Source organism: Cinclus cinclus, chromosome 5 (genome assembly GCF_963662255.1).
Source record: "Cinclus cinclus chromosome 5, bCinCin1.1, whole genome shotgun sequence".
Classification (NCBI taxonomy): Eukaryota; Metazoa; Chordata; class Aves; order Passeriformes; family Cinclidae; genus Cinclus; species Cinclus cinclus.
Genome location: NC_085050.1, coordinates 70807490 through 70879355, shown reverse-complemented (window position 1 = coordinate 70879355; position 71866 = coordinate 70807490). Strand labels below are relative to the sequence as shown.

At 41.1% G+C, this 71866-nt stretch overlaps 1 protein-coding gene across 1 annotated transcript; it reads left to right on the top strand.

Moving 5' to 3' along the window:
• The first annotated feature begins 29331 nt into the window (after positions 1-29331).
• On the top strand, positions 29332-71651 carry LOC134044688 (bifunctional heparan sulfate N-deacetylase/N-sulfotransferase 3). Its single transcript, XM_062494021.1, has 13 exons — positions 29332-30312; positions 46548-46635; positions 47353-47507; positions 50296-50481; positions 52958-53086; positions 62029-62211; positions 63751-63847; positions 64678-64801; positions 67964-68138; positions 68511-68681; positions 69682-69791; positions 70244-70346; positions 71343-71651. Exons 1-13 carry the CDS (start codon positions 29332-29334, stop codon positions 71460-71462), a joined length of 2622 nt encoding a protein of 873 aa, XP_062350005.1. The 3' UTR covers positions 71463-71651.
• Positions 71652-71866: the final 215 nt, after the last annotated feature.

Sequence of the window (71866 nt, the reverse complement as noted above, 5' to 3'; positions counted from 1 at the left end):
TCAGGCACCTTAGTTACTCTGTCAGAGGGGGAGATGCTTGTCAGGATTGTGAGCAAATGGAATTGCTGCCAGCCATTTACTTACAGACAACAGATGATTCTCACAGACCATTTGTTTTATTTCTGTGCATTTTATCTTGTGCTTTGCTGTCTCTGTAAAATCCATGGCCTTTTCTGTTAGGACAACAGGACATTAGCACTTACGGCTGTTACAGTGCTCCATACATAAGCAAAGCCCCCTCTCTGCCATGTTAGTCATCAGAGCTCAGTTCAGTTATTACCTCTGTCACTTTTAGAAGTTTTCATTCTAGTGGCTTTATTTATCTCAAGGAAATAGTTTTAGAATTTTTGATTGATAAAAGGAATTGTTCACGTACTTGGAGAAGCCAGTCTTGTGTTACATTTAATGGCCTACAGGTGAGTGACTGCTGCTTCCTAATTCCAGGCACACAGGGAGCTGGGGGATGAAATCCAGGTTATCTCAAGGCTTGTATTTTCTGGAGCTCACATAAAATATTAGCCCCAATTAGCATTCATGTTGCCAGCCTCAGCTAACACTCTGTGCAGCAGCGTGAAGGAAGAGCCATACCTGGCAGATAATGAGGCAGGTAATTACTCAGGGAGTTCCTGGGCACTCATTCCCAGTCCAAAGGCAGGGCATGGACTGTCTAACAGCATCTCTTGCACCATCCTGCCAAGCTCCACACTGTGCAGTACCTGCCACTCCTCAACAGCATTTGTCCAGCCTTCCTCATCCTGTTGGGATTATTTGCAGCCAGCAGTCCCATCTTGATTTCCAGGTTGATTGCACAGATTGTAACCCAGGGCAAATTTGGCAGAGGGACTACTGGAGGTAAGGCAAGGAGAGGCAGATGGGGGAAAATGTCATTGACCCAATTGCCTTGTCTGACCTAGATGGAAAATTATATCCTTGTCCCATCACTCCCCACATATCAAACAAATTTAGGATTCCTAGATGAGTCCTGTGGCATCACTTCCAGAGCCCAGGGATGATTGTTACTGAGGTGAATGCTACCCTGTGCAGTCATTTGAAGCCAGCCTCACTGTCACCACCTTTTCTTTTCCCTCTGAGTATCCTCAGTCAAGCACCTTGCCTGGCTCTTGCTTTGGGCCAGCTGCACCAGTCAAAGGCCCAGCAATGGATTCCACGCTCTGCCTGCATCATCTGATGTTAATGGACTCCCTTCTCGTAGGGCATGATCCAGGACAACGGCCTAACTGGAATCTTTTTCCAGGACAAACATCACACACACCAGTATACTCCTAAAAAGTGGCTAATGGGTCTAAACCAGGTTTTTTTGAACACCTAGTTATTGTCAATAGCACCATATTCCAGGTGATTAGCATCCTGCAGACCACTTAGTCTTAGCTAAGAGCCTTGACAGAAAGGGGATTGAAAAGACAAAAAATGTTGGGTTTCCATGGCAGTGAATTGGGAATGGCTGACCAGTTTCAGTGCAGAACATGTGGGAAGAGAAAAATGTGGTCCGAAGGATTATGGCTAGAGAGAGGAGAGAGGGTGGGTGGGCTGGAGACCCCATTTGCCAGAAAACATGAGATAGCACATTTTCCTTTTAGAACAATAATTTTCATGAGAAACTCACTTCAGCACTCAGAGATTTGTTCTCAGGAAGGTAAATGTGCGTTAGGAGTGTGGGGGCAGCATTCAAATGCAGAAAGCAAAGTTCTCCAAAGCAAAGGGAGATTAGTGGCACCTTCTTGGCCAAGACACCTCTCTCTTGATTTCCAAAAGATTTCATGGGCTACTGAATTGTCAAGGTATCCATAAATCAGGTTAGTGCTTTGTGATTGATGCTGTCTTTCTTCGATTTTTTGCTAATAAAAGCAAGTACCATAACAATAATTCACACTCAGAAGAACATTTTCCCCACTGCATCTAATGTAATTTCATCAAGTTAGTACAGTCCAGATTAAAATGTGAACACAGTCTGTGTTTAATATATCAAAAGCAAATTAAGTCTGGATTTGAAAAGGTGTTAAAGCTTTTCCTTTCATAAAATAAAATTAGTTCTAATTTGTCTCTGAAGCTTAAACTGAAATGAATTTATTCTTGAAATATAAACCAATAGCTTGATCCAAGTTTAATACATTTAACACTGAGGAAACTTCCTCAGGAATATTTTTATTGTTCTTACAAGCTGAGGGACAAATCAGCAGCACAACTGAAATTACTAGAGCTACAATGGGTAACCCCTTTGAAGTATGTGCCCATGGAAGAGACCAGGAACAGGGAAATAAATACAAAGTTGTATTTTCAGTAAACACACACAGATCAACTTTTACAGGTGCTTACGGTGGGACATGAATATTTTGAAGGCATTATGTGAGGTCCAGTATTGGGTGTAAATGTGGATTAGCACTGCAGTGATCTACTTGAGGGTTACAAATTCTGTCTTCTGTGTTTACACCCTTTTGCTTCTGTTCTTCATACTGTGTAATGAATGACTTTACTAAGCCTAATGTGCTCACAGTTGGCAAACACCATATATAAGCATTTGTCTAAATGGCTGAAAACCAATTTTGAGTTTGGAAATGTGACTATTTGTTCGAGAACTGATTCAATTCTAATGGAAAACCACAATACAGGCTGTCAAACTAAATGACAGAATCCAAACAGAAACCATCAGATACCTAAATAAGCAGTTTAGGTTAGAAAATAGTGAAATGTGATCATCAGGTGATTATTGAACACCTAATTCTGAATTTAATCCTGAATTTTAGTCATCTGTTTTTTTGAAAGGTTTGCTCTCTCAGCCTCAGTTTTTCTTTCTGTAATGTTGGAGTAGTGATACTTCCTCTGCTTTCAGAGGTGGTAACAGGATTGCTTCTCTTCACACTGCTTTGTCTATGGAAAGTCCTATTAAAGTGTTATCTGAACATTTCAGAGGGCTCTGGTGTTATCCTATTACCCACTCACAGAGGCAAGTAGTGGGTAATTGGGTTCCAGCTCACTTTCATGGGATAACAGATTCCTCATTTAACTCTATCAGTAGAAAGATTAAGAGTCCTTGTTATTCCAGGAGAATAAAGTTGCATAGGACAGGAGAAGTGAATAATAGTGAGTATAAAGCCATGGTTGTAAACCAGAAAATCTATTACAATAAAGAAGTTTCAGACAATGAAATATCCTCTCTAACTTTTATGGTCATACTTATAATTCAGTACATGGAGACACATTACTGTGGATCACATGAAGCAGAATAAAACAGCCCATTAATTTAATCACAAGTTTGCAAGTTGACTTCATATATTCACACCTGTCATGGGAAGACAGGTGGTGAGACTCCTGTGAAAGCAGAGCCGGTGCACAGGCACTTGGAGCTCATGGTTTCCATGACCTCTCTGGGCTGATGGGCACTGCTTATTGTACCTGTGCAGGATTTGGCTGGGTTTGGACAGCACTGCTGTGTTTGCTGGCAGTACACAAGACTTCTTCTACCTTGAACTTCTGTTCCAATAGAACCTGCTTTTGCTTTACAGCTGGCGGCAAAAGCCTTTTGAAAAAATGTGGCCAAAGAGGAAGGATAAAAATTAAGTTTCATTTTGAGGATGCGCCAAGTTCACAGTCATGTCCAGGGAGGTGAGGTGCCCTTAACTCCTTTGGTTGTCATGGCCTGTGACACAACCAAGGGCTTTTCCCACTGGGAGCTTTGGGGTGTTGCTGGCAGCAGCTCCTACACCTAACTAATAATGTTTCCTGGAGACCCAGAGATGGTTTGTTCTCCATCTGTAACAGGCAGAATTTTGTTACAGGAGATCAGTTCATTCTGCAACTCGCACTGCTTTCCTTGTCAGCTTTTATCCAGGAAGCACATGGAAAAGCACTTGGCACTTAGCTAGCTTCCACACAAGGCTGGTGTCTTCTCAACTGTGCCATCTCTGTAGAAAACTACAGCTGATGGAGTGTAGGAATTTTCTTTCCACAGCTGCCCAACATTTCTAAGCTATTCTCTTTATTTATCTGCAGTGACCTTACAAAAATATCACACTTCCCCCCTTATGGCTACAAAGCTTAATTACTATAATTCTGATTTAGTTTGACTTCCACAGGAGTCTCTGTGCTCTAGAGTAGCATTTATCAGCACATTTATTCCGTGGAATAAACTGATGTTTGCGGGGTACCGCGGGGTGCTGTCTACCTGCAGAGTGTCTGGTAGGCTGTAACTTGCGCTGTTAATTTTTAAAACCTGTAACAGAGAGGCAATATTACACTGCAAGGCCACCTTTCTGCAGCACCTCCCTAAAAGCTCTTTTTGTTCTGGATACTTTCCATATTTCTCAGGTTTCCACTGTCCTTTCTGTAGCAACCAGCTCCCTGTTGCTGCAGGGATGTTGAAAAAGTGATTTTCTTCTGGATGGTTCTGTCTGTTTTGAAATCACTGGAGGGAAAAATTTCAGGGCATCTCCCCCCTGTCCCAGCTGGACCTCCCTAAGGACTTGATTTTTCTCTCTTCCTTTCTGGGTCTTTATTTGCAGCCACTCCACTGCATTGTTTACCAATTTAAAAATAATGCTTGTCAGTCTTTGAAGTGCAACCAAAATATGCTTTTTCATGGCAACATAGCAAACCCTTAAATAACTGTGACATTGTGCTGGTGATAAGAAAAGAAAGTATTTATGTAAAGAGCAGTTTGCCAAACCTTTGCAATTTCTTCTACAGTCAAGAGGAAAATAAAGCCTGTCAATTTCCCTAGAATAGATTTAAATGATTACCCTGTGCTATTGTTCAGTATGAACATTTGCAGGAGGATTGTAGGAAACACATTGCTTGTAATCCTCTCCTAATGGAAAAACATAGGTATGGGTCAGGCACTGTCAAGAGTAGGAATGTATCAGTAGGCTGCCAAGGTCAGCTAAGTAGAAAATACAAAGTTATGATATAGCCTGTTTAACATCCACAGTTTGAGAAAAGCAGTCAAATGTAGATTTTACATTGCCATAGATGTGGGTGTCTGAGCCTTGCTATGGAAAATTGAACATATTTTATCTACCAGGTACAAGTGTGGACCAGTTCCTGTTTTCCAGACTTCACAGTATTGAATTATAGTGCTATTTTTCAGTTGTAAACCTTTCAGATTTATGAACCAGACAAATTTAAACGACTCTGTAAAGGAAATAAATGAGAGATTTCTCCAATTAAACAAAATCACTTTTTAAAGTCATTGTTTTAAGAGATCTTGTTATTCTGTGGGCAAGGATGGATAGGGAAAGATGGTTCATCATAAATACTGAAAAAAGCTGCGTTTTGGAGAAGGGGAAAAAGAACATTCATAAAATTTGTAGGTGGTACTGAGGTGACAGGTACTATAAACACTACAGGAATAGAGACATAAAAGAACAAAATAGTGCCTGGTGAGAAAAGTATATGCACTGGAAATGCAAAATGAGAATCAACCTGGAAAAAAAATGCAGAGAGATCTCCCCTGAGGAAATTATTCCTGAGCACACAGGCTCAATGAGCAAGAAAAAATTGGAAATGGTAGTGATTAAAGAGGCCCTGAGGTGAGGCTAGTCAAAGAATTAGACAGCAGCAACAGTATGATATGGATATAGAGGGAGAGAATTTTAGGATATGTTGTGTTCCAAATACAGTCATTCTCTGGCCAGGGAGCTGGTGCAGGGTTGAGGTGTTGCAGCTGACTGATGGCAGCACCAAGTGGATGTTGGCTTTCTGTGGTGCCTGGAAATCCTTGGTCTGGCTTTTTGCAGCCCTGAGTTGCCTCACTCCTGCTGGGTGAGGAAAATAGAGATTAATTGCTCGTGATGTGAAACACGGCAGCAACTTCACTAATTATTATTTTCAATCAAATCATTGTGAGTTTCCTATGAGAAGGGGAGTAATTAGGAAAAACAGAGGCCTGAACTACATTGCTTTTACATGTATCCAGTTAGTACTTCAGTCTTCGAGGAGAGCAATCATTTCTCTTTGTCTTCTGATGGAAAACTTCCTCCTTCCTCCCACTTCACATTTTGTAGTAAAAAACTTCTCCTGTTATATGGTAGAAGTCATCTCAATAGTAAAGAATTGCAATCACCAGCAATTCTTATGCAAGACTGAGGCAGACATGCACTGATCCAGTAGAAAGAGCTCAATGTGCAAATGTCAGATCCACCCTTTCTTACCAATAAACTCCCTGGTTCCTGGTGGGGAAGAAATCAGGTCACAAATTGAGTTAAACAGCCATTCAAATGTCATCCCAGCTCTTTATTCACAGCCCTTCATGTAACTGGGAGGTATGCCCTGAGCCAAAGGCTGTTAAAATCCATCAGTTCTGGGGGGCACTTGGGCACGTGCTTACTGTTGGACTCTGGGGAGTGCATCGAGGGCTCATTCATGGAGGGCTCACCTGTGGCTTCCGTGGGAAGCATCTTCACATCCAGGCAAAAGCAGACGTCAGCAACCTGCCCAAATAAAAACTGCCACCCCCAAACACCCAAAATGTATTTCTTCTCGATGAAAAGGTTTGCGTAGATATCAGTAGTCTCTTTCAGATTAAGGAAGCGGTTTAAATTTCATCCGTGACTTGTGGTTTCCTAAATTTACAAAGCACAGATAAAATGAATATACAAATACTTAATTTTTTGTTTGTTTGTTTCTGTATCTGGGGCTGCCACAGCCCAAATTATTCCAGAGAACCTGTTATGCTAAGCTTGGTAGAGATGTTAGTCCTCAGGAAGTTCAAGGTCAGTGCTCAGGCTTTGGAGGGCTGTGTGTCTTTAACGTGTGCTCAGTTCTTATCCTGCAGTGAAAGAAGACCTGTCTGCATCTCCAGTTGGTGCTTTGTTTGTTTTTTACATGGGGGGGGGGGGGGTATGGAAACCAAACCAAATTTTGGTCCCGAGAACTTCGATCTAAATCTCTGCCAAAATAAATGGAATCACACTGGAAGAATATTTTTCGACTGTGATATGCTTTTATGGATTTATGCTTCCCAGCCCCTCATGTCACTCGGCCCACCACATTTCTTGTGATGCCTGTCAGTCAGAGGAGAGAACAGCAGCTCCCTGTATATCCTGACTGAGCAACATGACAGCCAGTGCATTTTTAATGAGGTAATACAGTTCATGGAAGAGCTGTGCCACAGCCGATAAGTGAATGTAAAATACAGCCCTTGCTCTTTTAATCCCTCCTGCTTACTTTACATGAGAACAGAGTCTTTGTAAGCCCCATACTGGAAGCTCATTATACAAGAGGAATAAAATTCAGCTCCTTGTTTTTATGTTATTTTTTGTTGGAGACATATCCCATGTAGGGATCTCAACTATAAAGAAGCCTTAACGTAAAAAGAAAGAAACAACAGGATCAGTGACAAGCCTAATTGGCTTTTTCAGATGTTTAAAACATGAGGCCAGCACATTCATGTATGTGATGTACATGAGATGAGGTTCTGGTAAAGAATTAAGTGAAGAACCTTATAATGGTGTACTGAGCATGTGTGGATTTCCAGGGTTTGGTTTGGGCTAAGACAGCAACTGAGGGTACATAGTCCCCAGTAGTGATTAATTCTAGTAGAACAAGGAGCACAATGCATCTGCTCTTTCTTCAGTAGCAGTGGTGAATTTTGCTCAAGAAAGCTGGAAAAAGTCTCCTTAGGTGAAGAGTAAAAACCATTTGTTACCTGGGATTCTGGGAGCCTTTCAGAAAAAGATACCCTTGTTCTGCAGAGCACAGGACATGCATTTGTTTCTGTGGGTGCCAGAGGTGAGGAGGCCTGTCCTGGTCCCCTCAGGGGCAGTGACACACAGTCAGACGTTGCTCCTGCGGCCATGTCAGTCAGCAGGGATGGTTCTGAGCCCCATGTCTGTCCTGTGTCCTGCAGGCTGTTTATCAGCACCCCCAGGAGGGGTGGCACTTGGTCTCCCAGCAGCTTCCACTCTATCTCCATGTCACCACAGAATCACACTTGCATCACAGCATTTCTCTTTTCTTGCTGTTATTTTGTCTCCTGAGCACGTTTCTGGAGCTTTGTTGTTCCCGGATGGCTTTGTGTGTGCCGTTTCCCTTGAGGAAGGTTTGTTTACAGTTGCAGAGTAGCCTCTGAATTTAAGCCACCACAGCCCTGACAAACATTAATTTCACTTTCCAGTGTTTACTTTTAATTTTTCTTGCTTTTCAATATCAGGTTCCGTTAGTGTAACAAGACGTGAGCAGTGGGGAGTTGGACATTTGCTCACTGACATGCAAAAACTCCAATGAACTTGGGTGGATTTTTGATTACAGCTTCCATAGGGAAAAAAGATTGAGAAGAGGTGGTCCAAATTGTAGGCCAAGTCAGTGATTCAAAAATATCCCATCATTTATTCTCAGATGCAGTCATTCTCACTACGGTTTGGGTGTGGAGCATAGCATTTGTGAAAATACAGCCAGCTGCTATTTGAAAACATTTATTCTGAAGCAGACACATCTTTTCATTCTTTTCTTCATCGGGATAGTTTAATTACATTCAGGTGTACCTTTTAAGAAGGTTACTTGCTGCATAATTGGTTAACTCACCACATCTGTGAGTTTGTTTGATTAATGGGGAAAAAGCCCTGGTTACTCAACCCAAGCTTTGTCCTAGCTGCTTCCTGAGCAATGCCCCAGGAGCTGAGCTGAAGCCAGCAGTACTGGGAGAGGTCAAAAACCCATTTCCAGAGCCCTGGTCTGAAGGCTGCTAGAAATTCTGCTGTAATCTGCTTTTATTGCACATTAGTTTTAATAGGATATTATTGGTTTGTGAATACCCTTTTCCCAGATGCTGCTACAATGTAGTTTTTATTGCGTAGCAGTTTTAATGTGATTTTACTGCTTTATAAATACACTTTTCACCATTCTTGCCTTGCTACCGTGGCTGTACCAATATGTTTGCACATTACTGTTACTGCTGTCTTAAAATCAAGGTTAAAACAACCACAGTAGGGCTGTGCAGAATGAATGATAATTGAAAACACACCTAGCAGGATGCTCTTGATATTCTATAAACAAACAAAGCAGAATCTTTATTCATTATTTATCACTTGTTCTTTGTGACATTTCTTTACAGGATGTATCTTTTTCCTTTCACAGAGCTGAGCCAAAACATATGTCAGGCCAGATGCATACTTTTACCTCTCTCCTTTTCTCCCACACTGAATCACAATCACTTTGATTTTTCCCAAACTGTGCTTTCCTTATGGATTTACTCCATTTGTAGAGAGTACCGCACAGAAGGTTTTAAACGTTGCCACCAGATTTTGGTACATAAATGTTCTATCAGTGTCCTGGTATTCCAAGATGCATTAAAAAAAACCAAATCAGTAAAGTTTGCTGACCCAAAATTTTAGGCTTCTGGGTAGAAATAATGTAGATTGCCTGACTAAAAAGCATGCATGCTCACAGTTATGGTTTAGCGTCCTCTTTACAGCTGATAAGCTGGAGAGCACCTCTTTTCACATGATACAGGTGCACTGTCCTGTTTTTTCAGGTTTATGAATATTTATGAAGTACTTCCAACTCCTCTTTATCTCTGTTAACAGCTGTAGGCATTTGCCTCTGGTCATCGTGGAGTTGAGTCTTTCTGTCTTTAGCAAGCCATGTGAACTTCCTGTACTCTAACCTGTAATTTCTTCTGGTGTGTATGTCGTTTATTCCATCCTTAGGTTTACAAGTAGGCTTTGTTTTTATTGTTGCCTTTATTTCTTTACCAAACCAAAAGTTGCCTGGAGTTCTCTTTCTTCTTCACAGGATGGCTTTAATATTAAATAAATTCTAACCATATTTTTCTGCATAAACTTTCTTCCATTCCGTCTCTACCGTATTTTCTTCTGGTTTGGAAGGTGAAACCCTCAGAGCTACATATGGATATGTGCTTTGGTTGGAATGCTTTTCTCTCACACTGGACCTGGCAGGGTCAAGATCCCTGTTCCTCAGGCAACAGCCCATGCCTAGTCCAGTGATTTATCTGACCTTCTGCATCATCCCCGAGGCACAGGTGACTTACTCCAGGTGGGCAGTGGTACCTTCTAGGTTTGAAAGGCCCTTGCTGAAGTCAGTGGAAAAACTTCCTTGCATGAACTCTCTGTGGAAAACTACTTTTTGGAACCCCAAATGGTTTTATTTCTACCTTTCTTAAAAAAAAAAAAAATCCTTCAGAACAGAATTGTTCTCATACACTTTATCTTGCTTTGATTGCTTTTGATTGGGATATAGCTTTGCAGTTCTGTGAGAAGTAATGTCTCACTGTCCTTTGCTCTTTGTTACGTGCTGGTGTAAATCAATGAGGTTCTGCTACGTACGTATCTTCTGATCTGTGAAGAAACTAATTTAATTCCAAATTAACTGCTCTCAAAAGTACTTTTTTCCCTACTTCATTTCAACACATTGCAAAGCTACAAGTAACTGTAGACCAATTTTAATCAGAACAGTGGAAGGAGACAAATGTCAGTATATGTCAGAGCATCTTAATTTCTGACTGGTTTAGTGAGTGAGGAGGGTATTACTGAGATCCCTTCCATATTCATAACTTCTGTCCAGCTTCTCACTGCTCTTCAGAAGCCCCCTGATCTTCACCTTAACTTCCTTAACCCAGAGTCTTCCAGCTGCTCTTACCTCCTATTTCATCCCCTTCAGTTATTTGTCCTTAATTTTGCCTGCACTGCCTGGGAACATTAGAATGACTTCAGACAGGTTTCTTTGCCTGCCCTTGGTGTGTCTGTATTTATCTCTTCCCTGATATTTGCATTCTACAGCAGGAACAGTTGGGTTTGTTCTGTGTTTGTCAAGCAGTTAACAGAGTGAAGAGGTTCAATGTCAAGGGCTTGCAGGCAACAATTTTGGCAATAAATATTAGGATAAAATGTTCAAACATTTCTACACAAGATGTTTTGTTAACTCCACCCTTGTTTTGAGTTTAAACACAAGCATTTCATCAGCTCGTTACTTGTAGAAGGTATGCTGTCATATTCAGTAGGGGTAGGACAGAACAATTAAAGCATCCACAAACAACTGTGTTTCAGTGGTCACATATTCTGTTCTTCTCTTTTCTAAGTGCCTGTGCCTTGTTCTTGCAGCCTGCAGGAGGTACATCTACATCCTACCTTAGAGGCAGCCCCGAGTATTTGCAGAAATCAGCAGCCTTCCACGTCTGTCATCATAATGAAGTTTGCAGATGTTATTCCTCTGTTTTTCCCTCTGTACACATTCAGAGCAATTTACACACCATCCCCACTTGCTCTTAGAGGAGAGCCATCCCAACATTCTGTCAAGCTGTAAAGTTCTGTGCAGTAAAGGAAATGCCACCATGCACATACTGACCATAGGAATATGAGAATTTATTTAAGTTGTATGCGTGGCATGAAAGTATGTGGACATGCAAAGATAGTATTTCCTAAAGCTTTCTATACTGACCTGAACTGAGTTGTGTATCTCAGAGTTAAACCTGTCCTCTGGTTCATATCTTAAGTCAAGTGCAGATCCCTCTTTCTGTATTAAAAATAAAAACAATAGAAGTAGCTATTTCTCCACCTAATTATCTCAAACTGGTTTAGAAAAAGCAGGAGTTATTTCACAGCTGCATCCCCATGTGTACTGTTTCCTCAGATATTCCCCAAAAAACACAACATGAAATACATTATTTTTAAGGATGTACATAGTTCATGAACATGAACAAAGACTCTCTTAAGTATTCATGAGGAAAAAACACATTGTAGTAATTCCCTTATTTGTAGTGGAGTTTTCCTCTGGTTGCTCTTCTTGCGCGTAAGTCGAGTATCAACCAGAAGAAAGGAGTGATCAGCCTCAAGTTAAATGTTATTTACATATTTGTTTGTTTTTATGTGTTTTAGAGGTCAAGAGACAGTAAAAATCCTCTTTCATTTTCTACTCTTTCCTTAAATTCTTCAAAGATAGGAGAAAATAGGATTTTGGGGTGGGTTGTTTTTACTGGGTGTGATTTAGTGTGATTGCTTCTGCATAGAGTGGATTGAAACTAAGACAAAGCTTCATTAGCATCACGACATGTACTTGTGCTTAAGTTTCATAATTCTTCCAGGTCTGACAATAGAAAAGACATGCTTTTTGGTCACAGGGAGAGAAAACTAATTAAGTTTTCGTTGCAAATGACAGCAAGTATCTCTGAGAAGAGATTTATTTTTTCCAGCTTTTGAATTATCTCCAGTTCTGGTATAGTCTAAAAGTTTCAGACCAAGATGACTGAACCAAGCAGAGCAGAACATTCTTGTAAGAACATCTCCTGTGCCTCAGAGATTTGTTTGTATATCTGATGGTAACATCTTGTGTACTTATTCTGGTCCCAGCATCACAGCCTGCTTTTAAAGCAAAGCAGCTTGTAAAACTCAGAGGCTGCCAAGACTGGCTAGAGCTGTCAAGTTGGCACAGCAGAGGCCCCTCCAGTGGTACCTGAGAGCAGAGAGACTGGATGGCTGTTCACAAAGCACCAGGCTAAATTCAGCTATGAGTTAGGAACATCAGGGCTTGGGTTTCAATCATCTCAGCTATCAGCAGGGTGAGGGGCTATGCAGCCAAAGAGCTGCAAGTGGTGTACTCCTGCACTCTGAAGCATAAATAAACTGCAGGCAGCACCACAGGTAATTTGCCTCTAAAATGGCAATTACAAAAAAAAAAAAAAAAAAAAAGAAGGGAAAAGTTTGATGATTTTCTAGGACACAGTCCTACAGTAACTATGGCTATATTGTCATTAAAATCACAGGGTTTTTGCCTCATTGAACAAGGTCTACAGGAGCAAGATAATAATGTAAGGAAAGGTAAAGCATATATGAGGAGAATCTAATTTGTCCTCAAGGAAGTCAAGCAAGTCAAACAATTATCTCACCAGTGACTTTTGAGAATGTACAGAAGTTGAGTTTAAAAAAGAAAAGAAAAGAAAAGGAAAGGAAAAGAAAAGAAAAGAAAAGAAAAGAAAAGAAAAGAAAAGAAAAGAAAAGAAAAGAAAAGAAAAGAAAAGAAAAGAAAAGAAAAGAAAAGAAAAGATAAGATCCTGGGAATATGAGGTAGTCTGAGCTCATTATTTGTTGGAAAGTGTGGGTGACTGCAAAGTGCAAACTTTGTAAAAAAACATGATACTGATGTTTTTATTCACTTTGATTAAGTGAGATGCCAGTAACTGATGAATATTGGAGAAGTGCACATTATGAGCATTTTTGAACAAAGACACTTGATACCAGTAATGCTGCTGTCTTGTAATAGGATGAAGAAAGGGCCATATGGTTTTTGATAAACCAAGTGTGGAAGTCCTTCATCTCATTCAGTAGAGACCAGTTGATGAGCTGTGGAGACAAAATAGTTGAGGGAGGATCCAAGGATGTTTTCCAGAAAACAGGACTGGTTTCAGAGGAGCAGATTACATACTGAAAGTTAACAATGAACACACACGTGCAGGATGCCAAAGGGTTGCTTGTATGTGCAATTTGTTCTTAGCTCAACAAGAGTTAAGGCCCTTTCCAGTAGGTTCAGTACGGAAAGGACAAAGTAGTATTAGGTGCTGTGACTTCAAAAACTTGTCATTGCAAGCACAGGGGCCGTTCTGATTTGTGGTGTTCTTCTTGTGCTTTACATTTTCCATCACCTCTACACCTGTGAGACTGTGCATTCCAGCACAGCTGGAAGAGGGAAGAGAATAAGGCCGAGTTCCAGTGCGGACACTGAGCATGGAATGATCTCTGGATGCCCGCTGGAGTGCCCACACAAAGTTTGAGTATACCCAGACTTGAGCTGTCAGAGCCCTTCTCCCTCTTGTGCACGATAAAGTACAAATGGCACTTCAGAAAGTGTGTAATTACAAGTAGCACAAGAGAGGGAGAACTCCTGAAATCTACTGCTCCTGGTCAGCATTGGAAGAAATGAGTTTAATTGAACAGGCACTATAATTTAAATATCTGTTTTGTCCACAATCATCTGAGCATGAGATGGCAGGAGGGTTCATGTGATTCAGCTTCTCCCAGTTCTGTAAGAATACTGTCCAAGCTGCTAATTCAGGGCAGGAATAACAGAGTGTTCAGCATGGTGACAGTTTCCCAGGTCCCCAGTAAGTCTCAGATTTTTCCTTTCATGGCTTCATAAAATAGTTTTAAACACAAAGCTCTTGGTAACAATCTGATTTTGAAACATAAACCTAATGTGCTCTGTTAATGACTAGGGATATAAAAATATTTCATATTCTATCTACCCTACGAAAATTAACATTGCATTATACTGACTCTTGGCTTGATTTAACAATTGAAATTGTCAGTTGTTATGTAAAGTTGGATTTCTGTTCTATTCTTTGACCTGGTAGAAGGCAAATTCTAAATGGCACATCTAATTAAAAAAAAAAAGAGAGAGAAAGGAAAAGCTGATGTGGACAACAACATGTAAAAGCAAATGCTGCAAAATTCAATTAAGGCTGAAAGAAAAAACGTTGCACTAGGGGATGTCTACAGCAGAACAGGGAGACATTTTCTGTGCAATAGTCCTTCAAAGCACACAGGAGTTGGCATCACTCTTGTTAGATCGTGTTGGAAGTGCAGCCTTACAATTATATGGAAAAGTATTGTTCTTTTTATTTGAAGGCTGGGAAAAGGGATGTGATTCATTGTTTTTGAAGGAAAAACCTATACAACTGTGTGTCTTAAAGGCATCATTACCCTCATAGAGCTTTTTGCTTCTAGAGCTGATGTTTGAAGCTGGCTCATGTCCACACCAGCTGGAAATCACCACCAGCTGAGACCTGGTCCCATAATGCAAAAAAATCTCTGAGGTCCATGATAGCTTTGTATGCAGAGGGGACTCATAACAAACCTTTCTTAGTTGCTGTTCAGTGGCTTTTGTGAAGTGAGAGTTCTCAGCTTAGAGCCCAGTGGATGCCAGCAGCAAGGAAAGCACCCAGCTGCACCACAGGTGGTTTTGACTGATGAATTAGCTGGGACACAGGAACTGAGCAGGTACCTGATAGCTGTGGTCCTGAAGTCACAGGGTATTGCCTCTTGCAGGTGAAGCTGTACTGAGCAAAAGAAGAACATAGACTGTAACTTCAAAACTTCACAGAGAGATTAAACTGCTGAAAAGTATTTTAATATTCTGGTCTGAGACTACGAGGTGGGGACATTCTTCATTATGCTTCCAGTTCTAGAAGAGGAGTTCTAGATATGCCTTGGTAAAGACTGATTTATTAAAAAATGCAGTGCAGCTTGTCTCATATGAGTGTTGTCACTGTGTTACCTTTGGAAGGAGCTTAAAATTTTATTCATTGTTCACATGGATAGAGAGTAAGATAAGGTGGGAAGACACAAATTGAATTTGAGTTTGATGAGTTCATACTGAAAGCGGAAGAAAATGGAAGGAGAATAGGGAAAATTAGCTTATTTGTTGTTAATTTACTGCTTTGTTAGTTTGAGCAATGGCTAATGTACCTGTCCAGTGACTTAAGGACAAACTGCACTGGGCCTTTTCTGATAGCAGCTGAACATGTATCAACAATTCACAGCTTTTGAAACAGACTTTTCCCTAGAAGAAAGCATCAGTTCCATACCACAGCCATGCATAAAGCTTCTCACAAGATGCAGGCCCTCGGTTTTCTGTCCATTATCAACAAAGTTAAATTCTTGCTCTGTGTATAAATGGACAGTCTTGTCTCAGAAGTGGCTACGAAGGCAGAGAGTGCAGTGCATACAATGGGATGATGGAAGGGAAGAGGGAGAAGATTCAGTCTTGCTGAAATAACATTATCAACACATGGCAGAAGCTGGGAGACGACACCTGTCCTAGGACACAAGAGCAGAGTCATTTGGAAGTGATAGGCTGGAGCTGCATCTTGCAGCTGTGGCAGTCTGCTAGAGCAAGGGAACCTCCCTCAGTACTGCACCAGGGCCACTTTGCTGCATGTGGCATCACCGACTGGAAAATGGCAATAGCATGCTGAAATACATTTGCACAAGGCATGAGATTGAGCACCAGAATCTACAAAGATGGATTTTTCAGGAGAATGCGTCCCTGTCCAGCACAGTAATTCATCTTCATCTAATACAATACAGAGCACAGTCAAGCGTGCATAAATCATTCCTTGTTTGTTCTGCTTGTACTGGACGTGGATGGGATTAGAGTGCTTTGGACACTGTTTATGTCTAAGAGGAGAAATGTTGCAGTGTTCAGGTAAAGGAGGAGAATGTTCCTTTGCTACAGGCAAAACATGCACCTCCATCAGTCTGCAGTCTGCTTCAAACAACAAATAGTGTTTGGAAGAGCAAAATACTAACTCTGGAAAAGATTAACTAACAGTGTTCTGCATGAATGGAGAAGTTCTGATAGTGCCCCTTGGTGAAAAACACCAGCCTCAAAAGTGGACTTCTTGAGGGAGGAGCTCCTCAGCAGAAATCCCATTTCCTTAGTTCTTTGCTGGCTGTGGTGCTCACTCAGGGTGAACTTGAGCCTTCTTTGTGAGCTCAGCGTGGCTCAGCTTTCCCAGAGCCTCCTGTGTCCAGGCCTCTGATCTCCTGTGTGTGCAGTGCAGTGGCACTTGAGTTGTTTGCAGAGTCAAGACTTCAAGCACTACGGAGATAGTTACAAATCGTGGTGTAAGGCACAGTGAGTTGTAATCGTGGTGTAAGGCACAGTGAGTTGTAATCGTGGTGTAAGGCACAATGAGTTGTTACAGCATCGCAGTCGTAGTGGTGTGCCAGAGGTATCGCTGCGCTCCCCCTGCTGCACTGAAGGATGGCAGGAGCATCCCTTCCTGTTCACACTTGCATATAACCACAGATGCCTGTGACACTTCAGAAGCAGGTAGTGGGCAGGGAGCTGCATCCTGATTTCCTGTGAGTCCCCTGAGTTGTTCAGCTGCCTCTGTGCTGCCTTGTCCTGTGAGGTTCGTGGCCCAGGAGCAGGCACCATGTGCAAGGGCTGTGGCACACAATGAGTAAATGAAATTAAGTGGTAAGCCTGACATGCCAAAGCAGCATGTTCTAGGCACAGCTCCTAGGAAACTTCACAGGGAATTACATACAAAATTTGTAGCATTATAAAGCATTATAATTCACTGCTATTATATGACCACCAGCTGCCAGCTTAAACCTACTACAATTTCTGCTCTAGAACAACCAAGCTGAAAGGTAGAATTAAACTCCTTTTGATGGGAGTCACCTTTTCCCTCTATTTGCACAATATCTAGTGTAGTGGGGTACTAATAACAATACAAAGTTTTAGCTTTTTTAATTTTAATCTTCAGTCTTTCTGGTGCAGCATTTGCCTTTAAGGTGACTTGACATTTTGCATGTAATTACAGTCTCTGTATCTTTGAAAAGAACTGTTTCTCTTGAGTTTTCTGAGTGGAATAAAATACACTTATTAGCCTGTAACCTTTTTTAAATCCCTCTCCCATATGGTGTTCATGTGGCATCACATATAACAATATAGGATAATACCCTGGATAATATGGGTCATCATGAATATTGATGAACAGGGTAATTAAGATCTATGTGCACGGTGCATGATTACATATGGGCAACCTATTGACGTAATTTCTTATGATTAAATCAAAATAATATATGACAAACATAAGAGTTCTACCAGCTTATCTGTTATTTCAATCCATTTCATGTTTGGGGTGAACTGAAATATTAATAAGCAGAAAGATCTGGTATTTAAATTAATTCTAGCAGGAAAGAAAACAATTTCGCCCTTTTTTTTTTTTTTTTTACCTGTTGACTTGTGAGACAGATGACAAGCTGATATGTTTCCCTGGAGGCTAACATCTTATGTTCCAGAATACAGGCTTTCATTAAAAAATGATGACTTGTGAGGAGATGTTCATATTCATGTGAACAGAGTGCAGGTGCTCATCTTCTCTAGTGCCTACAGACAGTCTGAAACAACCATTGTGACAAACAAAGCGCCACAGCTGAAAAGATGAAACAGCCGACAGCAACTTCAGCATCAGTGATGAGGATTTATTCCTGTTCTTGTTGGGTTTGATCTCCCAGCACTGTAAAAACCCTGGGGTCACTGATCAAGAGATGCTCTTAAGCCATCAAGGCCAGTCCAGCACTGTGATGAACAATGTCTGATGGTCACTCAAGCTCCATCTCGAAGTTAACCATGCTTTTTGCCCTCCCTGCTCACAGAACGGGTCTGCTTCACTCTGGTGACTTAACAGCTTCCAATTTCCATCGTAACTTTCTGCACCAGTTTTACCCAGTCATTATTATGTCAAAAATCTCTATTTCTTAAGTATTTGTGAGCTACCACTGCATGTTGATATCTCTCCCTCAAGTGCTGCAGCTATATCACTTCTCAACCTTCACCTTGACTATCGTGGGATGGGTGTCTGTATTCACCTGATCATGGGAACAGTTCTCTCCACCTCTTCCACTTGGAATCACTTTCCACAAACTTTCACCAGCCTTCCAAGTGAGGCTGTACCTCAGCCGCATGAAATAGCATCAGCACTTCCATATATCCACCTCTTCTCTTCCTCTCTGATCACTGCTTGCAGTATTTTCCAGACACATCACTTTGGCTGCTGACACACACTCCTGAACTTTGACTGGTCCCCACGTCCTTTCTCAGCTCAGTGATTCCCAGCTGATGAGCTCTCAGTTTGGAGCAGACACTCATGTCACTGATGCTGCAGCGTTACCTTGCATGCTGAGTAACGTGGCACTCCTGTGCTAACTCCTCTGGATAGTGCTCTTTGTTTGTTGCCGCAGGGAAGCAGGGCTGTGCTTTGGGTGCTGTGTGTTCAGCAGCACAGAAGGCAGGAGGGAATTTTTTAATGTAGAATAAAGGGAAGGGTGTGAGGAAGTTGGAAGGCAGTGCTAAAGCATGCTGCTTTTCTCCAAAAACATAATCAGCTAAATTACCCATTTTCTCCAGTTACTTCTGCTAAAGGAAAGGAAAAATGAAACTGTGATGATTTTTCCAGCTGACTGTGAATGATATTCTACTTTGGGAAGTCTTTGGACTATTGCTCAGCTGAAGGGCTGGTTATATAGTAGTTTAATGTTTTCCCTCTTTGCAAATTACAAGACTTTTTATAAGTTTTCTTTTGTTACTGGTATGGAAAATGAATTTATTTTAGGTGTGGAAAATGAATTTGATTTGTATTATTGATTGAATAATCTTCTTAGATTATTCTTAGCCCCATTTTATTATATATTCTAAAATCAATTTTTAACAGAAGTTTTAATTACACATTACTTTCTTGAAAAGGGCAAAGATGCTTCAGATTGTTGACTGTGCTTATAGAGATTTGGTTTCTTTTTAATTTCCTTCCATCCCCATTATCCCTTTCCTGTAACCAATTTCAATATTGCTAAGGAGCTTTCACTCAAATTGACATACATTCAAAACATCTCACTAAAATTAATACATTCTGAATCAATGCTGCTATTTTTTTTTTTGTATATTTATGACCTTGGAACCTCTGAACCTGATCTAATGGGAAGGAAGAGTCTTTTCATAAGAAAATTTCCTAGTAAATGGCAACAGAAAATGCTCAGTCCTGCTCATTAGTGGATCTGTCTTAGACTTCACATGACATGACCTGAGCAGTACAAGGGTGGGTTTGCAGCTTACAACAGACACACCTAATGTATTCCTGAGCTTCTCGAATTCCAGAGCTGCCCATTTGATCATTGTACAAAGATGACAATTGTCTCGATAGCCTGATTAACATGGAACAAAACATATTTATAACAATAGTTTATTCTAAGCCTGGAGATAAAACTGCCTTTCTGCTGCCAAGCAGTCAGCACCCATGGCATGTAATTAGCAACTTCCTTCCACTGGTTTGAAAGATATTACTACAGTGTATGCTGATAGTGGGATTTTTTAGGCTAAGGTATTAAAAATTAAATAGAAAATTCTGAAAAGAAACAATAAATGGGTTCTCCATCTGAAAGCTAGTTGCTTTATGGGGAAAATACGTAAGTGTGGCTGGTTTCCTGTATTGTTTGCTACAGAACAGTCATTACACACTTCACAAGTGAAGGGTATTGTAATAACAATAATGGAAAAATGTAGTTCACTTATAAACTTGAACAGTGTTGGGGTTTATTTCTTCCCTGAGATAGCCTCTTAGCTGATTACATTTTTGACCACAAGCATTTCTGAAGACCACATTTTTCTCCTCATTATATAAACAAAACTTGTAAAGAAAACCTGTCCCAGTTGAACAATTTTCTGATTAATCCAAAGAGCATTATAAATCTACAGTAAGTTTGTCTTTTGATTAGAAGCATTTGTGATTTGCTTTTAAAAAAGTAATCATGAAATGACTAATAACAGCCAATTGCCTTGATGCTCCTTGTTTTCAAATACCTGTCCCAATTTAATGGCTTCCTGCAAGAAAACGCCAACAAAAATAATACAAATAGAAATGAGTGTTTGGTTAAAAAAAGTCTCTAAAGTTTGAAATGGCAGGACTGGATAAAGTATTTATGTATTAATGGAAGTGTTGCTATTACAAGTAGCATTCCAAACAATGACTTTTCTGATGTGCAGTATAGTCAGTCTGTCCATTGTATGAGCAATTTGTGCTGGGAGTTGTAGTAATGATCACCATACAAAAATAACCAAATTTTGCACAGGTTTCAGTGGGACCAAGAGCTCATTTGCAGGTGTAGAACCATGCAATGGTTAGAACTGTTTCTTGCAGTACTTGCCAGGTAAGACCCTGAGACAAGGTGGGATTCAGTTCATTTGAGGAAGACAGGTTGCTGATGGTGCACAAGGACATAGTAAAGGTGAAGTCTTGAACTGGGAAGAAAGAAAAAGAAAAAGCATGAATGGGAAAGGGAGCATTCATGTGTAGCGGTGTTGGGAGGCCAGCGGTAAGAAAGGCAGAAAGCTGAGTCCTTAGTTCACGGTGGAGACTAGCAGTTGTCTAGATGTGTCTCTGTTTTGCCTGCAGTAGGTTTTCCTCCTCTCTAATTTCTTGTCTGGATTTACTACTCATTTTCCTATTTTTTTGTGAAATGCTGTGTGCCAGGCAGAAATCTTGGCCAGAAGCGCAGTCAGCGGTGTCTTAAGATGTATTGCTGAAAGAATGGCTAAGACATCACTCCCAGTTCACGCTGCGCTGACAGCTCAAGAGCAAAAAACCTGAAAAGTAGCACCAAGAAAGATGAAAGCTGTTAATATTCCTGCCAGGAGCACTCGGTGCTGCTGCAGCTGCTGACGTGCAGTGCTGCAGCCCTCAGCTGTGAGGTGTCTAGCACATCTCCGTGAGCAACCAAGTGCTTCTGAGGACAAGCGCTCTCCCGACGTATTTCTGTCCAGGTTGGCAGCGAGAACCTAAAAACAGCTGCTCAGAGAGAAGGGTAGGAGGGAAACCGTGAGTTTGAGCTCACAGCCGAGAATTTCAGTCACTTGTGGCTGACTTCCACCCCATGATTCCTAGCCTGTTGTAGGAAAAACCCATCATAATAGAGAGTACCCAAAACAAGACTCTATCAGGATATTCACCCAGTCGAGAAGCTTAATCTGGGAGAAAATCCCTTTCTGTAGGATACTGAGAGGACAGCAGAATTTCAGATGGACTCTTTATTCCTGGGATTGACAACCTCACACATAGTAAGCCCTTGGGACAAGTTTTCTTTTCTACTTTAAGTCCAGCTCATGGACCTTGCACTGTTTTGTAGCTCATAAGACAGTAAAATTTGGGATATTTAGTGTGCCATAAGAATAAAAGGGAGAAAAAGAGGAGAAAGTAAATAACAGTATTCCTGAATTAAGAGCTGTGAATTCTCCTGATGTTTGCAAAAGCAACGTTCGGGTGACCGTAGCTTTTCTCCTTTAAGTTGTTGCCTTGAGTTATTCACAGAAAGGAAGGTTTGGACAGGCAGGCACCGGTGATGGAGTTAATCCATGTATTGAACTGTCAGCCATTAGGTGAGCTAACAATCACTGGCCAATTGTGAAGTAAATTAGCTAGATCAAGAGGGCACTTGTAAAATTTATTAATTTTATTTCCCATTTGTGAAAGCTAATGCAGTTCAGACAGGGAATCGTAACTCCCTCACCTGCAGTAATGGAGTAGCTCCATCTCCAGAGCGAGGGATGCAGGGTATCAGTGAAAAACACAGTGGGACTAAATGCGTTTAACACAGGGTTAGAAAATTCAATAAAGAAAAGCATCGAGGCTGCAAACACATTATCTGGCATTCTCTCAAGATTTTAACCCTACATTATCTCGACAAAATGTAATTGAGCTCACGGAATTTCCACCCTTGTGCGCTGCTACCTTGAGAGCGGCTCGGAGATCGGCCATCCCTGAAGCTGCACCGACAGCGAGGGATTCGGCGGGAGGGTGCGAGTTAAACTTCTCTCAGCGCGACTGCAGCGGGGGCTTCCTACATTGGTTTCGGAGGAGTGGGGAAAAAATACTAAATCATACTTTATTTAAGACGGGGATTAAAACTCCCACGACTGAGGGAGCGGCGGCCCTCGTGTGGGAGGGAGGCGCCGCAGGTGCCGTGCGGGGCGGCCCCTGAGGGCGGGAGCAGCCTGAGGGCGCGGGGCCGGAGCCGCCCCCGGCCCGGCCGAGCCGAGGCGGAGGAGGAGGAGGAGGAGGGCGATGCGGGAGGCGGCGCGGCGGAGCCCCCGCCCGCCCCTGCCCGGCGAGCCCGGCTCCTCCTCCTCCGGGAGGGCGCGGCGAGGCTGCCGGGCGGTGCTGCACCCCCGGCGGCAGCCCCGCCGCACCTCCGCGCCCGGGGCGGCTCCGCGCCCAGCGGGTGCCGGCGCCTCTCCCGGAGGAGCCTCTGCGGAGGGCCCGGACGGCGGCGGGACCCCGGCACCGCGCGGGGAGATGTCGGCGGAGCGCGCCTGGAGGTAACGAGCGGGACGGGCGGTGCCCGGCGCGGCCGAGCCGCACAACTCGGTGCTCCCGGCCCCGCGCCCCCGGCCAAGTTGTGGCCGAGCCGCCCGCGGGCTCCCGCTCCGCCGCGGGCACCGCCCGGGCCGGGAGCGCGGCGGGACGGAGCTGCTGCCCGCAGCCGAGGCTCCCGCTGCGGAGCCGGCGTTTGCGGGGCTGTTCGCTCGTGTTTCTTGGGGTTTGCGTTTGTTTTTCTTGTTTCCCGGCGCACTCGGCATCTGCGTGGCGCGGTCCCCGCAGCAGCCCTTCAGTGCCTGGGCTTTTCCCTTTCGCTCTCCTCGCCGAGCTGTTCTGCGCGACGCTGTTGCCCTCTAGTGTTTGTGGGAATTGGTTATGGCTCTGTCGGGAGAGAAATAGTCAGCCTAGTGCGGTAATTACTCAAACTTCAGGTGGTTAGAGCTGCTTGGATTCCCCTAATCCCTTCAGAAATTAATGTGTACTGCTGGTCCGTTCAGCTGTCATGTGCAACTCTCGGGAAATGGCAGAAAACTTTATATGTAATTCATTTGGCTACCTGATGTGCTGTATAATTCCTTCAGGTTTTGGTGTGGTGAGGTTTTCTTTGCCTCATGAAATGGTAAGTGGAAGAAATAGGGTTTCTCTCAGTGTCTGCATCCCCAGTCGGATGTCTCGGAAGGAATGGTGCTGAACTCTGCCTTATTAACTCTTTATCCTTGGCAGCTGTGGGAGAAGAGAGAGGGGAAGTAATGGTGTGGGCATGGACAGACGGAGTGCTGTACATTTATCTCAGAGACCTTGAGCAAATCATTTACTCTTTAGATAGAGATGTCTCTACAATTGCTGAAAAATAACAGGGTTTATCTCAGAAAAATTCTGTAATGTCAAGAGCTTAGAGATCTTTCTGTAGAAAGCATTGTGTGAAGGTAAAGAGTAATTTGAAGACTAAATCAACTTCTATGTTCTGTTGAAATCTTTAAAGCTGTCTTTTAAACTCTTTTTAAACATTGTGTATGTACTGTTTATAAATATTTTTCCTTGACAAACTGTAATGCATGAATCCCTATCCTGCAAGGGTCTCTAGTACTGCATTAGGCAATGCAGCACAGAGCTAAGGATATCACAGATACAGCAGAAACTGGGATCTGCTTACCTCAAGGACTTGAAAAAGAATGTTTGTCCACCAGAATTGATGTACTGCCTATGCCATTCCCTTTTTTTTTTTCTAACAGCTATGAGAGAGTGTAAGCTCTTCAACAATCACACATTCCAGGGTTTGTTATGTGATACTGAAGGGTCCCAAAGACTTTCCTTGACAGTTCATGTCTTATATCGCCATTCTTTCAATTTGAAAGTTACTTTTTAATATTCAGTTGTAAGGTCTTATTCTCAGCTTAGATTTACTCATTTGAGCTGTTGCTGCTTGAGTATTTTAGTCAGTAAAATAATGCTGTAAGTTGGGGTACTCAGTGTTCAGAGGCCACTTGGTGTTTTCATAACTGATTTAAAAATCCGAGCCTCGCTGTTCATCCCAGGTTTGTTTGTGCTCAGCTGTGCTTTGCTGCTTCCTACCATGTCATTTGTATATCCAAAGATTGCCATTTTAGTAACACTAACACGACTTCAGAATGCTTCCTTTGAAGTTGTGTTTCATACTGGCTGGCCAGAGCAGACCTTTATGTATGAAAGCAGTTAAGCAGCATTCTAATCAGTGGGGATTTAAATGACTGTAGTAGTATGCTAAGCAGTATCGCTCTCTTCTTTTTGTGCTCTTCATTTAAAACTCATCCTTCATGTAGTATATCACCAGCGCTGTGGTAGTGCCCAGGTTGGTAAAGAACAGAATGAGAATTCAGTGATGAGGATTATTAGAAGAAAGTTATTAAAAATATGTCCCCAGACAAATGTAATATACCTGGATAATGTTGATGACTACTCAGTCCAGAACTAGCTCTGTTTGAGTAGCTCTTGATGAAAAGGGATTTTTGTTACCCTTCAAGAATATGTCTTTCATCTGTAAGTATGATCCAATTTTATTGTTTCTAATCAAGGGTTACAGTAAACAGTTGCCCTAGCACAGGCCTGAGGTAAGACTAAACCAGAGTTTTCTTACTGGGCTTTGATAAATTCGATTTGAGAACAATTTCTCACTTATTTATGGATATTTTAGTTGAGCCCGTTACTTTAGCCTTGGTATTAACACAGCAGAAGAGTTTCTGGTAATGTAAAAAAATTCTGTTTGTAGTCACAATTCAACTGTAATAGACTTTCTTAAAAATTTTGTGCAGTTTCCTGTGCCTGTGCAGGTACCTGGTTTCTTACTTAACCATTTGTTTTTACTGGACTGAGAACCCCTGTGAAGGATTTAGTAGGCTTCATTTCCAGCCAGTGTTGTCTCCTGGAAGAGTTTCTGTGAGGCTTATCAGGGTGGAATGATTCACGGAAGCCAAGAATTTGGACAGTTATACTTAGCAATGAAACAGCAAACTCAAGGAAGCTGCAGGTGGTAGGAACTGGCTTTATAGTAGTGTGCTTCAGGTCTTTGGGGTTCCTCACAGTCTTTGTTCTGTCATAGTGCTGCTTTGTTAGTGAATTTTAAAAAGCTGAAACAGAACAAGCAGGACAGATGATCAAGTCTGCAAACCGGTCCAAATTGACGAGCTCTATTCAGATGCATCTGTTTCGTGCTGGTTACCTGCAGATGCCTGTCATTGTGACTGCCCAGCAGTGCTGTTCAGAATGGTAAATCTTCTGCTTAATAAGGTGGTATTTCTTTCCTGCACCAGCAAGATTTTCACATGAGCTAGTCCTGGGCTACAGAAACCACTTCTGCAACAGATGACAAGAACATTGAGCCTTGCTGTGTGTGTTCATAACAAAATGCAAAACTTGCTTCCGTGACTCAGCTTTCTCTCGGCAAGTTCTTCTCCATAGGGAGCCTGTAAGTTAAAAACCGAATTCTGAATATTCAAAGATGCTAATTTTCACCTTAAGGGAGCATTTTGATACCTCCTACTTTGAGCAGCAGAGGTAAAAGGTTCTGGTCTGAATTCCAACACGCTGGCATGAAAATGCAAATTAGGAGATCAAATGCAGGTTCTTCTAAAGCGATAAAGTTCTAGATCAAGACAAAAGCAAACAGGCAAATTTTTTTCAAAATTCAAGCCATGGAAAAGCACTGTATAAATTATTTTATAGGTAAAATTTATGGCACCATCAGCTTTGCGGAACTTTGGATTCATATAATATCTGACACCTGTTTTCAAGTGCTTTGGGGCACAGGTGGGACCATATTCCTCCATCAGTGAACGCCACATGACTGGAGAAGTCAAAAAGATCTGATGGTATCTATGGGTCTTTTTCATGTTTTTTTTTTCACTGAAACAGTACTTACAAGCTTGAACTCTTATGAAGACTTTCTAGACTCTATTTAGGTTTTTTTTCCTTTTTGCCTTTTTCTTATACTCGGATGTTTTTATTGATGTTGAAGCTTCATGACTTCTCCTTTCTTTAGTCAAGTATTGTATTATTTTGCTATGAAAGTAAGACTCCTCAAGTGCTGTCCTCTTCTGAAATGCCTCTTCTCACTGTAGGTACATGGAAAATTGCACTTTTTCTCTGGTTTTGCTGTAGGAAATGATAGCAGCCAAGGAGCACCTTCCCTGAAGCCACATCTAGAGAAGAGATAAAGGTCACTGTCACAATCTCCATAGGTCCCACCGTGTGTGGTGCATCCGAGGATGTCACTGTCAAGGGGGTGCATTGTGAGTGCTTTCAGCATGGTGCTGTAATGCAGCACTAGAGGATCCAGCAAGTCCTGTTGCTCAGGGAAAAATGGTGCTGTCCCTTCCCTGTACCTTGTGAAGGATTTGAGGCTGTTGATATTGTAAAATGCATGTTCTCTTTGAATTTTTTATTTTCTTCTGTTTTCTTTTGAACTCCTGCCATGCACACCAATCCTTAAGCAAGTGAAAATTACATAAGCCTCAAGCTGATACAAGAGAGCATGCATTTAAAACTTGTGCCTTGCTCTGTTCCATCCCACTTTGTGTCTGTGTTCAGCAGGGAGTGTGCCAAGTCTGGCTGTGTCCTGCTCCCTCAGACAATTCCTCATTCCTCTCGGTGGAACCTCACATCTGTCTTGGCAGTTCCAGCCACTCCTCCTTACAGCTCAGCTGCACTCTGTAGCCCCAGGGGGGGTACCTGCAATTAGGAGCTGAGGATACCATGACAAGGCTTTTCTTGAGGAAAATGCAGCTTTCTGGGCTGCCTCCAGATTTTCCTCTCTGTGGAATGTTATTAGGAACCATGTCCTTGCTGCAAATGTTTCTTGGGTTGCAACCCTTGTATAATAACCAGTTCAGAGAGCTCTGTCTCATCACCCTTTCCTTGCTATGGGCTTAGGTCATTGTCAGTTCTTAGTTTTCAGTATCTAGACCAGCCAGGTCTGTCATTGTCAAAGAGAGGGAGGTGTAAATACAGCTTTTCTACAGAATGCAGTCAGTGTTAATTTTAGGCACTGAAATTATGTGTTTCTTGGCATTCAGGCAGCTGAATTGGAAATGCAAAATGAAGAGAACCCTTCTAGTGTGTAATGAAAAATCATCTGTCTGGAAACCTCTCTCTGGTGTTAACTCAGTCAGGATGGAGCTTCTCTTTGTCACCTGACTTGTTACCATGTTAAATATCTCTGCTATGCCATCCAGACTAATATTCTTGAAGCTGGTGTGGCAAGGATTGGATATTCCAACGCTTAAGAATGTTGAGTTCTTCTAAAGGTTCTTCCATATTGTTGTTTGGGCTTGATGCATTCTTCAGGGCTTTTTTCAGCTAGAAACCAGGTTGCTGGGGTTTTGTTACTTTAGTCTAGCACTGATTAGTGAGCCTGGGTGAAAGGCAGGTCTCCTGCCCAGAAGTTTTGAGCAGGATTTTGTGCAGCTGCAGCTAAGTTTTAAGGCTGGGTTTAAGTCTGCTCAGAAGAGAAGGGGTTGATAAATGGGTATCTATGAGTAGAAGGTGAGGAGAGGAAAATCTATCCAGACAGCAGGAATCTTGCTATGAATCCTAATTATGAATGAGACAGCTCGCATGCACTTGCTCTTCTTGCTGAATTTTGCAGTTTTGATGAATAGAATGCCTTGGAGTTTCTTTTCCCCCTTCATCTAATTTTTCTAATTTAATTTTACTTTATGCTGATCATGGCACTAGGAAGATCTGTCTTCAGGATTTGGTCAAATTTGTGGACGTTACATAGGTACTGTTAAGTACATCATAATTTTTAGCTTTTTTGCAAATCTAGAGCGAAAGACCAATTTGCTTACAATGTAGGATAAAAAAATAACTTTAAATAAACCAACCAAGAATGGAAGGACTAAGCTGTCAGTTGGGAAATGACCATGTTAATGCCACACCTTATCCTAATCCCGTTTCCAAATGGACCTGGCTGCAAACTGCACTGAAGTTACAGTGGCATGGTCTAGATCTTCACACACTTCAGGTTTTTCAAAATCTGCTTGGAACCTTTGTTTATGACTCATGAGCATTATTTTATGCTTGTCACACCATCCAGTTGTTTTACTAGGGAGTTTTGACAGCACTTGTACTGCTGGCTTGAAAAATTACTCTTTCCTTAAATACAAGATAGAGCATAAGTATATCCTTAGGTGATCTGGCTGTTAGGTTTAGCTTTTGATTTATTACTTTCTCTTCTCAGATTTAAGAGCTTGATTATTCTGTTGGTGTTTTTTTAAACACAAAGAAATGCCAAGTGCTTCTACGAGTTTGCAGAACTCCACGTTCTGGAAAAATGCTTTGTTTTCCTCTAGGAAGAAAGTTTTGCTTTAAAAACATTCCTGTAATAGATATAAGGTGTATCTGTGTATGTTTGAACAACAGTTGATATGTGCATGTTTTTGCATGTTCTTTGCAAAACTAATATGGGATAAAATGTGTTTAATCCTGTTCCCCCAGCTTTTTAGGGGTAGAAGGAAGAAGGTTAGACATTTTCTTCAATAATTTGGTTGTAAGCAGTTGTCTGCTTGGAGTTAGCTTTTATTTTTAGGTGACAAGAATTTGTAAACCGCAATAAGTTCTTTGCTTTTATGTCTTGCTTTTCAGTGCCCTTACCAACTTTATTTGATCCTCTGAGTTGAGGAACCTGTGAGATTTAGAGACCTTCAAATGGCAAGTAGTGGGAGCTGGAAAAAATACATTATTGCAAAATTTTGAGCTGTTGGTTTCCAAACCTCTGGCTGGCAGTGATTTCTTTGCTCCCCATTAGTTTAAGTGGATGTTACTTCACCAGGTAATGCCTCAATTAAATCTCTGATTTTCTTTTCTTCTAGACTATACCTTCGGTAAAGCCCCATGGAAGATAGATGTGTGTGCTGCAATGGTGACATAAATATTTCAGAGGACTGGAACAAATTGTTGAGAATCTCTTGTTTGATTTTCATGCTGCTGTTGAGAGCTATCTAAGGCAAGTAAACACCATGAGTTTTATCCTGAAACTTCACAGACATTTTCAAAGAACAGTAATTTTGCTGGCCACTTTTTGTATGGTGAGCATAGTTATTTCGGCCTACTACTTGTATAATGGCTACAAACAGGAAAATGAACTTCCTGAAACTTCTTCAGAAGTGGAATGTGGTGATCCTCAACTGTTGCCATACAAGCTGATGGAGATGAAGACCACGAAGCCTCTTGATCCCCTGAGGACAGACCTGGTAGTGCTGGTGTTTGTTGAAAGCCAGTACTCAACTTTAGGCCAAGATATAATAACCATTCTGGAATCTAGCAGGTTTCAGTTTCACATTGAGATTGCATCTGGGAAAGGTGATCTCCCAGTGCTTATAGACAAAAACAAAGGCAAGTACGCTCTCATAGTGTATGAAAATATTCTGAAGTATGTGAATATGGACTCTTGGAACAGAGGCCTTCTAGATAAGTACTGTCTAGAATATGGTGTAGGTGTGATCGGATTTCACAGAGGCAATGAGAACAGCTTGCAGAGCTTTCAGTTGAAGGGTTTTCCTTTGCATGTCCACAGCAATCTGGGTGTTAAGGACTGTTGCATTAACCCTCATTCCCCACTCCTCCGTGTGACTAAACCTTCCAAGCTTGAGAAAGGGCCCTTGCTTGGAAATGACTGGGCCGTTTTCCAGATTAATCACACAGCTTATCAACCAGTGATATTTGCAAAAGTAAAGACACCAGAAAACCTTTCTCCACCTGCTGCTATAAATGCTCTCTATGCCACAGTAATTCATGACCTGGGGCTCCACGATGGGATTCAACGAGTCCTTTTCGGCAATAACTTGAATTTTTGGCTGCACAAGCTGATTTTCATAGATGCCATCTCTTTCCTCTCTGGAAAGAAGCTCACACTGTCCTTGGATAGGTACATTCTGGTTGACATAGATGATATCTTCGTTGGCAAGGATGGAACAAGGATGAACACCAACGATGTACAGGTAAAGTATGTGCACAAACTAATGGTCATTACAGCCAAGTGATTTTTTTTTCTTTTTTTCTGGAAGTGCATAGTTGTTCATAGTTGGTACTTCAGGCCTCCACCCAGGAGCTGTTCATATTTATTGCATATGTTGAGAGTCTTACAAGCAGGAGGTAAATGTGGTGAGCAGCAGTAAATGTCAGCATAAACTGTGAAGAGTGGACTGGGTTATTGGCTGTTGGAAATAGGTTTGGATGTCAGGAGTTGCTTGCTGCATCTCACCGCTCTCATCTCTGTTTTATGGCACTTGCTTGCAAGGAGGGTTTATGTTAATACTGGTCTCAGAAGCTCATTCTGTCACTGAATGACTTGACAATTTTTATTTTAATGTTTGGAGTTGTACATTGCTGAAGGTCCTTTTCCACTCTGTCGGGCTGTTCAGGTGAGGTGATAGAGGTCAGTAGCACTAACATCTTAACGTTATTTCTTCCTGTAAGTACGCTGTGCTTTTTGGGAGGAGTGTTGTCCCAAAGCAGGTAGTAGGAGGTCACCTTTCTCAACTAGTCTAGAAGCTAAAAATCTATTAAATACTGATTGTTGCCCTGTTTGTGCTAACAATAAGGGAGAATGTTTACTTAGAACTTGTTAGTGGAATGAGGAACTGCAAGAAGGAAAGGCAAGGGTTATTTTTGTTTACTTTTTAACCAAGTTTTTGGGGTTTTTTGGTGTTAATAACATTTGTCAAGCTACAGCAGCTCTGTATACAGTGTTTCCTTAAACGAAAGGTTTGGCCCTGCAGTTCAGCTTTTAATTTGCTTTAAAATTGCAGCATACACTCTTCTCCAAAACATTCTCTGTACATGCAATTATAAATGAGATGTACCTCCTTGTTAAGTAGGTGTTTTCCTAAGGCAAACAAATCGCATGGGAGAGAGCAGAAATAAAGGTCAAGCTTCCTAAATAATTTTCCTGTGGAGAACAGGATGGTAGTATTTGAGTTCAGTGGGTGCATACGCATGGGGAGTCTCCTAAATGCAAACTCAGATGGCAGGAAAAAAGTCAGGTCTGACCAGTGTTGCTTGCAGAACCTGTGTTGTTCTGCAGAAGCAGCACTTAGGGTAACAAAGTGGGTGAAATCAAGCCTGAATAAATCTGTCAGTGTGTTGTGCAATAGCAGTCGGAGACAGCATGTTTTGTATTGTTTCTCTTTGCAAGTGACACCTTAGAATTGTCATTTTGAAATAAGTTGGGAGGTTTAATTGCCAGAGTTATATACCAGAAACAAGAGGCTATTGAGACAAATTTGATTACAGCAGACACAGAAGGATAAACCATATTGTTTGGGGAAAATAATTTGCAGTATGTCAGAAAGTAATCTTCCCAAAATAAAACTGTCTTATTAAATAGGAGTAATATCAAAGTGGAAATAACTTTTAAGTAGGATAATTTCATTTATGCAGAACTGTGTTCTGAAACAATGGAATCTGAAAAAAGTGTTCCCTTCTGATTCTTCGTCTACTTATAGTTAAAATGTTGTATTAAACATGTTGTTAGGGCTGTCAGATGCAATGCATCTTCATTACTATTAATATCAAAGGAGTTATCCTCTGTGGCACAATGACGTGGAAGGAATGAAACAAAATCAATTTGCAGTAGTTGGAAATACGTTATTGTAAAGTGTATTTACAGAGAAATGACATCTCATTATACAGGAGTTTTACTGAGTTCTGCTGCAGTGGCTGTGATGGAGAATTGGGCTCTGGAAGTGTGAAAAGAGGTTCTAAATGTAGACTTTGTGTAATTTCAGTACTCAAGATAAGCTCATTTCCACTAAACTTAGGTTTTGACTGCTGGCACTGTAGAACTGGCGAGGATGCTCTTTTGTGATCTAATTTTGTTTGATGTATCTCCTTGTTAATATTTTCTGGATATACTCACAGCTGCTAGGGCTGCGAGCTGGAGGAGAGTTAAAGGGAGTATTTCTACCAGTATTGTATTAATGCAAATCTATCTCAAACTACAGGAGTCTCCCAAGAGCCAAAAGACCTCTAGGGTTGGTTCTGTCTGCTCTGTGTATAGGACAGAGTTCAGAAACTGGAAGGTTAATGCAGAATAAGTAGCAGAAATCAGGTTGTCATCTGCTCCAAACCCCCTGCTCCAGCTGGGCCCTGGCCAGGTGCCTTTTGACTGTCTCTAAGGAAAGAGATCCTGACTGTGTATAAGATCGTGGTTTAAAGGAATTTCGTCTTTAGATATCCAGATGAGATTTGCAGAGTGGCCAGAATAGTTAATATTTGGGGGCTTAACCCATTAAGGCTTAACTACCCTCTCCTTTAGAGTGCCTAAACTGGAGTTAAGCACTTAAAAATTGCTGTTATAAGGTTTAGTGGTGATTTTTTTATCAGTGTTAGGTATTTGACCTCAAAAGAGGTCAAATTAAAAGGAGGCTCTCCAAAATGAGTGTCTTCCACACCTTTAAAGAAGAGGCAGCGTGGTGGTACTTCAGCTTGAGTACCTGTACTGTCAGGAGCATAAGTGTAAAGAACCCTTCTGAAAATATTCTACATAGTTTATCCTGTTGTAAATGCTTTGTTTTGTTAAACAGCAGATTAAGTTTATTCTAGTTTCACCACAACTTCTTCAGTTAAAAAAAAAAAATACCCTAAGAACTTGAAACAGTGGTTCAGATTTTTAGAATAAATACCTGTTAGAGAGTTGCCTGTCTCTGTGTAACAGCTGGGCTGATAGAACATAGTTCTTCCCTGTAAGATACTGAGTAGGTGTCACTGTGCATCAACAATAACCATCCATTCTCGTATTTATGTACTTTATCTTTCTCTGGTATAATAGAGATAATGGAAGAGAATGTTTCCATGGTCTAATTGCCTCCCACTTTGAAAATAATCAACTCAACATTCATTTTTCAGTAATTTTTTTTCTTTCCTATTGTCTGTCAGGCAGGAGGCACCATTAAGCTGTGACAAAGTTATATTTTATTTTCCTTGTTCCTTTTAGGAAGACTTAAGAGCCTGTGCCATGCAAATAATTCATTTAAATGGACATAGAGAGAATAATCTATCTAGATATCCACAGAATAAGTTTATCTTAATAGAATATGATTGTCCTGGCTGACAGTCCACGTATTTTCATATCTTTTTTTTGTTGCAGTTACTCTTTGTGAGATTTTTATTACTATAAAACATGCAGATTTTTTCCTGGTGACAGTTTGTTCCGTGTTGGTGGTCTAGGCCATCTACCTTTCCCTTCATTTCCCCAATATATGCACTTTTTGGAGTTCCTTGGGAATTAATTGCATTCTTCAAATGAAAAACACTGCCAAATTGTTTTTTCCTAATGATTAGCTGTGTGAGTTCCTTGTGACTGTCTGGTCCTTTGTGTGCTTTTCAAAGAACTGAATTGAAGTCAGGATGGGCAATCTCTTCAGGTAAGCCTGAGCTTTTTTTATACCTGTAGTTATTCTTGACAATCATCAAGGAAAAGTCTTCATGGTAACATTATTGAAGGGAGTTGATAGATTCTTACTTATCTTCCTGGTTTAGGAGTTCTTGGGCAGTGCATCTGGTGGTGCATTGCAATGTGCATTGCAGTGGGCGATAGAAGATTCAGGCTGCAGTCTCCCAGCATGAATCACTGGAGAACTGAAGAAAAGAGCTGTGCCAAGCCTTGTTCTGGTAATGGAGGGAGTTCATCCAAAAGGAATCAACTCATAGCTCTTGACTCTCAGTACACAGACTCTCATCTGGCCTGGATATTTTTTTTGTAAGGCAGACACCTTTGATGGAACTACTCCTCTAAATTCCTACAGTAGACATAAACATAGGAAGACATCTTCAGGCAGGCTCTGGTTAAGTGAATTGCACCTTAAAAGTATGTGACTGTTCATAAATTGTTTCCAGAGTGACTGAGATCAAATATAAACATTTGTATTTGGTCAGATCCGTCCTATTCCATTTTCCATAGCCAGTGCTGTCACTTCTTTGTTACGTTCTTACTAACATTGGTGGTCTAACCTTTTGTTTAATCTAGTTCTGTTTAATAACAGATTTCCCCACTAAGAGCTAATTGTTTATTCCCTATATTAAATTCATCCACATTAGTCAGCACTGCTTAAATGATTGCAGTTGTTTAAAATCCATTAAGTGTCTTTTCACCCTGTGCAGGATACGTGCAAAGAAACCAGAGCTTCCCAAGGCAAAGTGCACCTCTTAGCTATAAATTTTGAAAATCCAGTCATGTGGCTGTTCAGTTCTTCTTGTGTAGGAATGACAGAAATATTTGCCTCAGAAGAGAATCTCCAATATATATTGTGTTAAGGCAGAAGGGCTGAAAGGTGCAGAAAGCCTGGACTGTCAAGACAAAGGATGGTCCCTGTCACAGGAGGAAGTCTAGTTCTCTAAGTTAATTGCTTCTTTATCCGTAGGATCACATAGGAGGTTATCAGAAAAGAAATGACAGATGTGTCATCAAATGTGTCATCTGCAGAACCACTGAGCCATAAATCTTTCCTCTGAGGAGGTTCAAAAACATCTTTTTAATCACATCTTTAAATTCCATAAGAAGTCAGTGATGACGAGCTTTTGTTCTGCTGAATCATTTTGCATTCCCAGTCTGTCAGCTGTAATACCTGTATACCACTGTGGAATGTGTCTGCTGTGTGTGCATATACATTCTTTCCTAACTTGACCTGAAGCTCCTGAGGTATTGCATAGTGACTTGCTGGATATAGCAGGTAAAAAGAGCATTCAGTTCTTCAGAAGTGTCAAGGAGAAGGAAAATTCCTGGCTGGGGTGTCTCTGTAGCTGTCAGATGCCCTAGCAAGAGCGGTGTACTTGAGCATAAGCTGTAGTAGTGTGGAATTTTGCACACTGTGAGACAGTAGAGAATTAGAATTAGATTTCAGAACTAAAATACAACTTTAAAACAAGTTACAAAAATTGTCTTGTATATTCTATGGGCTGCTACCAGCACATCATGCACTCTAGCAGTCAGTCACCATAATACCTGGCTTCTAAAAGCAGTTTGGTTTTTGTGCCAGCCTCTGTGAATTTTCATCTAGTGAGGTGGATACAACTACTGCTCAGTAGAGCCCAGTTAAATAAAATCATACTGATGTTTGAAATGGAAAGCCAGGATAAAAATCCTCTCCCAGAGCAAGGGGACTGCAGAGGGGCCACTGGGACAGAGAGGGGCTGGCTCTGCTTTAGGTATGACACTTTCCGGGGCTGCCAGAGCAATGCTGGGAAGTCCTTGTGGGCCTCTTCCTCCTGTTCTGCATCTGTGTGAGCTGGACACAAGCAAATCCATGGAATAAGATTGGTGCTGAGTTTAATCTTGCAGTTTATCCATGGTGGATGACAACAAAAACTGTGCATTCAGTTTTGGTATTGAAACCTTTGTTCCTGTAAATTCAGTGGTTTGTGTTAGTTGTGTCTTTGCTGAAATTCTTGTTTATTTTGTCAGGTATTTTGTATTTGGTTTTGTATGAAAAATGAAATTTTGGATTTATTTTCCCTCTGTTTAGTTTTGCAATGCTGGAATAACTGAATCTCATGGGGATTTTTGTTTGGTTTGGTTTTTAATTTTAATGGTCTGACACTGTACATGGAAACGTAAAAATGTTTCATGCAGACCAAAGTCAAGGATTGCAGCATCTCCTACTATTATAAATCCAGTGGCAGGTAGCTAAGACAAGAAAAATGCATTTCAGTTGAAGTTTTTTTCTCTGAGAGACTGCAGAAACTGTTTCATGCTATGGTAAATCCCATGAGGTCTTTGAGGGCAATCAGCTTGAAGCTGAATTGCTTCAAGCTTTTGTGCCCCAGCAGCTGATGTGACTATTGGTTATACACTCCTTGGTTGTCTTCAGGATAGAACCAAAGGAAGGGAATGACAGCTTCTGTGGATCTGATGGTGCTTTCCCAAGTAAGATGATGTGCACTGTGGGTACAGTCATCTACATCTTTCCAGAGAATCAGAGAGATTTGTTTTCATTTCTAAATTCCCCATGTTTCTGTGTGGTGGGGAATACTATGCTATCCTTAGGTTCAGTGTTCTGATGGTGTCTTCCAGTTCTCTACAGAGTTTTCTAATTCAAGAGCCTTTTAAAGTTAGACTTAAACCATGACATTTGCCTGAGATCAAGTGATCTAACTCTGAGTACTTGGTAACACTGTTTCTGGCTTTTCCCCCGACTTAATTTGTAATGCAGGGATATCTTTACTCCTGAGCGTAAGGCTTCCCATCCAAAGAAATCCTCACAAATGCTTATGTCCACGCAGTGTGCCAGCTTGCACTCAGGTAATTTTGGGTTCACAGCCACGTGGTTAGCAAGCTCTATGTTCCTCTGTTTACACGAAAGTATATGCTATGGGAAAGTAGGTGGGTCTTCTCATGGGGATGATGGAAAATGCATGTGATTCTGCACACTTTGAGTATTGTGAGCTTAACCTGAACTCTGCAGTGCTTGGGTCAATCCATCTGGCCATGGAAACAAAAGCTGCTCTCCTGTCAGTCCCTCAATTTCCTTGGATTATGAGTTCTCTTGGTCAGAGGCTCTTTGTTCAGCAAGCACCTCAGTAATACAAACAGTAATAATGCAATATAGCTTCCCCTAGAGCTGCCCAGATTCATCAGCAGCACCCGAGCGGCTGCTGCAGGGTTTATTCTGGGCTTTTTCAGTGACAAGTTAGCCATCCGCTTCCTGCTGCTAACAGAACTGAATAAAACTTCCACAGCCAACAAGTAAAAACTAAACTGCAGACAGATCTAGAAATCAAAGCCATTAGCTGTAGAATGTGATACCAAAAGTGAGCCTTCCTCCGTCCCGCTCTTCTGTCACGTCAAGGAGGCACAGTCTGGTGAGAAGAGGAAAACGAGAGTGGAAGTGGCACTCCTAATTCATTTGTTTCTTTTACAGTACAGCAGCATGGGAAGTGGCCTTTCTTCTGTTCAGTCTGGAAGGTCAGTGCAATAACATGACTGATTCTTGGTGACCATGCTTACAAAACCAACTAAAGGAAAAGCACTTGGTTGCCAGTTCATGTGTAGCTCCTCGTGGAATAACAATTCCCTATCTATTTACAATTCCAGTTTCTTTTTCTGTGCACAGACTATAAAAACATTACAACTAATTTTTAGAAGTAGTTACTTTTTAGGAGATTCCATCTTTTACTTTGCAGTCCTGGAGATGAGTTAGTGTTGCTCCTTAAAATGTAGCTTCATATCTGAGATAAGTAGTAAATTACATTTAAAACCACTTTATATTGCAGAAATTGTTCTGCAATCCATTTGAAAATAGAAACAGTGGAGAGGACAAATAAAAGTCTGTGACTGTGCAGAGGAATGCTCTCCTCATTGATTCCACCCAGGTGAGTAAATGCACACGACCAAGGCCTTCCAGAGGAGACAGATTTGGTTTGGGAGCACTGGTTGCATTTTTGTGGACCTAGTAAACCACAGCTCTTCCTCAAGCTCCCATTTACTTGCCTTTTAGTGTTATCAATCCTGGGAATAAGCCAAGTGTCTCTTCTCCATTTTAAAGTGGACTTGGACTAAAGATACCTCAGAGCTGTCTTTGGTAGAATGCTAATGGCACTCAAAAGGAGGCTTAAAATCAATTTTGCATTTCTATAAAAAATGTTATTTTATGCTGCAAGATGTTCCTCTTACCGCTTGTCCTTTTCCCCTGCCATTGTTAAAAGTAATAGAAGTGGTGAAAATGGTAATCCTGAGAATATCATAAGACAAGATGAATACTGAAATGTATCTCAGTTTGTAGTGTAAACTGGTTTGAAATGCAGACTATGAAAAACATTTTGCATCCGTGAAGTACTTCATCTTACTGACTGAGGAGATTTCTAGATTGTGCTCAGTTCTGTACAACTTGATTAGAAATATTTGGAGAGTGCTTAGAGACACCAGAATAGTCAGGAAACATCTGAGCAAAAAAAAAAAAAATCAAGGCTAAAGAATTCACTAAGTAAGGTTCACCAAAGCAGAAAGCAATAGGCTGCAGATGTCTGCAGGGTATAAACAGTGAGGATGGATAAAATATTTCATGTAAGGCACAGAGATATTTAAGTGTAGGATGAATAGCCAATAAAAGCAGCAGAATGGAGGCTAATATCCAGAAGGAAGTAGAAGGATTATCTAAGTCTTTAAAAATTAGATTTGGCAGAAGAGTATGAAATATGCTATGGGAAGGAATATAGTATTGGCAGGGGATTTGTGTTAAGATTTGTTCTCAGTCTCATATAGCAAATCAAATTCAGAGCTCAGTTGGATTCCTTTGTGTTGGTTTGAGGCTGCAAGTGAAGCCTTTGCCAGCTGGGATGTTTATCTAGGCACACCTAGATTGTGTCATCTTGTCTTTTAGAAACACAAGCACTGTGGAAACAGCTAAGGTGTGTGTTAACACTTCTAACAAAATCATCCTTCTCTTTCCCTCTGAAGTTTTGGGGTTTTCTCCAGTTATGTCCTTTAGAGTTGATACTATGTGGGAACCAATCAAACTGTCTTAAGTTGTTATTAACTTCAAATAAGTTTGTATGTAGTTTCTGTGTTGGCTACATATAATCATGAAAGTATGGCTTGAGAAAAGAGGTAAATTTTTTATTTTGTGGAATCTTTCTCTTGGGTTTTGGTTGGGTTTTTTGTTTGTTTTTTTTTGTAATTTCTATAATACCAATGCTGATGTAGCTGGGGAATTTCATTCAGCAACTTTAGAACTACTCATGAAGAAAAGGAAAAAAAAAAACATAGTTTGTGACCCTTGGCTGGTGAGCAAGCTGAATACTGAATTCCCAGCTGTATCTTCTTACCTGGAGCTTTCAGACAGAGGGAGAAAATGAAAATCTTTTTTGGTTGAAGATTGTTTTTTTTTTTTTCTGTCAGTAAAGGTGAAACATGGAAAAGGAGCTTTTGGTTTTCCTCAGCTCACCTGAAACATAAGTACAGAGGTAGATGGCTATTTTTATTCAGACAGAAGCAGAGGAATCTTTTTGGATCTATTAGGAAAAAAACCTATGTCTAAGAAGCATTTGTGAATGAACTGTGACATTGATACATTGCCCAGCCCGTGGAATAATCTTTATTTATTGTGCTAGTGATGGGGTAATTTTGTTGTGCTTTGCTAAGCAGGGAGAGCAAACAGTTTATTTTGGTTTTTATATAGATTACAGGGTTTGAGTCTTCATTCATTTGCACTCCTTGTTCTCTAGTGTGTAAAACTCAGCTTTAACACAAATGCTGTGTTTTAGTCTTACCTGGGGGAATAAAAGTATCACCTGAGAGATGAAGAAATGCCATGGTGTCTCTTTGCTTAGTGTCAGCATTTTAGATGTAGCTTGTAGTCTCCAATACTTCTTCCAAGGTACCTAAATAGCAGCTTTTTGTACCTTGGTCTGTGGAGTTGAGTTTTGCTGTAATCGTGTATCAGATTTATATTGTAGCTGTGGCCACTGTTACTCTGTGGGAAAGCAGTGTTGACATTTAAATGCTTGAGTTCTGTGTGCATTTGAAAAATAGATTGATTTCACTCACTTTTGAGCTCTGATCATTTAGGTAATGATACAGACCAGCCTTTGAAATCTTGTTTATTTAAATAAAATTCTGCTGAGCAGGAAGCATAGCCTTTAGGCCTTTTGGGGATGAGTGGGTCTTAGTTTGTCCAGGCTCAGGCTTTGAGTTCCAGAGAATATTGGCACTGAAGATAAAAGTAAGGTTGAGGTTTTGCCAGAAGGCCACACTCTCTTGGATTTGATATATGTAACACTGACACCCCATTTTCACTTATATTACCTAAAGAAATGGATTTTTTTTTTTTTTATTTCCCAGTCTGCCCCTGTCAGTGCAGGAGTTAAATTGAAAGAGAGTAGATTTATATTGGACATGAGGAAGGGGAGTTTTTTACAGTGAGACACTGGCACAAGCTGTGGTGACCTCATCCCTTAAAGTGTGCAAAGCCAGGTCAGACAGGGCTTGGAGCAAGCTGGTGTACGGGAAGGGAAGGGAAGGGAAGGGAAGGGAAGGGAAGGGAAGGGAAGGGAAGGGAAGGGAAGGGAAGGGAAGGGAAGGGAAGGGAAGGGAAGGGAAGGGAAGGGAAGGGAAGGGAAGGGAAGGGAAGGGAAGGGAAGGGAAGGGGGTGCTTTGGAGAGCTGGCTTGGAGAGAAGGTCCTAGGCAGCAGCATGAAAGGAGCTGCAGGCTGTTGCACCTTGGGAGTAGCAGTTTGGGAATCAAGTTTCTGGTGAGCTAGGTTTTACTGAACTTGACCTTTTGTACATGGTATGTAGGCAGGCCTGAAACAGCCCCTCGGAAGTGTCGGGGCTTTGGGCAGATTACGGTGGCCACAGCCAGACCGCTCAGAGCAGCGCTGCTGCAGCTGCCTGCACCTCAGCTGAGCTCCCGAGCTCTCTGCTGCTCAGAGATAAGGCCTTGGCCTTCTGCCAGAGCTGAGCCTCTGTTTCCAGCCAGGCTGGGAGGGCCCGCTCAGGGATTGGGGTGCGCTGCAGCCGGAGCCCCTGGTCAGCGCGCCTTGTCCAGCAGCCAGATCTGCCCGCTGGGCCTGCTGCCTGCGGCGGGAGCTGCAGCTGCAGCTGGCCTGTGAGGAAGCATTAAATAAGGAGCAAATGTGCTGTTGATAATGAATGTGGAGCTGGGAGCTCAGATCACCACCTCTGTCCTTTCTGAGCTGGGTGACTATAAAATACATGCCTCTTAGACAGAGCAGCCGTGGCACTGTTTTATCTGTGACAGAGCACTGTGCACCCTTGCAGGCACGATGTGAAGCTGTAGAAGTGTGGGCTGGCTAATGAGGGGTGCAGAGGTGTAATGCATAACATTTCCTTGGAGCCAGACAAGTGTCAACACAAATCAGTGAACAACCCTTAGAATTTTGCTGGTGGGATACAAGCCAGACTAAGCAGGCAGAGCAGAGTGGCCCAGAAGTGACCTGGAACAGCATCTTGAGGGATGGCCTGTCGTGCTCAGGGCTGAGACTGTGGGCTCTGTGTGACTGCAGCTTGGCTCTCAGAGGGCTTCCACTGGGGCTAGCAAACCTCTCTTTCCCTCTGTACTGACCATCACCAGATCACAGTAACTTAAAAACACCAAGAGATTGTAAGTGCGTTTTAGAGCCACTTGGGTTTTACTCTGAGTTTTGTTACACTCTGAAAACTCACCTCTTAATGCTTGGTGTTACATAAGCAGGTCAAGTGTTACCTAAAAATGCAGCTGGCAAGGTTCCTATGGAATCCTATCTGACCAAAATCCAGGGAAAAATAGGTAGCAGTAGGGTGTTTTATTAATTTTGTTTTTAACTGACCAGGATTTTTTTGACCTTTAATTAAAAGAAATGCAGGATTTTATTTCTGCTAACTGCAAAATAATGATATCATTTAGCTGTTTAGTAACAGTAACCTCTTTCATCTAAGTACAGTTTAATTAAGAGCTAATAAAGCAGAAGTTCAGACAGAACCCTGAAAACAGCATGCTAATTACTTTGCTTTATTAAATGCTATTGGCACCAAGTATGTATAACCTTCAAGTTACCTTGACGTAATTAGCTGAGTCCTTATTAGCTGCTGCCTCAGCCTCCACTCCAAGAAGTGAGAAGTCAGTGTAGGAAGTTAGAAATATTTCTTAAGTCTCTTGGCTGTACAAATGATTTACCTGGATGAAAGAGCCTAATTACTTGAAAATATGTAATTGCACTATCACCAAGATCATTATTGTATGTGATAAAAAAACAACTCTGAAGGAAGCCCCAGTGACATTTAAAACAGTATGTCCTGATGAAAAAACCTTTGATTGAAAACATTTGAGCAACATTTTCTAAAGTGACCCTTTGTATTTTAAGGATTCTTCACTGGACACATAAGTTTGGACACCTAAGATGAAGTTGTGGCTCCTGAATTTTTTTCTTCTGTTGCGCACTGAAAAACTTACGGGGCTCCAGCCTGATAGCTTATTTGATACCTAGGGGGAAAATTGGGATACGTGTTTTCTGCCAGCAAAACACTGCAGAAAAAGCTGAAGGTTTTCTTTGTTCTTACTCTTGCCCTCTCTGTAGTGTCAGCTCTGCTAAGAGAGTGTGCAAAGACAAATGAAGCTTTCTTGTCCTTTTGTCTGAAGGATAGGTAAAATGTTTTTTTCAGGTACATCCCTGTACCCAAAGCAATTGTTGTTTCTCCTCCATGGATTACATGTTTATGGTAATAGGTGTCAAGTTTCTAATCTTGGAAATTAGGAAGAGTGGTCGTTGAAATTTTAATAATGTCCCAAAATGCATTATTTATCATGAAAGAATGACTTTTTCCTCAGAAGCAGAAGAACCCCATAAAATACTGATTCCCAGACACTTGGGCTGGACCTTCACTGGGGCTGTCTTCTGTTCCTGCTCTTCCTGCTTCCCAGCACCCCAGGTTCTTAGGGAGGCAGGGGAGGTGCAAGTACCTGAGCAGCAGCTTTTGCTGCAGCACTCCCAGAGCAGGAAAAGGCCAAGTGATGTCCCCAAAAAGTGCAGAGTTAAACAACATTGCTTCAGTTATAGCTCATTAAACCTCTGCACCAAGAACTCCTCAGAAAATGGCTTTAGTTCTGTTTCTTCCCTCTCTTGCAGGGGTTGCAGAAAAAATACAATGTGAAAGAATTAAGGCTACTTCTGGATAAGAGCTCCCATAGAGGGGCTTGCTCTGCTTAACTCAGGTGCTTTCCCATTACACTTTCTAATAATTTGTCCTTCCTTTTCAGAAGGTCCTTGCCTGTACTGCAGCGCCAACATGGCATGAGAAATTAGACTCAAAAGCAAAATAATTGCTGATTTTGAATGGCTCCTTTGATAGTATTGTCAGACACTAAAACAGTTAAGCAGCTAGCATTGAGAAATGAGATCTGCTTCCCAAAAAAAGGGAGAAAGGCTTTCTGGAGAACGATGAAGCTGCCCTTGCATGTGTTGCTGACATGAAAGCGTGTACTGATGTGAAGTGTAAGATGTGAAGCTGCAGCACTGTGAGGCTCTGTCTGTCTGCTTGCCAATTTAGTTGAAATGTACGTGATTACAAGTAGAATTACCAGCATATTGAACTATTTCTCTTTTCAAGTGCCGGAGTTGTTTAGCATCTTTTCAACAGGAAAATAGTCATAAATACGTTGGTGTGACTGCGCAAAGCCGGCGTCGTTCCTCTTCGGTGAACCGGAGTTCAACAAGGCAATCTTGATTTATTCCTTTGATCACTCAAGGCATTTGAGTCTGAATATTTGTGTTGATGCTGAAGAAATTACAGCTGTCTGTTTGCTGAAGACAGGCTGGTACTTGTAGCTTCTCTGTGGCAGGCTCTAAAGTGAAATCACATGGAGATATTTGAGGGCAGGAGGCAGGGTGGCTTCCTGGCTGTGGAGGTGGGAAGCAGGTTTGAAGACAGGAGTTCTATCCTTGGCTTTTCAGCTGACGTTCTTGAAGAAAAGCTTTTGACAGCCCATGTCATCTGTCCATGCCTCTGTCCTGTTTGAGAGATGGGAAAATCTGTTGTTTTGCTGTTGGGATAACTTTTGTCTATCCCTTGAATTGTAACAGGGCCTTTTTCTGAGATTTTTGTTTTTGCTGTTAGTGAAGAAAGGAGTCTTTGATCATGTATTGAACACTTACACTTGATTTCTGGCACTAGGAATTTCCTACACCTTGTCTGTGAGCTTAGGAAAAGTTCAAAAGAAAGTTCTCCGTTGGAGCCATGTGCATGAAAGGGATTATGCAGCCAGAGACTTATTTTCTTTATAGTACCAGCAGAAATATAGCATGTACTAAATAATTATTTATAAACATATGAAGACTTGACTAGATGGTTTTAAAATAAAATCTTCAGTACTGGTGTATTTATGTAACGTCTCATACGGATACCCAGAGGGGCTGTTCATAAACAATCATAACATTTCCAGAAAATACCAGCAGTTTGCCTTCAGCTTATGAAACAGCACGTAGAAATGAAATTTCAGGCTTTTAGTCCCCCTACTTGTCTCTGTCTTTCTGATGGAAACTCACAGTAATAGGCCCTGCCATCTGCTACTATATATTTTTCATGAGTTTTAACATTTTGTTTTTAGAACCTGAAAGATGAGTAAAATGTCAAGTCACCCAGAAAATAATCATAGGCACGATAATTCAAATGTTAGCTCGGCTTGTCTGTACCCAGAGTGGTTCACAGCAGGTCTGTGGCATCCCTCTTCACAGGCAGGTACACCCTTGGAATTAGCTGGTACATTCCCAATACAAGGGGAGAAGGTGGGAACCACACTGGCAAAATTAATTCCCAGGGAGGAAGTGAACTAGGTGTTGCACTGTTACAGAAATGTCTTGGGCCTCTTGCCACCTTTCTCCCTCCTCTCTTTTAAAAGTCTGTTTGCCATTCTGGTTTTCCATCCTGCTGGGACCAGACCGGAGGTGACAAGCTGGGCAGGTGTTTGAAAGGTGCAGGATAAAACCTTCAGCTCAAAAAATGCTCGCAGCTCTTAATGTGGAGGGAAGGAAGCGAGCAGCCCTTGGTGCTGCCTCCCTGTCAGGCTGTGCTCAGGAGCCTTTCCCCTCAGCACTGCGTGCCCTTAGCACTTAGGAAGAGAATAGCTGGATTATTTGCCTCCTACCTTTTTAACCAAGCAGACAGAAGATTATTTCATTGAATAGGTTCTGAGCAGCTCAAGGTTGGTTTTCATATAAATCCTGTGCAGATTTGCTGCCTTTCATTAGAATAAGAAGCCTCCTCAGAGATCTCTGCACTCTCAGCCTGTGCAAAAGCCCTCGTTACAGCATTGCAAGATTTTTCCCTTAATATTCTGCTTCCTAAGTCTAGAGCTGTTTTCAATTATCTCCATTCTGTGCTTCATTTTGAACATTCCTGTAGAGTGTCTCTTGTTCACAGGACAGTTTTCAGGCTTAGCAGTGAAAGATTATGATCTTTACCAGATGAGCCCTGGGAAACACCTGAAGAAGAGCTTGTGTGCTCTAATAAGTTGGATATTGCCTTAGTCTGTAAAATGGGTCATATTTTAAGGAACTGTGAGTTGAGTGTGGTATGCCTAATACTTAAATTGGACTGGGCTTGTTAGTATTTTGTGGTCATTGGCATATAACTGTAGGCAAATCACTTATATAATGGGAATTACTGGCTCCTGTTTTTCAAGGCACTAAGTTGTTTTTGCATTTCAGGAGTAGGGCGCCTGCTCGACCTTTCAACCTTTGAAAATCTCCAGTCATTTTCATCTTTCTTGTGCAGTTAAATGCATTCCCCATTCATAACACGGTTCCCCTTCTCTAACAATAGTCATGTTTTCAACCACTTTATTAAAATCATTCTGCTATGCTGTATGTTGACTTGGGAAACTTTTTAATGACATTTCCTAATTTGTTTTGTTTTTGCTTTGCAAAGTTTGGAAAGCTGGGTTTCTGTGTTCCACCTGAAAGACTGAAGGAGAGAACAGCAGGGTGTGAGAGTTGGAGAGAGAACTCCTGAATGTAGTATGTAAATCTGAGGAGTAACAAATCAAGAAGAGCATATTGAAACCAAAGAGTGAAGCTGCATCTGATGAATAATGCTTCCCCTTTCTTCCTACATGCTGTTTTTTTGTTTGTACTGCTTTAGTGCAAGTACACAGATGCTGACAGTCAGTATGCTCACTGTCTGAGGAATGAGTCAGAATTTGGGGAAATCTGCAATCCAGTTCTTGGATGTGGAATAGAATTGGCTTAGCTTCTTACTGTCTCTAGATTTTTCCTTTTGTGTTGCCCATGAGTTTGAAACATGACTGAAATGCTGTGGGTGTACTTGAGCTGATGTAGAGAAATGTAACTCTTGACAGTTGCTCTTCAGCTTGGTGAATGGAGCAGTGCTGGGGGGCACAAGAGATGTGAGGTTCATTCCTGGCTGTGGCCCAGGTTTAGTGAGGGACCACTGCAAAGTCATTTCTCTGTGTGGGCCTTTGTTTTCCTAGCTCATGGTTCATGGAGTAACCCAGCATTTAATAGCTGCTCATCTTCATGAGGAAAATGATGTTTTCATGCGGTCTTTAATCTTTATGTGCTAATAAAAATATGTGTACTGCTCTGCCTTACATAAAGGGCTGTTTTTAAACAGCAAAACTAATTGAAAAGGCACCTAACTGTAAAAGTATTTGTTGTTAAATTAAATTTCTGTGCCAGGTTGTGTTTTTTCCAGGTATGTTTATATGCTGGCTTGTTTGTATTTCAGGCCCTGCTTGAGACTCAGAATCTTTTGAGAGCCCAGATTACAAATTTCACTTTCAACCTGGGATTTTCAGGAAAATTCTATCATACAGGTAAGAATGAAACGCTAAAATTACTTTGATTTTGATGGTATTCTATATAGTGTGAAGACAAGTAGGAGTGATAGAGTCTAAGGGGCTTAGAATGCTGTGTTCCTGCATTAGTTGCTGGTGTGGAACAGATTAAATAAATGCCTCCCCCATTTTATTAAAATTTAGTTCCTTTCAGTCTGCTTCTGAGTGGTAAATTCCACATAAAAGTCACATAAAATTTTGTGTTGATTTCACTGAAGGATGTGTTGAGCTTCCACAATTCATTCTTGTGGTTGTTTCATCTCTGCTGTAGAAATATAGCAATATACTATCCCTTAAAATAATTTTGTTTTAAACCTACTACAGAAATAGGAGAGATAAAAGAGAGATGATTAAATAGGATGTGAGCTGGCAAAGTGGTCCTGACTGTCCCATTTTGTCACCAGTGCCTCAGCAGGAAGTACTTTAACTGGTCACAGTTTATTGTGTCAATATCATTCCTACTGTTCCAGTATTAGTAAAATCATAATAAAAGCAGGAACTTGACTTCAGAAATGCTTGGGGGGGGGGGTTGTTTGTGTGTTTGTTTGTTTTGTGTTTTTTTTTTTGTTTGTTTTTGTTTTGTTTTGGTTGGGGTTTTTTTTGTTGTTGTTTTGATTGTTTTGTTGTTGTTGTTGTTGTTTTTGGGTTTTTTTGTGGGTTTGTTTTTTGTTTGTTTTTTTTTAATTTTCTCTGCAGGGACTGAGGAGGAGGATGAGGGTGATGACCTGCTGCTCAGATCTGTGGATGAGTTCTGGTGGTTCCCCCACATGTGGAGTCACATGCAGCCACACCTCTTCCACAATGAGTCCTCACTGGTGGAGCAGATGATCCTCAACAAAAAATTTGCCCTAGTGAGTTACATTTTTGCATTTTTTATTTAATTTAGGTACTCAGAAACCTAAGTTGTTATTCTGTTTAGATCAGGAAAAAAAGTCAAGTTTCTGAAAGAAAAAATACTCCATTGAAAGGTGCCAAATGTCAAATTACTGGATGTTAGGGTTAGGTAAGTGTGCCACATTTTCAAAGATGCAATTCTGCAGTGATAGCCAATAACATCTTATATATTCCCTTTGGGTTGACTTTATGTAAACTTGTTTTGGAAAGCACTGCCTTTGCTAATTATTTATTCACAACAAATCTCTGAATCAGAATGTTTCAGTGAGAATATAAGAAAAAAATTCAAGACAGATTTTCGGTCTGAGGATACTGGAGAAACAGATCACTGTTAATTTCATACAATAAACCAAAATAAAATTGCCATACATAAATCATGTTATTTGTCTGAAGAGGGAGTCTGGTGTTAAGACCTAATTGTATCAAAATATCTCAGCAGAGCTGACTAGTTTGCTGGAGTGCATCTGCTCTTCCAACAGCCTAATTTTACTTCTTCTTTTCCAAAATCCACTGGTTGCTCTTCAGCTGGCAGGTGATGGCTTTGTTCCTGGAAGGAGCAGGGGGATTTGAAATACCAGAGCAACCAAGAGTGCACTTGATGGTCATGTGTCAGTGAGTGTAGGAGAGCAGCAGAGACCTGACTGTCAGCCAGTTAGTGTTTGTGTTTGAAAACTTGGCATTTAAGTGAGACACTTGCTTTCTTTCAAACAAAGATTTCACCAAGGGTGCTGGGAATTGCAGCTGTACTGAGTACAGGACAGCTCTGCTTGAATGTTTCCTTTTGAAAAGGCATTGCAGTAGGTGTTAGATTGCTGAAAATTTGAAAGTCTTGTGTCCAGTTAATATGAATCTGTGTACTGGTGCAAGCTCCACTGGAAATAAAATGGGTCCTTGTAGTTCTGCTGTGACCTAAGCCATTGTCAGGGATTAGTGTGCAGGTTGTAAGCATTGAAGAGTGTATGAGGATAATGCACTTTCAACCCCGGTTTATGTCATTTCAGCAATTGCCATTTTCTTCACTACTTTCAGTGTTTTTAATGCTTACAGATACCTTCTATTAATTTCTTTTCCTCTTTGGACATACAGACATGAAGCTGCTCATTATGTTTTATTTGCTCAGAGCATTTCAATTGGTAACAGAGAGAAGTAGCCACATTTTTGAAGGAGGCCAAAATTGCTGATGCCTCATGCATTTTCCACTCAATGTGTGGATTGTGTGGGAGATGCTCACCTGGAGAATTAACAGTCACTAAGGAATAGTGGAGACACTAATTGATTGAAGATGATAGGCCCCTTATTAGAGTGAAAGATCTGGATTACAGTTCATGATTTCCTATTGCGAAACTTGAGGAGAGAAGCCATAAGAAACAGACTTTTGTTTATAGATAAATGAAGGCGATGCAGTGGGATGTTAGAGAATGCAGTTTCTTACGTGTTCTGTGAAGATTCTCTTTTCTGATGTTTATGCATGCTTAAGGGCAGTAGCAAAGATAAAAGGATGAGGAATTGGATCATACGTGATGGAATTAAATCATGTAAAGTGGTGTAACTGATGCAGTATGCACTCTTTATCTCCTTGTGCAGTACAACCAGGAGGGCAGATGCTACTCATCCCTGTTTGGCAGATTACACATGGTGCCCTTTATGTGTGTCCTAAATTCCTAAAGGGAAACAAGAATTTCACCTTTTTTTAAACACAGAGAACTCGGGGTTCTCCACTGTGATTGAACCAGGCATGTCTGTTACACACAATAAATGGTTTTACCACATCACACACCCATTTTTGTAGAGATTTTCACGTTCCTTAGTTACTGGTTTATGGAAAGGAACAGGTCCAGATATCAGCCTGTGTTTGGCGCACACAGTAGGAAATATGGTGAAGATGACCATATCAATTCAAGCCATATTAAAAACTCTTAAGAATTCAAAGGCAGTGCAAGGGCAGTCTTCCTAAATCATGGCAAAATGATATCTGATGGACTGTGCATTCCTGTGATCACACCGTCAAGGAATATCAGCTATATACTGTTCCTTTGAAAAGTAACCTGAAGGAAAATGCATGGGATGTGAAGAGAATGTAATGGCACCCAGGTGAGCACGTACACATGAGAAACACCAGGAGTCTTCAAAAATAGCAAGTGTGCTGCAGAAGGGTTTATTCTGCAACATCTGCCTGCAGACTCTTACAAGTGGTTATCTTTCTTCCGTTTTTAACATGACACTGGAATAGTTAAACTGGTTTTTGAAAAGAGATTTTTGTTTTGGATGGACGAGAGGGAAGATGCTTGAAATTCAGCTCCTCATCCAAGTAATTGTGAAGGGACATGTAGTGGAAATCGTGGTTTTGTAGTTGAAGCTGCCAAATGCTACGTGTTGTGTTCTGTTGAGTATGTGCCAGTGATTTGTCTCTCTGAAGTCAGAGTTTGTGAGCAAATTCCTTGCAAGAACTTGAAAGAATGCCACTTCCTATTTAATGTAGATTGGAGAAACCAATGTAAAATGCATTTCATCCTTCTTCCCTGCCTACTCATAAAAATATTTTCTAAAAAGGCTTTTGTCTTAAAATCCTGTGTTTCATCTTCACCATGCTGTTGTCCATCTCCTTCCAGATCAGCATATTTTGATATTACTGTTACTTGCATTTCAGATCTGTTCTTGGTCTCTCACCAGCAAAGCATTTGAGAACTGCTAAAACAGCAAGTTTCTTAACTTTTTGAGTGCAGCCATTGTTCTGTCATGTTTTAGGAACACGGTATTCCAACTGACTTGGGCTATGCAGTGGCTCCACACCACTCAGGAGTCTATCCAGTGCATGTTCAACTTTATGATGCCTGGAAAAAGGTCTGGAACATCAGAGTTACCAGCACAGAAGAATACCCACATCTGAAACCTGCAAGGTATAGACGAGGCTTCATCCACAAAAACATCATGGTGAGTTGTATTGCTCATGTTTGCTTTGTGCTCTGCAATTTCATTAACAATTTCCTTTTAAGTGGGAAAGCAGGGCATCCTGAAAGTTCACATTGTGAGAAGCACATAATTCTGTGCATAAGGAGCAGGATGTGTTTGACAGTGTCTGGTTAATTCAAGTCAGTCTGATGCTGGTGATGTTTCTGCTGGTGAAGGTGACATCCAGGTACTCTGACAGCAGTTAACAGGCTGGTAACTGTTCTGGCCCTGTGGGTAGTGCTGGTTCAGAGAGCTCCAGCAAAAAGTCGGTTTTGCATCTTTTGACACAATATGCTGGGTTAGATTTCTGTCAGGTTTTCAGTTTGCATGGTACCATTAAATGCAGAAGAGTACTGCCAGGTTATTCCCCCTCAGAATCTGGATCCTCGTGGGTGCATATTCTTGTCTTGCATATGAATTGTGCATGGTTGCCCTTGTTTGGCTTCCTGCTGTACACAAATGTGGGCTGGGCTTTGCAGCCTGCTTTAACCCCAAGCCCTCAGCCTGGGTGCAGGCAGAGCCTCGGGAGCTGCAGGGAAGGAAGACACCCTGCACACCATCTCCAGGCTCCCACAGTGCTCGCAAATCCCACTGTTTGCCTGAATTACATAACTCCCAGCACTGTCACTGACAGCCACCTTTGCCAAAGGAAGGGCTTGTACACAGCTGACATGGAATGCGTTGTGCTGTTGCCATTTGGGCACTGGGGTGGAGGCTATTTCAGGTTCACATCTTGCCAGTATTGTATCTCAGAAGTGTTTCAAAACAGCTTTCCAAAATACTTGGTGGCATGTTCCCAAGTAACTTTCTTTTGGAGCGTGTGGGAAAGGAGTGAATGGGGGCCCTGTGTTGTACCTCTGGCTGCAGCCAGCACTTTTGGGAGGTTGAGAGCCTTGGCACAGCACTGCCACTTGGAACAGAATTCTGGTATTGTTCTCAGGTTGCCGGGGATACCACTTTGCTAAGCTAAGTAGTAATATTTTAAAGTTTTGATCTATTTTTGGGTCAAGCAAATGAAAACGATGTCCAGAAATCTAGGAACAAACCTGACACCAATGTAGGGTTGAGCTGCACTTTGTTCTCCTCAAAGCCATCACTGCGCGTGAAATAATGGGTTTGTGGATGTGCTTAGGGAGCACAAATCATTTGGGGATGACAGATTGACTCAGAGTCTCCAAAAATCCCTTGCATAAATATTTGTAGCAACACATCATTTGAAAACACATAAGGAGATTGAACACAAGGACACTGCAGCCAAAAAATCTCTTTCCAAAACCAGTCATATAAAACCACCTGTTGAGGGAGTCCCGAGCTTTCAGTTCTCCAGGGCAAATGCATCAATATTTTACATCTGCAGGCTAATAGTAATGAATACACTCAGTCAGAACATTGGTGTGTAAGGTTTGTCAGAGCACCTCCCATGCAGTACAGCTTCACTCCCTGCCTCTGTGAAAAACTGTTCTCCTATTTCCTCAGTGAAATCCAAAGGTATTTAAAAAACTTAGGCGAGTTAATAGCAGATGTACAAATTCCATACATATTCTGGCAACGCAGAATTTGCAATCCGTGATCACAGTGTTCTCGACACCACAAAAAAAATTGTTGAGAAATGAAACTGCAAGAAACAGAATATTTACAAAACCACATCCTGTGTCAAATAAGGAATTTGTGTGCTTTAAAAGGTAATCTATCATAACAATGCCAGTTAAGCACTGTACATGAACATCCATACTCAACTGATGATTGTTTCATACGGAATAGATGTAATTGAAATACTTGTCAGCCAGTTATTTTCTGAATTCAGGAAAAAATATTTTGAGTTTCTGATGGAAGACCTATCTGCATTTACTAGTTGTTAATATACAAAAAATTTGTTCTTGGATTGCTTTTAAAAATAAGTTTGCTTGTACTATGTATTTCAGCCAGTTAATAAAAAAATAGCACAGTTGAATGAGAAGTAAATCTTTCTTACAAGATGAGCATTATTGGCAAAATTCCTCATGTGTCAGATGAGAATTATTGTTGGTGATGCCTAAGCCAAAAAAAATCCCCAATTTGCCTTTCCAAATTACAGTTTACAACAAAGCCATCATTCAAATAAAGTGGAACAGATTGATATGATGTAGACTGATAATATTTTCAATTATCTTTCCCATTTTAAAACTTTTGACTTCAAATACTTGGTTTTAGGATGAGATGTTATGGACAGAATGGGTTTGAGGAGGCTCCGGAATTGTAATTTGGTGATGGAGATCAGTCTCCCAATTTTCAACAAAATGTGATGAATTTTTGGATTTTATGATTTTAGTGATAGTAATTAATCTAGATCAGTGTTGTCAGCCAAGTTGAGAGGCCAAATATACCCAGCAATTTCCTGTTGTATGTTACTTCTCTGGCTTTTATCATCTCATTTAAAGTATCAACTCTTGAATTTTTCATGTTTTTTTCATAAATTCAGGTGCTTCCTAGGCAAACTTGTGGCTTATTCACCCACACCATTTTCTATAAAGAGTATCCTGGAGGTCCAAAGGAATTAGACAAAAGTATTCAAGGAGGAGAGTTGTTCTTCACAGTGGTTCTTAATCCAGTAAGTACAGTGAAATTTTTAAAATTAATAGTAGGAAAAGTTACTGCATGTTCCAGGGCTGATCAGCTGGGTCTCCCAAACAGTAATGGTTACTGACAATGAGTTCTTTTGCTTTTTCAGTTAATCAAGATCTAGTATTATATATATATTCTAGTATTATATATATGTTCTTAGCTGTACCAAGCAGTCTCCCCCTTTTTTTGGCAATTGTTTTTTTGTTAGTGATGCAGCAGTGCCAGCCTGTCTCTTATTCTTTACTTTTTGCATGAAATAAAACCCCTGAGATTTAAGTTTTAGAAGTAAAGGACTGCTGTGAGTATCTCAGGTAAAACTCATTTCTCTGCTGTGCCCAAGTTGTGATGCCAAGTGTTGGGAGCACTTACTGAGGTGAGAAGGCTGCAAGCAAGGAATGCTTGGGCTGCAATCAGTTCTGAGACATTTCAGTTGCTCTTCCATAGCAGCTTCAAAGAAGAGATCCAAGTGAAAGAGCCACCCAGTTCAAAGAAAAGATCTGAGCAAATGAGCCACATCTGCTTAACCTTTCATTTCTCTTTAATGGAAAATAAACAAGAAGTGAGGCACTGGAACTACGGAGCGCTGACAGAAGAGAGCAGTGCAGTACTTCAAAATGCTATGAGGTTAGGTCAGCTCCCTCAGAACTGACCTTCTAGACAAGCTTTTAGATGAGGTTTTCATTTGGGGTCCAAATCAAACATAAATAAAATTGTGCTGTTTTATAGAAATGTAGTCACTGGGAACAGCAAAAGGAACAAAACTTATTTCTACTAAAATCTTTTGGAGTAACAGCCTACATGTTTTCTGCCCTTTTTGAATCTCCTGCAATGTAATGCAGTCCAAAGGAAAACCATTTCTGAAAGTTACTTCAGCAGTTTAAATGCAGGTGTATTTTTCAAGCCTCAGATGCTTTCAGGCTGTTGCTGAGCAGTTGCTGTGGTTTTTTTTCCCCTTTTCCATGTTCACACAGCAGAATTAGGAAATAAAAACTTCCTTACCACACATGTGGTTTCCCTTCTAGAGGGTGGCCGTGGTTGCAGTCCTGGCTTTGCTACGTGAATTGTTCCAGGCACAGCACAGAATCACTCACAGCATGGTTTAGGGTGGAAGGGACCTTCAAGACCATCTGCTTCCAACCCCATGTTAATAGAGCTGAGACTGGAAAATTCATTGGTTGGGGAGGGCATTGACACCATAGCAGTCCTTTGGCTATATGTGGGTTTTGACTAGGAGTTACTAGGTGAGCAAATTAGAAGAAAGCACAGAACAATATTTTGGGTTGGGACAAAATATATTCCGCATTGAAATACAGCCACAACAGCCAAAAACTATTTTACAATGTAGAGAAACAGCAAAGTTTAATTTGAGTGCTTGAGGCATAAGCCTTTTAAATTAAAAGAATGAAAAGAATGGAGGGGAAGACAGGCAGTGAAACATAGATGATTTTTGATATTCATTAGGGAGGTTTGATCGTGTCTGCCTGACATCCTGGAATGTGAGTACAGTCATGTCTTTTTATACATTACAATTAGGTCTTTGATTCATGCATTGCTGTGTAGACTGTGTGATCACCTAATTCTGAGAACTATGATATCCCCAATACAATACAGGCTAAAAGAACAAAAGGTAAATGCAGTGTTTTGTAAATATCAATGTAAATGAACATGAGGCGAAAATCTGCCCCAGACTCCTCCTAAGGAGTGCCTTTGAGAAGACAAAGCATCTGCTTTCTAAATATGTGCCTATGTTCCTAAAGTTCTAAGCATTAGCCTGGCACATAGTCCATTTAAAATTAAGGTTTGTATCTTTGTGGGGTTTAGATCTTGCATGTGTTTATGTCATACTTTGAAAGTTGGAGTTGGGCAACAATTTAAACATTAAGATGAAGACGAAGCTTTAGGAGTCTGTCTAATTATGGAGTGGCATTTGGGATTTCATTAAAATTGCTGCTATTTCTTCATGTCAAACACCCAGCTGTTGAGAGGATGAAAAACTTCCATTATGAGGCATTTTCAAAATGTTCTTGTTCACTGATACAAAACTTGGAAAAGAAAGCACTAGTCATGAATCATTACAGTGTCAGCTAAACAATGTTCTCAGTAAAGAGCACATAAATAGTTAGTTTCCAAACCTAGAAAATGTGTGTGTGGGTTAAATGTTAATCCTAACTAATTTCTTCGTTATAATTAATTTGGAAGTAAATATCTTTTTTAAGTATAAGTTAGCAGGCTGAGAGATTTCAGGAAGTGGGTGCCCTACTCTGAAATAAGAGCCCCTAAGAATGAAGGCCAGAATGTCTCAGTGGTTTGGCTGTGCAGTGGTGTGAGAGAGGCTCTGCCTCCTTGCAGTGTGCTCGATCAGCCACCACGTGCAGGATTAACCACAAAAAAACCACAGGACCACATGTGCAGCTGTGAGCTTTTGTCATGAGAACCAGCACGATGGCCCTGTTCCCAGAGCACTGTACAAGCAGACGTCGTGCAGGTAGGGAAAGGCTCAGGAAATCCTGCTCTGCAGATGATGTTTGTGTAACTGGGAGCCAGCAGCTGCCTCGTTAGAGCAGCAGATCTCACGGCTGGCAGGTTGTGTTCCTGTGGTCTGCATTGGTGCCCCTGTGCTGGTGGCTGGAAAGTGATCCTGAGCGCTGTTCCTGTGAATTCTGAAGCAGTAAGAGAACACTGTTTACCCACTTCTCAAGTAATTTTTTATGTGTCTGTCTCCTGTTAAAGATCTTGCTGACTGCAGCGGCCCTTGGGCGAGATCGTGCTGTATCAGGATCTTGCACAAAAGGTTTCACAGGAAGAGAAAAAGCAAGCTTCAGCAGCCTGTATTATTGGTATACTGGCATTATTTCTCCAACATTATCACTTGAATAATTGACTTACGGGGGGTTGAGGGACTTGCACTGATTTAGCTAGGGAATTCTGGGGCAAGGCCACAAGGAAAATCTGCATTGCAGAAGTGTGTAGTGATGAGTATCTTATCCAGTCAGACACATCTCTGGTTTAGTCTCACATGGTTACTGGTTTTCGTACCACTGTACTGATTTTAAAGCATTTCAGCAAGTATTGTTCCTGATGAACTTGTTAGAATCTTCCATGACTTCAGATTCATCTCTCTCTGCAATATCCAGTGAAATTTTGAGATGAGTAAAACAAATTCCTGTTCAATGTTTCTTAGAAACGTAATTGTGCCAGTTGGCTAAATCTGTCCTTTGAAGGAAGTGGGCCATTAGTTTTTGAGCTATTTATGATGAAGAGATGAGTATAGGCACTGCCATCAACTGTATCATTGCTTCTCAAATCCTTAGAACTCTAGAAGATAGAAATCTGGAGCTTTTCTGTCCTAGGAGATGAATGTTTCAGGGTAATCAACAGTTCATAATATACCTTTTCTACCCCCAAGAAAAACAAACAGAACGCAATAATTGCATTATGTGCACTTACATGCACTGCCTTGCAAAATACTATGTGTCTGCAGATGGAAAGTAAAGGGAAAATGCCCTGTGGAGAGGAATCTGTTGAAAGCCTTCAGTTGGTTGACAGCCCAACAATGGAACTAATGTGTAGCCAGCTGTGTGCTCTTGACATGGCTATAGCAGTGCTGATGAAGAGGAAAGGCTGTTAATGCTTTAGGCACTTCGATTGATCTTAAAATAATTGTAATCTTTGTGTGTGTTCAGTTCTAAGTATTATTTTCTTCTAATTTTTACCTCTCCCCAGTTGCAGTGAGCAGAGCTGTTATTAAGCTAATTGACTTGCAGCAAGGGAGAAATTATCTCCTTTAGTACTGAAAATGAGAGGATTTGTATGAGCATCAGCAGAATTTGCTGTATCTTAATGTGACCCTGTACTGACACTACAGAAGAAAATCAAAATCAAAGACATTCAGACTCAGATCTTCCCTTTGTGTCCATCTTGTTCGGCACAGTCTCATGTTTAACTGTACTGAGTGTGAGAAGCAGCAAAGGTGGTTCAATTTGACAGACTTGTCCCACGTAATGGGTGGGAAAGGCATCAGTTTCATCTGTTCTCTGTCCTCTCAAGCCCTTAATTCCAGCAATAGTTGCCATCAGTTGAGGCAGGGGGGAAAATCAGTTTGGCTGAGTGTTTTGACTGACTGCACAACACAAGTGTTCTTTGCCTTCCTATCTGTTGTTCAAAACCCACCTTTGAAAGCCACACAGAATCTGCTATTCTGTCTGTGGAATAGGGAGAAAAAACACCAAAAAATGGCTAAGTGAGCAGGCAGTGTGGAGAGGCTGTGGAACAGACAGGAATGGCTGTCTCTTTAGAGTTGATTCCTTGCAACAGTGAGCAGGATGTGCATCGAAACTGTGGCAGTCAGAAGAAATCTTGACTCTTCTATGATTCTTGATTGGAAAGCTTTGTGCCAGTGGTTTACAGTGAAGTCTTCTGAACAGTTCTACCACTACTGAGTCACAAGGGGAATGAGCAGTGAGCAGCAGCAGAAAATCAGCTTGGGGTTCCCGACTGTCAGATGAGCAATTCACAACTACATCAAAGACACGATTTTGTTTGAGCTCATAACCCTGCCCTGGCTCCATCATACTGTGGTGGAGACACCCCGTGCAAATGGAATTCCACTCCATGGCAGTCTGTGAGTGGACAGCTCCGTGGCAGCTGTGAAAGCAGCAGGACAACATCAGGGCTGAAAAGGGGAGTTGCAAGCTGGAATCTCTGTAGTGGAATTGAGCACAGCTTTTCTGCAGTCATCCAGGTCTGAAAGGACTGTCTTTCAGCTCTTAAATAAAACACATATTCTAGATAGACTCTGCTCTCATTTGTTATTCCATTGCTTTGGTAGTCTAATGGAGCAAAAGCTGCTGTTACTGAGTCTCTGAATACCTGAAATGAAACTATTTGGGCTAACTTGGAAACAATAGCAGAACTGCAGACAGAATATGCACAATACCGAATTAGTTGGAGTATAGGTGTTCGGAGAGTTGGATGTACTCTCGTGGCCTTTAAACATGTGCTCAGTAGCTGAAATATCAGCTATATTCCAAATTGGTAATGCATCTGCTGCTAGTGCCTGGCCTAGACCACAGAATTAATTGTCAATCATAATTTAACTTCATTTTGAAGGGCTGTGTGTAACTTCGTTGAGCTGGGCGGCCTCAGTACTGCTTTGCCATGTTGTTGGCACAGATGGGAGGGAGTGTGACACAGTCCCTGTCATTAAAGTACCTTGATGACTGGTTTATTAGCAGGAGTTTATTCAAGTTGGGATTGCCTGCAATATATATATACACACATATATATGGTAAAGAAATATGTGCCCGGTATGTAATAAGTGTTTGTTACCTGTTTTTTCTTATACCAGCTCTTCTAGTTCTAGATTTGAAATGCCAAAATAATTAAATTCTTCAAGATTATCAGTGTCCTCCAAGTCTCAGACTTCCCTCCACTTCCCGTGCTGCTGCAGTAGGTGTCTGAAAAAAGAGTCTTCTCTCTGCTCTGGGGTCTGATCCTGGCACCTAAGAGAGACCCCTTGACTCCAGGGGAAGAAGCCAGGAGCCCTAGGAAGGGCTAGTCACTCTTGGGAATGCTGTTATCATTCCTTTGGGAGGCAGGCACCTCTGTTTTGTCAGGAAACAGCAGCTGTTACCAAGACTCAAGAAGTTTGATTTGTGTGAAGTTGGATTTGTGTCCTTGTTGTATAATTTCAATAGGTGCAGCATCCTAATAATGTTGATTTTGTATAGTGATCAGTATTTTTTTTAATACCCAGCCAGTTAACATCCATCACTGGAAGCTGGCTAACTTGTTGCATTGTTTCATTCTACGTAAGTTGTTTGTCAAGCATCTCTCTGTTCTTAATACATAAATTAGATCATGCTGGTTCATCTTTTCCTGAGACATGATTTAATATCAACAGCTCCTTCTTGGTCTCAACTCTGTTTTTTTCACCTAGAAGCTATTGCCTCTAATTGGGAAATGTTGTAGTAAGGAAAAATGCAGCATAGAATGAGCACTCAAAAAGATAAAAGCTCTTTCTCCTGAGTGCTTGTTCTCATTTCCCTACATTTCTGCAGTACCAGTCAGAATCCCAGGTAAAGCCAGGACTAGGGAAGGAGAGCAAGTATAACTTAGACTTCTGTCCTTTCACTCTGGGGAAGGAGAAAATGCTGAGGAGAAGCTGGAAGGAGGAGGCAGAGCACAGGGGAGAGCACCTTTGCAGTTGTGATTTGAAAATGTGTGAGAGCAGGAAAGGAGCTTCTGCCCAGAGGCCAGATTTAGTCCCAAACCATCATTTTAAAAATGGCCTGCATTCCATTTCAGTTCCCTCAGTATCCTTCAGTGAAGGATATTAAATCCCGTGGAGGGTGTGCATTGAAGTGCAACCAAGATGATAGCTTGTTTATGAGGAACTGCTAGAAAAGGGTGATGCTTCTGTACTGAAATAAAGAAAATGCTGAGATGCCTGAAAGAAATTATTTGAGAAGAATGCTGGAAATCATAAAATCAAATAAGGTCTTTTTATCTGAAAAGGAGGTTAAAATGCTTGTTACAGTAAATATCACTCTATTCACAAGTGCTTCCCTATTGAAGGATGAATGAAGAAGTATATGAAGCTGTGTTTGTATTTTACAGCGTTTGCCAGAGGAAGATTATTGAACAAACAGTGCTATTTACTAAGTCTATCTTTGGGACATGGCCCCAAAGGATTCCTTTTAGAGTTCCTTGATAGGTGGTTCCAAGAGAGTAAATCTTTAGAAGCATAGCATGCTATTAGTTGCAGAGAAAGAATAATGAGTCTTGTTAATTAGAACTTGTTGGAATGACTCAGGACGTGGTATCATAGAGCAAATCAAAGCATCATAAACCCAGTATGGAAGGGGAAAAAATAATCATTATGTTTAGGTCCTGGTGTGAAATGGCACCACCTGCAGGTGGAAGGGGATTGATGTGTGTTCCCATCCTTCTGCACAGGGAAGGGGAGTGATCCACCATCCTTTTCAGCCAATCTGTGATATTTATGATGCCATCTAGAAAAGTCTTTTTCTGCAGTGTCAAGTCATGTATCTGCTTGGCTAAGTATGGATTTCTGTACAAGACTCAGCCATTTAAGTTTTCAAACAGCATTTGATCATCTTGGTGTTGTAAACAATTAACCATAAAGTATTTGACTTCAAAAATAAAACTAAAATGGGAGCTTAGGTCTCTGGTAATTTTTCCCCTTCGCTGACACAGTTTTATATGCTGGAAATTATTTATGATGATATGCCAGTCAATTTCTCAGCCTGTACCGACATTCTTAAAATTACAGTGATATTCTCTTCAGGGAAAGAACAATTATATTTTCCCTGAAGTAGCAGTCTTTTCAACATCTCTTGCTTTTTCTTTGATGGCAGTGCAGTAGCTGTTGGCAGGTGAGGAGTTGCCAGGAGGTGAATTGACATGAAAAATGTCAGAGGTCAGTCCATGTGTAGGAAAGAAAGGGGCTGTCAGGAAAGCAAGTTAACCTTTTCTATGGAGACCTGCTGATTGTGACTTTAGTGAGAACAACATAGTCCTGTGGCTGCTCTGTTCCTGCTTTGAGAACTGAAATAAAAAAGGAAATTTGAAAAGGTTGTACATTTGGTGCCTAAAGGGAAAGGGTTTACATTCTCAGTCCTACCCACAAAGAAGGATCATCTCCTCAGATTTAGCTGTGTGTATCTTCTGATTTTACTCTAAATAGCAGCTTTTCATTCCTTTCTTTTTCTTTCTTTAAGCTCAGGATTGGAATTCCTTTACAAAAGATGCAACTGCAGTTCCTTAACTAATTTCAGAATTATGACTGTGATAAACTTTTCTTTTTTTAAAGAGGCTTACATCGTGTCTTACTTTAAATAGAAATGGCTCATTCATGGCATCAGCAGATTTATTTATGAAAAGAGTCATGTTTCTAATTTTTTAATGGAAATTTGTCTGGAGAGTTTATCTTGGGGGAGCTCTTTAGAAAGATCTTCAAGAAAGAAATCACTGGTGGAGAGGCGAGGGTTCGCAGATTGCAGTGTGAGAACAGACTGTGGCATCAGTGAAGAATTCCCTTGGAAAGGGATCACTGTAGAAAACAGGGTTCTGTCTGCAGCCCTTCCTCAGTCCTTGAGAGCCCATCCTTGCAGTCTGTGTATTCCTGCACTGCCCATCAGCTCAGCTGAGGTGTATCCAAAATGCCCTTCCTGTGAGAAACCTTGACACAAGCATTGCTTCTGCTGGGAGTGCAGAAGTGCCCTTGGAGCGAGGGCTGGAGTTGGGAGAGGGTGCTGGGAATCACCTTCCTAGTGTGATACTGGAAGAGTTAAAATACCAGCAACCTTAAAACTTGGGCTGGTTTTTGTTTGGGACTATTCCTTTCCCAGGTACTTCAAAGTACTCACGTTTCAGATTGGTTTTGTCTATTTCGTGTGTCAGGCCAGTGTTTGCAAAATACCTTTGTAGAGGAGATGAACTGCTTATTTATAAAACTTAGATCTGCAGCCACGAGATTAAAGTCACAGCAGTAGAGTTCAGCTGCTTCCCTAGTGTGTGGCTTCTTTCCTCTTCCATGTTTTTTACATTGCATTTGTATTCCTGTTTAAGTAAAGCAGTGGGCATTGTTTTTGCTGTATCCTATGAAGGAAATGCACATAAAGGTGCTGTCGGTGTTGCCCAACCCCAGGGTAGCTTTGCACATCCTGCAGCTCACAGAGCCCATGGGACCTGTTCCAGCGTTCTCCTCATTGATTGCGTTGAGTCCATTTGAGCAAAAGGATTTAATTCAGTGAGGGGCCAGGGTAGTGAGGGCTGCGTGAGGGTGATCCAAGGCTTGCTGCTCCGACTGAGAGTAAAATGCAAATGAATTTACATTACCTGGGGTTGCACTGCCATCTAGTGATGCAAGGACTCGAGGTGTGCTCTTCATTTTGTCTCCCACAGATCAGCATCTTCATGACACACTTGTCCAATTACGGGAACGACCGCCTGGGCTTGTACACCTTTGTGAATTTGGCCAACTTCGTTCATACCTGGACAAACCTGAAACTGCAAACCCTTCCCCCAGTCCAGCTGGCTCACAAGTATTTTGAGCTATTCCCTGAGCAGAAGGACCCTCTCTGGCAGGTGAAGGAGCAAGACATCAGGAAAAAATTGTCTTGGTGTTTGTTGGTTTTTTGTTTTTTTTTTTTTAAACTCTTTGTTTCAGTTTGTTATAGAGAAAAGCAGTTAAATCTTTAAGTTGGTTCCATAAAACAGCCAGCTGAAGCTTCAGGATGTGATAGTGTTCCCTGGCACTTGTAAAAGGCTGTGAAATTAATATGCATTAAGATGTGTATCTAAATTATCTTTATTTTTTTAATTGTGACTTCATTTGTCCTTTAAAGTGTGGGGAAGGGCAGGCAAGTGCGTGTTGTGGTATTTCTCTTCCCCTTTTGGAACTAGCAGGAATAAAGCATTTGACAGGTAGATCTATATGTGTCTTTTAGCAGTTAAAAAAAGAGTTTTTCTCCAAGTGTGTAAGCAGAAGAGGGCATCCAAAATGAGCAAAGAGCTCTAAGACCATGGGTATTCTAAATAGCCAAGTGGAAGTAGATGAGGTAGGTCCAAAGTTATTCACAGTAGGCTGGGAGCTGCCCAAGGAAGAAGTCTGCCAACAAACTGTAGATACCCGAGTTGTGACAGTGATAATATTAACCCAAATAAAATCTTATTAGGGTGGCTTGGTAGAAATACTCTAAGGAGCAAACTTTACTGAATCAAACATAAAAATGTATTTAAGCTTGCTTACTAAAATATTTTCCAGCCTTGGATGTTGAATTGCCAACTTGGGGTCTGAGATTGCAAATTTGTACTTAAATATGCTTCTTGAAATTCATGCTGGTTTTGAATGAAACACTGAACTAGAGGGGGAAATGTCGAGGATTTTGCATACTACTAAGAGAGAATCATTTTAAAAATGGAAATTAGCCTGTAGCCAAGTTGCTTGAGAAATTACAATTACTTAGAAAAGACATTCTTAAGTTACAGTGACTAAGACATACTGTATGCGGTGCATTTTGTCTATAGTTGATGTGATTTTGAATACAGGTATATATTCTTAAGCCTCAGAGGGGTACATGGAGATAATTCTCTTCATCTCAGTGCAGTATTGCCAAACAACGGTGTCAAAAATTGTTTGTGAGTAGCATTTCCAGAACAAATTTAAACTGATTGAATTGTGAAGCAGCAAAAATGGAAGATTAATGATAGTTACTGGTTTGAATTGGAAGATCAGAATACGTATTTGTAAATAGAAAGTCTTAAATAATAATTGACTTACTCTTTTAGTTTTAAAATGCAGCATATGTAGTGTGGTAGCTGTTACAGGAATGGGGCAACTATATGTGTGTAGGATATATTCCTTCAACATCCTTCTCCTTAAAAAAAATTCCAGACACTTCAGAGAATCAGGTTCTGACCTGGTTGCATTGGACATACCATTCTGAATCACTGGAATACTTCTGGAATGCATTGTTTATCAGTCATAAGGGGAAGTAGTAATACTTTCTGGTAAGAATATTTGTACATGGGTGAAAAATAGGTAACTTGTATATATAAGGGTAATCTAAGAACCTTTCCGAATGTGATTGCCAATGAAATTCTGAGTGTTCTTCTGTGTTTTAGAACCCCTGTGATGACAAACGGCACAGAGATATCTGGTCTAAGGAAAAAACCTGTGATAGATTACCAAAATTCTTGGTTGTAGGACCCCAGAAAACCGGTGAGATTTCCTTTTATTCCAACAAGATTGAATAATCACTGTTGACTCAGGCTGCTGAGCAGAGATCTCGATCACCCAATGGCATGTTTTTATTTTCAGATGCCATGCAAAGGTAGCTTAAGAATGTAAGTGACAACAGCAGTCAGCACACGTGGAAAATGCAGGGTTCAGGTGTGTGACAGTTTTTTGGGGCCTCACGTCAGAATGAGTAAACTCTGATAAAGAGGTGAACAAGACAGACAAGTTCTTGTCAAAGTGGAAGAAGGGAAGGACAGGACAGAGACATATTTGAAATGGGTTGGATTCTGAATTGCAAGTTCTTGTTTTGCATGTGTCTTGTTTATAGAATCTTGTTATTTCGTGGCATTTTTTTCAAGTCAAGAAGTTCCTAATGGGCAGTTTTAATTACGAGATTGCAGTAGTTTATAAATTGACTCAATGGTTATTTTTCTTCTCTGTAATTAGAAAATTGCATGTAAGCTGCCTTTCATCTTCACCAATCTCCTGTAGCTACTGAGTGCAAGATTTTTAAATTATTTTTGTGCCAGTCTCGTATATGTAAATCATTATTTTTAAAACACAGCTATTTACAGTAGGAAAAACAGATTTCAACACTGGCACTCCAGTGTCTGTATTAACGATTCACAGTTCTTTGAATGTCCTGATTCTAAAAGCTCAGAAAGCACAGGATCTTAGGTCAACATCCCCTCAGTGAAATGAAATGGAGTAAAGCTGACTTAGTCTCATCTGTAACTATGATTCCCCCCCAAAAGTAATGTGCATGTGTGAGTATTTTTATTTTAAATCTTGGCCTTTTATCCTATTTGCAGGTACTACAGCCTTGTATTTGTTCCTGATCATGCATCCTTCCATCATTAGTAACTCCCCCAGCCCAAAAACCTTTGAGGAGGTACAGTTCTTTAATAGAAATAACTACCACAGGGGGATTGATTGGTAAGATGGGTTATTAGTATAAATATAAAAGTTTATATATTGTGAACAATAGAGAAATGACATTATTGTTGGTAATGGTAACTGTGCATATGTAAAGTGAGATAAGAAATAACCTTCAGTGTCCTTCTGAAATGAGAAATAAATACAAGTGAATAACGATCTTACAGAATATCTTAAATGCACTAACTTTTGGAGGCTTTCTTGTAAATATCCAGATCTCAGTGTGCAGAACAGGAACAAAATGTGTATTTCTTGTTACACGTGCCTTTGCAAGTGGGACTGTAATGGTTGTTAGTTGGATATATGGACAGCAAAGTTTTATGTTCCTGCTGGAAACCTTGTTTCTTAAGAGAGAGATAGTATCAGGAAGAGACATTTCTTCCTTTAAATAGGATATAGCAGTAGCGCTAATGTAAAAAAATAAAAAAATGGGGGCAGGGAAAGCCTCTCAAAATGTTGTTTAAAGATCAGGTAATTAGGAGAATGTGTCTCTGTGGGTCCCTAAGTGGTGCTGAGACAGCCTGTGTCCCTGTGCCATGTTCACTGTGGCTCCCTTCAGGCACAGCCACACCTGAAGGTCACTCCTCATTCCTCTGCTTTCCCAAAGTGCTGCACTGTAAAGCACTGCAGCAGGAAAGCTGGTGACATGCTGTAGTGGCTGGGGAGCACCAGTGAAGGATTATTGATTTCTTGTCCTGTTTCTTTATCTTGCCCCCAGTTTAAGGGAGAAGACTTTTATTGCCTTTGACTTTGTATTCATCCGTAAAATTAACAGGGTGAACGCTGTTCTGTGGTCTCAGTGCAGACACATCAGATCCAATTTGTTGGCAAGCCACTTGTTTTCCCAGAGCTGTAATTGCTGCAGCACGTTCTCACTGGGAGGGTGGTGAGCCAGCAACTTGTGCCAGTGGAGAGGTGCTGGGTGAGTGACTGGACCTGGGAAATCGCTGCTGAGGCTTTGCAGTCAGTGGGGAGGATGTGCAGGCGAGGCACAGCAGCCCCACGCTCATGGAGCAGCCTGTTCTTCCACAAAATCCATGTTTTCATGTTGCTGCAAAACTACTGTGCTGCTTCTCTCTTTGCTCCTGTCTTTGCCACTTCCCTAAGGTACAGTTTGGCTGCCACACACACGTTGGGTTACCTTCATCTTAACATGGCACTGGTGCATAAAGCTCACAGTGGTCAGCCTGTCGAAATCAGGCACATCCCTTTGACAGGTTCTCACCACAGCACCCACTCTGTGTTCCACCTCCCCTTCCAGGTTCCCACAGTTAAGTCTCAGATCCTCAGAACTCCCTGTTGGTGTAGTTGCCCAATTCCTAGATTTGCGTTCTGCCTGCCAGACAGGTGTCTCAAACAACCTAGTCCAGTAGTGTATTTCAGTGGTGACTTGGAGTGAGCCTGCCACTTTGTAATTAGAGACAAGGGCTCTCCTCATTAGTCCATTAATTGGCTGGGATTCTTGCAAGAATCACCAATTGCAGTCAGGTCAATATTGTTAACAGCTGTGGAGGTAGGGCTTGATCCCTGAGCTGACCCTTAGTCTTTGTCTGAGCTTGGATTTAGGACAGGGCCAACTACAGAATCACAAGAGGGTTCTTCTAGCTCTCAGAACCTCAGTGTTGCCATTTTGAAGGTGGTGTGCGTGTAAATTGTAGGCTTCCAATAGAAATTGCAGAGAGCAAGATGAGAACTGATCTTGTTGTTCAAATGGAGAAGTCTGTACAGACTAGTCCTGTGTTTCTTTATGTAAGCTTTCTTACAGGTTTCTTGGACAAGTTTCTCTAAAGCCTTCTCAGCTTTGCCCTTATGGAATTTAATAATTATCTCGTGAATAAGGGACTGAGCAAGACTCAGTGTGTCCAGCAGAAATGCTGACCCTGAACTTTAAAAACCTCTTGATCTCACACCTGGTCCAGTCTCTTTCCATTTTTCACTGACAGCACATCAGCCTGTACTTCTACAGTTTTTTCAGTGTTATTTAGAGAATCAATTCACTTTTTTTTTGTGTCCAGAATTCAGTGTGGTGCCATGTTTGATATTAAAGGCTTGTAGTCCTCATTGCCTTGTATGTATCATTTTACTTCCAGGACTTCAGTACAGCAGCATAACTCCAACAATGACCTAGAGCAGATTTGCCTTAGTGCCTTTTGTCTCTCTTAAAGCTGTCCTTCTCCTTTCCTGGTAAAGCATTCTGAGCCCACACAGTCAGATAGCTAATTTTCTGAGTAAAAATGGGTACAGCTTCATGATTCTCATCAAATCAGCCCTAGAACTTCTGAGAAATAAAAGTCCATTGACTTCAGTGATTACAGTTTCAAAGCCAACAAGAGCACGTCATTCGTATTGGAAGTAGTTTGCTTCTATGAATAGAACGAAGTCTGAGCACTGCAGGAAATTCAGTCCTTAAGCATGGTCCTCAGAAGAGGTTGTTTAAATAACATTTATTTTCTCAATACAGGTTAACTGAAAAGTCAAGAGGGCCAAAACTTCCTATTTATTGTTCTTGCCAGCAATAACAAGAAGTGGTCTGAGAGCCAGGGATAGAGAGGTCCTTATATGACAAAGTAATTGCAGGAATTTAACTACAACTTCATAGTGGATGAGGAAAGCTCACAAAAAACCCTGAAACAACTACAACCCAATTTTCCCCGAAAATGTGACTCACAGAAAAATAAGTGAATTCTGTCACTGCTCAGAAGCCTTTTACCTGATGAAGCTGTGGGGGATTGTTTCAGTGCATCTTCCCCATATAAACAGCCTCTTCTCAGTGAAAGCAATTCTGGTACTAAGAAGCTTTTTCTTACAGTATTGCGCTTCAATTGGTGTCAGAGAAAGGTCAGATTTGGAAAACTCAATTTCTACTTTAGACTTCAGCAGTTTGTTCTGACTAAAAAGTGAGAACTTTCAAATTTTAATATATATAAATAATGTAACATTTTAAGCCAGTTTAAAAAAATAGCTGCAATGTCTAGTTACATGTAGTGAGAAGCAAGCTAGTACCAAGTAAAATATTATCAAAGATACAATGTAAACCTTGGTTTGCTTTTTTTGCAATTAGGCTTTATTTTAATTGAGTCTTCTAGAATAAAGTATGCTTAACAGATTTATCAGCTTTTGTGTGATTTTTAAGTAGTTCTGAGGATAATGTTGCTTTCCCAGGTACATGGATTTCTTTCCCACTCCTTCTAATGTCACCACTGACTTCCTCTTTGAGAAAAGTGCCAACTATTTCCATTCTGAGGAAGCTCCCAAGAGAGCTGCTTCCCTCATCCCCAAGGCCAAGATCATCACCATCCTCATCGACCCCTCCGACCGCGCCTATTCCTGGTACCAGGTACGCACTTGGGACGACGTGGGCCAGCACCAGGCCACGTTTCCACCCTGAGTCCTCTCTGTATATCCTCTCAGGATATATCCATACAGTCAGTGACCATCTGTGTTCACCCATGGGCTGAGATATCTGTCATATTTTAAGGTTTAAAATACCAGTCATCATTTTTTTCAAGTTATCTATAATGCAAGCATGTAAAAATGATTACTTAATTAATTAATCAGCACATACAGAAATTAGTATATAGACACAGTTACCTAGTTCATGCTCAAAATAAGTGATAGGCCAAAAAATTTTTGTAAGAGCAACCAGTTTTGGCTTGTTTCCCCAGCTTTTGTGGTCTGTGAAGTTCCAGCAATGTCACTTCTTTTACAGCATCAGCGATCCCACGAAGACCCCGCAGCTCTGAAATTCAGCTTCTACCAGGTGATCACAGCTGGCCCTCGAGCCCCTTCTGAGCTCAGAGCTCTCCAGAAGAGATGCCTGGCTCCTGGATGGTATGCTACCCACATTGAAAGATGGCTCACTTACTTCCCACCTTACCAGGTGAATAGGACCCTTGACATCCTCATCCTATAGATTTACCTATATGTATTTACGCTGTCCTACAAGTTTACCTTTGTATAAGTCTTGCCTGCTGACTGCTGCTCTTGGGGATATCCTACAAATCATTACCTTCCTTCTGGCCCCGTGTAAGGTCAAGCCTCAAAAGATGCACATGCTAAGCCCTGAACATCATGTGGTAACAGCAGACCAGGCACACAGTATCACATGATCAGTGTCTCCTTGGGAGATTTATTTCTGGAATGGAATTTTGTGACATTGGCGGCGTGTCTGGCACTGCTCCCCACCCAACAGTTAGAGGGAGGCTGGCTGCAGTCCCAGCCTTCTGTTTATCCAGGACTCTTGTAGCTGAGACAAGTTGGCTGGAGTGTGCACCTTCTGTTTTCCTGGTGTGTGCCAAGGAAGCTCTGATGCATCTAGCTGCTGTTACTCTCCATATACTCTTTTTTTCAGCCAGCCTTGTATCTCTCTTCATGAGATGCACAATGCTGTAATATCCTGACTCTCATAGGAAATTCTCCTCATGTTTTCATTAGCTTTTCTCCACACATAAGCTGGGAATGTTGATTAATATGCATTGTCATGCAGATTTTTGCCAGATTTTATGTCCCACGGCCATAGTGAAGAATCAGCCCTGACAGCATTATGTTTTGTCTGGAAAAGTAGTAGCCATTAATGCAGTTTTTTTCTTGGCTGGGCCAGTCTCTCTCAATTTCCTGACAATATTTCTTATCTTTCTAGATCTTTCACTATTTCTCTGTTGTCACAACAGTTCCAATGCAGTATAATTTCACATTTAATTAAGATGATATTTACCCTGCTCCCAGGTCATTAATGATCATGACAATTAAGACTGGGCCCGTTATTGTTTCCTGGGGCAGTACTCTGTATGATAAAGGAGTTGGACAGAGGTGGGAGTTTCAGTCGCAAGCCTGACATAAGGAATTTCAAATTAAACCTCCATTTATTTTCTCTGTTTTAGTTGCTAATTATTGATGGACAGCAGCTGAGGACTGACCCATCTACTGTAATGGATGAAGTACAGAAGTTTCTGGGAGTCTCTCCTCATTATAATTACTCTGAAGCCCTAACGTGAGTTAATTAGTTCATCATTTTCATATGTTCCTACATTCCTAAAATACCAGCTAGTCTGTAAGTCAGCTCACTGCCGAATAGAGCCATTCATAGTTCTTTGAGCTGTCGGTAAGGTGAATTGTTCAGAGCAAAACTCGGGGTTAAATTTTCTGTGAATTATTCACCGAGCCACCTGGCTGTTTCAGAAATAGAGCTCTGATAGACCAAGTGCTTGGTGAGAATTGCATATTAATTTGGAATGGCTCAAAATGAATTTTACTTACCTAAGTGGAACATGGAATGCTGCTGTACAGAAACAGAAAGCAAGTAAAATTAATTTGTCTTTGTTTTTGGCATTAGCTGAAAAACCATTTCAGTTACATCAGTCGGGAATGTAACATCCACTCCTTGGATTCCAACTCCTGGATTTGGTTACAAACAAATTTTACCCTGCTCAATGTTTGTTTCAGGTTCGATTCACATAAAGGATTCTGGTGTCAGCTCTTGGAAGAAGGAAAGACCAAGTGTCTTGGAAAGAGCAAAGGCAGAAAATACCCTCCTATGGATTCTGAGGTAAACTGTGTTCACTGTTCATTGCCATTGTACAGGGATTCGCTTGGTACATGCGGGACATGAACAAGCAAAATCATGAGAAGGGAGAGAAGACAAAATTAAGTAGGTGTTAATTATTTGGCTACCTTTCCCTACAAAGGAAGTGTTTAGGATGGCTGTGGGCTGCCTAGATGTTCAGTTCTTTATTTCAAATGTGAAGATGAAGTTGCTAAAAACCAACAGCTGCAAAAACCCCCCACAAATTCTAAAACTTGACGCCCCTTAGAAAAATAAACATGTTGCTCTTGAAGTCCTGTCCCCTTTACATGATGGATTTGAGCAGCAAGAGTTCCACCGTGCAGGTTTCTTCTCAGTCATGATCAGTTAAGGGTATTTGTCTGGTCCCTAGACTAGTTAGACTGTGACAAGTAATGCAGGTACTCCTATAATCTGGTTTTAAGAGAGGTTAGGTTCTATTTCCATGAGTTTTATAATACCGTCCCCAGACAAATGCTCCGGTGGGGTAATTTCAGTCAGATAAAATGCTGCAGCCTGTACCCGAGGGCAGTTCAGTCTCCTATTCTAGATGTGACTTTGATGTTGATTCTGTCTTGCATTGGTATTTCATTTAGCCTGCCTAAATTGCAAATAAAAACTTAAGAGTTTGAACAGCAGTAAGAATTAATGTGGCAGTTAAGCTGGCACTTTTTATCACAGTACTTAAATTGTAAATAACTTCACATCAGTGGAGTCATACTGATACAAAACCACTGGGTGAGAAGGATTTTGGTCAGAGATGAGACTTTGAGATTTGACTATGGTGTTCATTTTGGACAACCCTTGTTTCCTTTGAAGTTACCTTCCAGAGTTCAGCTCCTTGCATGCAGCAGATAGCATAAAACAATACAAATTGCATAAAGGAAGTAAAGTTTTCTAACCGACTTCGAGACCCCATATTCACAGCAACTGCAGTACAGCATTTTATTAAATAAAAACCTCTTCTTTTGTATCCATCAGTGCAGAGCCTTTCTGTCGAGCTACTACAGAGATCACAATGTGGAACTGTCAAAACTCCTCCACAAACTGGGACAACCTCTGCCATCATGGCTGAGACAGGAGCTACAGAAAGTGAGATAGCATTGGAAAAGAGCTTTTTGAAAAATCTCCTTCCACACTTGAGTCGTCATAGCTGAACTTTGCAACAGCTACCAGAAGGTCTTGTATGATATACCTCTTCAAAAAAGTGTAAAGGATAGGAATTGTCTCCATATGCTGGCATGTGGATTGTAAAAATACATGTGTTCCTTAGAGCTCCGGTGGGCCAAATCTTTCTCACAAACATCTCTGGGCCTGTGGACTTGTGGACTACTGTGCACATATGTGAAAGTTATTTACAGCTGGTATAAACGTCAGAGATACATGACCTGTCCAATCTCCTGGTAAATACTCACATTTTTAGATAATCAGTTGTAAAGTATTGTGTCTCCTGTAGGTTTTGTAGCCCTTTGTGGGACCACTGGCAGCTTTTCTTAGGATTTGAT

Excerpts from the sequence above, each read along its gene's own strand:
- LOC134044688 (XM_062494021.1), top strand. The coding sequence starts at position 29,332 with ATGAGTTTTATCCTGAAACTTCACAGACATTTTCAAAGAACAGTAATT. Across the intron at positions 47,508-50,295 it reads TCAACAAAAAATTTGCCCTA|GAACACGGTATTCCAACTGA; the intron begins GTGAGTTACATT and ends GTCATGTTTTAG. Across the intron at positions 50,482-52,957 it reads TCATCCACAAAAACATCATG|GTGCTTCCTAGGCAAACTTG; the intron begins GTGAGTTGTATT and ends TCATAAATTCAG.